At 40.7% G+C, this 72,089-nt stretch overlaps 1 protein-coding gene across 2 annotated transcripts; it reads left to right on the plus strand.

The window, feature by feature from the left end:
- The first annotated feature begins 1,981 nt into the window (after nt 1-1,981).
- LOC137304726 (RNA-binding protein with multiple splicing 2) lies at nt 1,982-59,873 on the plus strand. Of its 2 annotated transcripts, XM_067973400.1 has the most exons (9): nt 1,982-2,491; nt 23,406-23,483; nt 26,276-26,314; nt 38,685-38,747; nt 43,781-43,931; nt 44,186-44,293; nt 48,219-48,367; nt 58,121-58,190; nt 58,892-59,873. In XM_067973400.1, the coding sequence occupies exons 1-8, from the start codon at nt 2,447-2,449 to the stop codon at nt 58,181-58,183; spliced, it is 696 nt and encodes a 231-aa protein (XP_067829501.1). In that variant the 5' UTR covers nt 1,982-2,446; the 3' UTR covers nt 58,184-58,190; nt 58,892-59,873. The 2 variants fall into 2 exon arrangements, with proteins under 2 accessions (XP_067829501.1, XP_067829502.1); XM_067973401.1 differs by lacking the exon at nt 44,186-44,293 and having other exon boundaries at nt 1,995-2,491.
- The last annotated feature ends 12,216 nt before the right edge of the window (nt 59,874-72,089 follow it).

A 72,089-nucleotide genomic window follows, 5' to 3' on the forward strand; every position in this document is an offset into this window, starting at 1 on the left:
GTATATATTTACAATGTCATGGGATGCTACATCTTTATAATTATCTCGTGTTATATATTTACAGTGATATAGGGTGCTGTATCTTTACAATTATCTCGTGTTACAGTATATATTTACAATGGCATGGGATGCTACATCTTTATAATTATCTTGTGTTACAGTAAATATTTACAATGGCATAGGATGCCGTATCTTTATAATTATCTCGTGTTATATATTTACATAGACAGGTCAACTATCTTACATTAAATATAACAAATATATAAATACGTCACAGGTGTTAATATTTGTCAAGCTCAAAATGCTTGCTACTACAACGAATAGCAGGCAACCAAAGCCACTCAGTAACATTAGTCAAACTGCAGGTCCTCGTCCTTTTCTTCAAAGCTGGTGCATCCGAACAGTGTATCACACGACCGTCCTGTTCTTTTCCCCTCTTTTCTTTCAACTGCTTTTTCTTTTCCTGAATCTTTTTCAACCTAAAACTCCTTCCTTCCACGCTCGTCCAACTCGGAGTGCTATACTTTTACAGTTACCCCGTGATGCAGTGTATATTCACACTGACATGGGGTGTTTATATGTTTATAATTACCCCGTGATGCAGTGTATATTCACACTGACATGGGGTGTTATATGTTTATAATTACCCCGTGATGCAGTGTATATTCACACTGACATGGGGTGTTATATGTTTATAATTACCCCGTGTTGCAGTGTATATTCACACTGACATGGGGTGTTATATGTTTATAATTACCCCGTGATGCAGTGTATATTCACACTGACATGGGGTGTTATATGTTTATAATTACCCCGTGATGCAGTGTATATTCACACTGACATGGGGTGTTTATATGTTTATAATTACCCCGTGTTGCAGTGTATATTCACACTGACATGGGGTGTTATATGTTTATAATTACCCCGTGATGCAGTGTATATTCACACTGACATGGGGTGTTATATGTTTATAATTACCCCGTGATGCAGTGTATATTCACACTGACATGGGGTGTTTATATGTTTATAATTACCCCATGTTGCAGTGTATATTCACACTGACATGGGGTGTTTATATGTTTATAATTACCCCATGTTGCAGTGTATATTCACACTGACATGGGGTGTTATATGTTTATAATTACCCCGTGTTGCAGTGTATATTCACACTGACATGGGGTGTTTATATGTTTATAATTACCCCGTGTTGCAGTGTATATTCACACTGACATGGGGTGTTTATATGTTTATAATTACCCCGTGTTGCAGTGTATATTCACACTGACATGGGGTGTTATATGTTTATAATTACCCCGTGTTATATATTTGCGGCAGTGGGCCTATTCGGGATTATTTGAGGGTCTGATTGTGGAAATTCCATATATATCGATAGGGAAATGCCCTGCTTATTAGATATTCACCACCACAGGCTTCGACAGGGTTACACAAAGTATTTGAAGAACCACACACCTGAAAGTATACATCCCAGACACAGACACAGACACTGCATGTCCAGTCTTTTCAAATTATCATTTTGATACAAATCAGTTTCGTGAGAATAACAATTCAGGGGTTAACTTGATGACACCAGGAAGCGACATTCTGTCCTTCCCCCCCCATATGACTGTACCAGGACTTTGACTACTGTTTCGCTGCAGTGTATTATTCAGATGGGGAGGGAATGTTTACAGCCCGCAGGACAGAGAGAAATTCAGCAGCCAACGAGTTAAACCCCATTCCAGATCAGACTCACTGTTTAAGTGATTACAATCGGTTTAATCGTTTACCGTTTAACAGCATCTCTCGTGGTCTTTAAAGTTCCTCGCGCAGTTTATACAAAGAAAGAAAAAAAGTTCAATCATAAAAGCACATCAAAGTTAACTTTTAAAAGAGGGCTACGACGCGGTCTGATTGGCGCCGGGTTTCCAATGGAGACCATGACGCAGGCGGGTTGGATTGCCTCCCAGCTGAACTACATTGTTACATTAAAATCCTGCTCTCTTCCTAATTGATGATCAAATTGAAGACTTGCTTCGCCGGGATCAGAGCTGATCGCCTCTCCATTTAAACCAGCTCCTACCCGATTTTTCCCCCCCCTCCTCCTTATAATTGGGAAGCACGTGAACAACATTGATGTGAAACGCACGGGGAATAAAACGAACACTTGTTTCTGGTCTTACCTTCACGGCGCACCTCCATGCACTTGAAACACCTTTAGGTTTTTTTTTTCTTTTTTTTATGGTGTGTGTTTTAAAGGAATATAATTTTCCCCCCCTCTCCCTCTCCCTCCGCTCAAGCACCAGCTTCACCAGGACACTACCTGCCACCTCCTGTCTTGCCTTGGCACCAGATCTGACTTTTTAAACCACTGCAGGACCCTTCCGACCAACTCCTCGCTCGTGGGGGAAAAATAGCTTCCAACCCCCCCCCCAAAGGAAAGCAGACCATGAGTACGAAAAGTGATGAACCCAACAACAACAACGAAGAGGAGGTAAGAAATCGGAGAGCAGGGGAGGGAGATAGAGTACTGCGTGTATTTTAAGAGGCCCTGTGTTGATTTTAGCTTCTAATCTTAATACACGTCTGGTCCTTTTTTAATGTAATGATTTAAAAGTTGATAGAGTTGGTTTTTTTTGTGTTTATCTCCAGAATCTGCTGGAATTCTTGATGGAACCTGGAAATGGAGAGAGGGGGGGTTGATTCTGGAGAACAGTTATGAAGTTTCACTTTCTTGGTGAAACTGAGTCTCCGTTAGTCCTACTCGTGGTTAGAGAGGTGACTGAGCAAGTCTAAACTCTTTTTTTAAAAAAAAGATGCTTGCCTATTTAATATGGGAGTCTCAACAATGCAAGTAACAATGTTTAATTAGAACTGCGATTTGAGAAACTCGCGATGTGTCTATCAATTTGAGGGGATGTATAAAAGGTACATTTTGTCTTCATAGCGAGACTTTCCCGGTATCCTGAACTCTTTCTCTTCCCCCCCTCCCCAGACTGAAACGTCTCTTAAAGCGGAATTATGCCGTAAAGTCTGCACGCAGCCACCGCTGGTTTAGCACTCCTGGTCTCATACTATCGATTCCTCGCTCCCATGGCTGATTCTAATCTCAAGTTCTACTGAGTTTGTGTTTGGGAGGAGACTGAGACTGTCTTAGGACATGATTCTGCTGCCCAGATGTGTGATTGGGAGTTTGGTATCTCAGGCACGCTATAGTATGGGCACTAATCCGATTTTGCCGCCGTTTGGGATTCCTGTCCTTGTATAGGAAGTGATGCACAATTTGATCCTGTAAACGTGCCAAACCGCGTAACCCGGGCCAAAGCAGTCAGATCGCCCTGTAGCTGGGGTTAAATTTATAGCCTTAATAGGGACAATCCATGCTGGGAGGAGGGGGGGATTAAGATTAGCAGTTAGCGCTGAAAAATGTGAAGTGTGGTAACTCCTCAAGTATTAAGGAACAACTTGTTTCTTAGCTGGTGGTTTGTGGCTGAAACGCAGCCCCTTGGTCGCTCTGTCTCCAGGCATCTGCCGCACTTCAAGTCGCACTAATTCATTACGGATCCCTCCTCCATCGGAACACACGGCCTGGGTGGTTAGAACAGCTCGGGGTAGACATTGGTGGAGTTTCGCTAACCCCTTTTCGCATTCATAATGTTTCAGCACAGGAGGAGGCCGTTCGGCCCATCGTGCCTGTGCTGGCTCTTTGAAAGGGCTATCCAATTAGTCCCACTCCTCTGCAAATTTCTCCAAGTATATTATCCAATTTCCCTTTTGAAAGTTACTGTTGAATCTGCGTCCAGCCTCTTTTTTTAGGCAGTGCATTCCAGATCATAACTCGCTGTGTAACAAATTCTCATCTCCCCCCTTTTTTGCCAATTACCTTAAATCCGTGTCCTCTGGTTACTGACCCTCCTGCTAGTGGAAACAGTAAATAGTTTCTCCCTATCAAAACCCTTCATAGTTGTCCAATTGATTCTGGCTAATGCTTTTCTTAAATTCCATCCGTCTTATTAAAACGACCGGTATCTGGCCGAGCTCTCCCAATAACACCCGTCTACTTCAGCTCCCAAGTCTAAGCATAAAAGCTGTCGGAATAACGGCGAGCTGCTAACTTCCATTTGGACTGCTGGGAACTAACTCTAGATTCAAATCTGGGTTTATAATGACCCGGGACACTGGGGAGCATGTGGCCAACTTTAAACGACTTCCTTTTTTTCCCCTGCGGGCGATGGTGGATTAAGTTGCCTGCCCAAAGCCGCCTTGTCCACTCGCTTTATCGCGATAAGGGCTGCACTGGACAAGCTCTGAAACCTTTAAATCAGCTCCTTAACAGTCACGGCGCAAGTTAAGGGCGACGTGAAACCTCTCGCACAAATGGCTTTGTATTTTAACCAGTTGCCACAAACTAGTGACTCATAACTGATCTCATACCACAGGAGCCATCCCACCTGGTTAAGGAGGCTGATCGGACAATGTATAGTCCCTTTTGCGTGTTTTCCCCACTAGCGTCTGACTTTCCTGTTTAACCCTGACGTGTAGTTACCGAGGCAAATCGGATCTGCAGCCGTTCACAAAAAAAAAGTTTGAGGGGCAATGGATTCCAGAATAGTTCTGTAATAGATCTGGGAATACAATCATCTGCAGACAAACACTTCCATTGTTTCCAGGATAGGTATTAAAGATTCTTCAATTGGGCCTTGTATTTTTTTAAGATTCAGTAATGATGGCTTATAAACTCTAGTGTAACTGCAGCTGTAACATTGGGATCAAAACAATGCATCAATGGAATTTCATTAGCAAACTTGCCAGACTTGTTCCCTGGGGGGACCTCTTGCAGTGACCGCCTCTACAGATGGCCCTCTAACGTAAGCACTTGGAAATGCTGCTGTTACTGTCCTATTCCCCCTTCTCTGAAGGCCTTCACTATTAATCTTTTTCCCCCTCTAGTATAAAAGATGCAGCTATATGACAGTAGCGTTATGTTCTGGGGTGACTCCTACACGTGTCTCAGTGTACACGTTGTTCATCTATCCCAAACCCCCCCCCCTAATCGTAAGGACGTGTAATTATTTCCACGTGTTGCTGACCGAGGCCTGATCTGACAATGTGTTGGAAACAGTGCGTTTCCAACAACAAACTCAAGTGACGCTGGGTTGGAGCGACCTGCAGCCTAACTGGAGAGTTTTTTTTTTCCTCTCCCTCCTCCGACTTCTCGAGATTTATGAAGCGGATGGTATTTGCAGGATGAAAAGGAAACGGGGAGAAGTTTGTTTTCGTTAGCTCCGAGCCTGGGATAGTTGTTTTTTTGGGGGGTGGAAATAACACGTATCGGTTTCTCAAGTGTCATTGACTTGAGGAATTCCAGCAACCCAGTTGCGTTTTGGGGGCGGTGTTGAACGGGAAAGACTCCAACCTCCTGAAATATCAGGAAACGATTCATCAGGCATTAGTTCAGGGCTCTCTACTACACCAGTAATTCCTTGGGCGGGCACTTACAATCCCTGATTGAGCCATCCCAGTTCCTTGGAGGAATGAGTCAAATTGAAAGGGGGAAAGCAAATGGCTTTATCCCAAATTGAAGACTAGTGGATAAAAGCACGTGGCACAAGGGGAAGGTTGCACTTATCTCAATTATTTGACCCCCCCCCCCTTCAAAGTTACATCATCCTTTAATGTTGGGATGGTTAACATTTCAAGCGGAGATCTTTATACAGCACTGTTTAAATCTGGGACTAGCTAATCACCCCAGGGAGGAAGAGTCAATCTAGACTGAAGTTGACTGGGCTTGATGGCAGACTAGGTGCTGTATTTGTTCTCGGTCACCGTTTTGTTTCCACCTGTTCAAATCACCATCTGGTGATAGATTCTTCCCATAGCCTTCAGCTGGAGGCTTTCTCCCCCTGAGGCCACATGAGAAATGGCAGTAACTTGGGTTTGTGTCAGTAGCATCCATCACAAGTGTACTCTGAACACGTCAAAGGTGACTTAACAAGACCATGCAGCTACAAGCTTTGTCACATCAACTATTAACACAAGCTACTTGTTCTCTGAAATAGAAGCTCGTTCAGACTGGAAGGCACTTTAAACTCCTTCCAATTTGTCAGGTCTTTCTCCAGCCTCTGATACTGCTTGTACTTGGTTACTAGAAGGGCTTTTTGAGTACCCAAAGAAGGTCCTTTTTAAACTCCCAAGTGGCCTCAGTCGGTGTACTAGCCAAAGCTGGTATTGGGTGGTGTTCCTCAGCATCCTACCACACCACTAGAAAACTAGTCACTAACTTTCAATACCTGTAAACACCCCACAGTTAAGTGTTACTTAAATGCACACCTTCTATTGCACTTTATTGGTTAGTGCAAATGTCAAGTGGTTTGTCTGCGGGAGGATGTACAGACTGGTGAAACGGGCAGACGCATGGTGGATGAAATTAAATGTGGAGAAGGGTTAAGAGATTCACTCTGGTGGGAAGAATGAGGCAATATAAACTAAATGGTACAATTTCAAAGGGGGTGCAGGAACAGACCTGGGGGTGCACATACACAAATCTTTGAAGGTGGCAGGACAAGTTGAGAAGGCTGTTGGAGGCAAACAAGATCATTGGCTTTATAAATAGAGGCAGAGAGTACATAAGTAAGGAAGTATGTTAAGCCTCTATAAAACACTGGTTAGGCCCCAGCTGGAGTATTGTTCAATTCTGGGCAGCACACTTCAGGAGGGTGCAGAGATTTACTGGAATGATGTAGTGATTCACTTTGAATCAGGTTTCTGCTCCTGCCACAGCACCGAAATGGCCCTGATCAGTCACAAATGACATCTTTTGTGACTGACCATGGTAAACTCTTCCTCCTCATCCTTCTCTACCTGTCTGTAGCCTTTGACATGGTTGACCACACCATCCTCCTCCAACACCTCCGTCGTCCAACTGGGTGGGACTGAGCTCACCTGGTTCCATTCTTATCTATCCAGTCATAGCCAGAGAATCACCTGCAATGGCTGCTCTTCCTGCTCCTGTACTCTTGCCTCCCTCCCTGGAGTTCCCCAAGGATCTATCCTTGGCTCCCTCCTATTTATCATCTACATGCTGCCTCTCAATGACTTGTCAGGTTCCACATGTACACTGACTACAGCCAGCTCGACCTCCCCACACCTTCCCTTGACCCCTCCACTGTCTGATTTGTCACACTGCTTGTCTGACATCCAGTACTGGATGAGCAATAATTTCCTCCAATTAAATGTTGGGAAGTCCGAAGCCATTGTCTTTGGTCCCCGCTGCAAACTCCATTCCCTGACCACTGACTCCATCCCTGAGCACTGAGGCTGAACCAGACCATTCGCAACCTTTGTGTCCTATTTGACCCTGAGATGAGCGTCCGACCACATATCCACTCCATCACCAAGACTGCCTACTTCCACCTCCGTAACATTGCCTGTCTCTGCCCCTGCCTCAGCTCATCTGCTGTAGAAACTCTCATCCATGCCTTTATCTCTAGGTTTGACTATTCCACAGGTCTCCTGGCTGGCCTTCCATCTTCCACCCTCAAACTTAATCTCATCCAAAACTCTGCCCTGTATCCTAACTCGCACCAAATCCCATTCACCTATCACCCCAGTGCTTTCTGATCTACATTAGCTCCTGGTCCAGGAACACCTTGGTTTTTTTTTAAATCTTAATTTGTTGTCAAATTCCTCCACGGCCTCACCCCCTCCCTCTCTCTAACCTTCTACAACCCTCGATCTTGCTCCTATTCTTGCCTCTTGCGCATTCCTGATTTTCATCGCTCCACCATTGCTGGCCATGCCTTTAGCTGCCAAGGATCTAGAATTCCCTTCCTTTAAGACACTCCATAACACTTACCTCTTTGACAAAGCTTTTGGTCGCCTGTCATTGTCTCCTTTGATCCGGTGTCTCTTTTTAGGTCTGATATTGCTCCTGTGAAGCGCCTTGGGACATTTTACTACTTTAAAGGCGCTATATAAATGCAAGTTGTTAGAATCATAGAAAGTTATTGCAGTTGTTACCTCTGTACTCTCAGGCTGCTCTCTCCACCTGATCTAATAGATACCTGACAATACCCATTGTGGTGCTGCAAAGCCCTCTTCACTGTCATGGTAATATTGTGAAATCTTCACTTGACTGATGCCAATTCTGAGTGTGATTTCTGGACTTCATTTTCATTTATATCCTGTGTAATTCTACAAGAACCTTTGAACAAGCCTTTAACAAGCAATTTTTGTTCTGTGTTGGTTTCATGTTAATTTGGGAGGAAGAGTAGCACGACTAATGAACAAGTGTTCCATTACTGCTCTATCAATTTACCTGTCTCATTTACTCACATATACCTTTTCTTTGAAATTAACACACAGGGGAAAATGTCGTCCCATTAGTCCAATCTTTATGAAACTGAGAAGGTATACCACCACTAGTCTACTATAAGAAAGAATAAACTTGCATTTATATAGCACCTTATCACATCTCTGACTCCAGTGCTTTAGATAGTGAATTACTTCAAAGTGCAGTCATTGTTGTAGAAAGCATAGCAGTCATTTTGACCCACAAACAACAATGAGATGAATGATCAGTTAATCTGATTTTTGTTTGGAGCTGTTTGAGGCAAGAATGTTGGGAGATCTCTGTGCTGTTCTCGCCCCTCCCAACTCTAACCTCCTCCAGCTCTACAACCCTCTGAGATCTCTGCACTCCTTTTACATGTCCCCCAATTTTCATCACGCCACCATTGGCGGCTATGCTGCCACCTGTCCAAGTTCTGGAATTCCCTCCCTAATCCCCTCTGCCTTGCAACCTCTAAGACACTCCTTAAAACCCACCTCTTTGACCAAGCTTTTGGTCACTTTTTTTCCTAAATCTCATTTGGCTCTGTCAAATTTTTTTGTCCACTCCTGTGAGCTGCTGTAAGGTGATTACTACATTAAATGTGCTCTATAAATGCAAGTTGTTGTACCACGGATGAAAGACTTATTTGGCGAGCCTAGATAATCTGGGGTTCTCCTTGGAGCAGAGAAGGTTAAGGGGCGATTTGATAATGTTCAAAATCATGAAGGGTTTTGAACAAGTAAATAAGGAGAAACTGGTGACCTGAGCTTTCAGATTTTTGGTAATCGGCAAAAAACCAGACGCCGCGAGGAAAATTTTATGCAGCAAGTTATGATCTGGAATTTACCATGAAGGGTGGTGGAAGCAAATTCAATCTTTCAATAGAGAACGGGATATAAACTTGAAGGGGGAAAATCTGCAGGGCTACAGGGAAAGAGCAGGGGAGTGGGACTAATTGGATAACTCTGTTCAAAGAACTGGCAGAGGCATGATGGGCTGAATGACCTTCTATGGTTCTATTTTGCTCTTGGTAGTAGCACCTCCTAGATGCCAATATAACTACTCTTTAAATCTGCATACATGGATTATCTGTCAGACCTTGTACCCAGTACTGACCCTTTCTAATAGATACCTGAAGCTGTTTAATGTCCCATTAATGGCTAGTGTTTTGAAGCCACTATTTGCCATGACAGCTGGCAGACTTGACATACTATGCACTTGGCACTATGCTTTGCTCAAGCAAAACTGAGCTCGACATGCATGTATGTGCAGAACTCTGCTCACCAATATCCAGATGCTGATTACATTTTTAATCTTGGCAAGGAGCTGATGGGACATTTGCCTTTGTCAACAAGCAACTTTGAGTCCAATTCTTCTCGTTTTGGAATTTGAAGCTGATGTAAACGTAAAGCAGTGTGACTACCTCCTTTTTAGGTCTCGTACCATCCAGACTTCAATCTGGCCAACTTACAACTGTAGGGCAATTGAATGATTCAAAGCCAAAATTGTTGTTGCACTGCTAAAAAATGTTTTAGTATAAACTGTCCTGCAATGTTTTAAACTTAAACTGGCTGAGAATTCTCATTTTGATAACTGTACTAGCTCATTTACTGCTAAGTGTAACTTGGGATCAGCAGGATCTCACACTTGCTGCAAAGCCAATAATGGAGGCAGACTTGCCAAGTGGTCCCAGGGTTAGCCATGCTAAATTTGTAATTGCACTAGCTGCTATCTGAAAAGGTCAATTAAAAGGGTGCTGAGTAACAGTTTGTGGAACACCACTGTTAACAGCAGAATCTCTTTGGCTAGGAAATTAGAAGTAAGGGAGGTTTAATATCAAAAGGAGACTTGTCACCTTTCAAGAGGAGCAAAAGTGATTTTATTAAAGACCCATTTTCTGGAGGGAGGTAGAGTTTAACTGCCAAATGATTATGCAGCCAGTGTAAATGACCTATTTGCTTGACTACCTGAAGTAACTTTTTTTTTATTGGCAATTTCAACCCAACCGGGAGACTGTCGATTGGGTACAGTGCTGATTTTTACACTTCTTTGAAGTCAATTGAGTAATATTGGGAGGGGTGTAAAATCAGTGTTCTTCCCAATCCTTTGGGTTTCCTGCTGGTGAGTTTGGTTAAAATTGCCCCTTTATACTTGATGTAGCATTAACTTCAAATTCCAGCATTTAATTCCTTTTTGTGCAAAACTTTGTTCTCTCCAGTATCAGTACTGGGGAAACTAAATACTTATCACAGTTTGAGCATCCGAGCCCAATCTTGTAATCTCAGACTGCAAATTCGTACCAAGTTTGCTGTAAACATGGTTCACACGATACTGACTTTAATGTCTCGACACATTCACATCGAAGTGTCTTTAAATTCTTGTTTGAAGACTACAGCTTTTCCTCAAGTATTCATCACTTGAGCAGGTCAAACTCTACCTGTATCCTCACTCGCACCAAGTCCCGTTCACCCATCATCCCTGTGCTCGCTGACCTACATTGGCTCCTGGTCCAGCAATGTCTCAATTTTAAAATTCTCATTCTTTGAATCCCTCCATGGTCTTGCCCCTCCCTATCTCTAACCTCCTCCAGCCCCACAACCCTCCGAGATCTCCGTGCTTCTTCAATTCTGGCCTCTTGCACATCTCCCCCCCCCCCCCCCCCCCCAATTTTCTTCACTCCACCATTGGTGGCCGTGCCTTCAGCTGTTTAGACCCTAAGCTCTGGAATTCCCCCTAAACCCCTCCACCTCTACTCCTTTTAAGATGCTCCTTAAAACCTACCTCTTTGACCAAGTTCTTGGTCACCTGACCTAAAATCACCTTGTGGCTGTCAAATTTTGTTTGATCACTCCTGTGAAGCACCTTGAGATGTCTTACTATGTTAAAGGTGCTATATAAATGCAAGTTATGTCTCTGACCTTCAACAAGTAAAATGTTCTCCAAATACATGCATCTGAAGATGGTGCTCCAATGGTCTTCCAGCAGATTTTCTCATGATTCATAGCCAAATTAACTCGTTAGTGCCCATTTAGAAGTTCTAGCAATAGATCTGCTAACCAGTCTTTGCAATGCCTGAGTCAATGCAAGCATCTGGTTCAGAATTGAACAGAATCCTTGATGCATTTTGCTACAGTAAATTTCCACTTCGATAGCTGGATGTGGTCACATACTACAGAAAAGTTCAGCTGAACAGTTCGACAGAGCAAGGTAGCTGAGGGTACATTCCAAAGGTGAGCTCTGTTGCTATAGAGCCAACTGACATTTCAACCTAGTGCAGTGGTGCATGCTGTTCATGTGGGAACTGCTCGTGTGCGGAGACTGAATTTTTTTTTTGCTCTGTCGTTGTGCTTGTGGTGTTGCTGTCGACCAGAAAAACTTAAATTGGAGAAGATTTCGATTGCTCTAGCCGAGAACCAGCACACAATGGGCCAAATGGCCTAATTCGGTGCTGCCGTTCAGCTGTATTAGAATTTTGCACACAAGAATGTCCCTTTCATGACAATTGTCCAGCTGTTTCCCTCACCCAGAAGTGCATTAAACTGGTCATAAATATTCTTTGTAATTGTCATGTGTTAGAATAAAACTGATGCTTCAGATTTCTTTTGATGCCAGTAATACCATAACTGGTAACATTCTTGCATCTTATCTACCCAACTTCCTTGTATAACTAATAAATATCCATACATGGCTATATCTAATGTGCATGTAAACTTGGCTGGGATTGGGCTGCCTGCTTATCAAGCAGAATAAGACTGCTACAGATGATTCACAGGAGATTTAAGCTACTCTGCCAAAAATGCTATTTTTGGATCAGAGCTTCCATAAATTGACTTTGAAGTCTTAGCAGTTTTTTGAACTGTTGAATTGATCTAAAGACTTGTACACTCATTGCAATAAGAACAATTTTGGGGGATCTGTCGTGGGATATTTAGTGTCTAGCATTGGTCGACTGTTTTGAGTTGGAGATTTCTTGTAAGAGAGTGGCATACAAGTAAGTCCCTTCAATTGAGTTCATAGTTACTTTTTAGTGCCCACATACACTTTCATTTATATAGTGTCTTTCATGACCTCAGGTCAGTGCTTTGCAGACAACTGACTACTTTTTTGACAAGTCTCTGTAATGTAGGAAATGCAGCCACCAATTTGTGCACAGCAAGGTCCCATGAACAGCAATATGATAACTACCAGGTAAGCTGTTAGTGATGGTTAGAATCAGAATTTACAGGAGGAGGTCATTCGGCCCATTGTGGCCAAAAATGAGCCACTCAATTGACTCGAATGTTCACCAGAGAATTTCCCTGCCCTTTTGAAATAGTGCCATTGGATCTTTTGCATCCACCTGAGGGCAGACATCTCAACTAAGAGAGCCCCTCCTACACTGTTTTGTGCAATGTCATTCTTGCAGTGGATGTGCTGTTTTAAAATGGGCAGTTAGCGAGAAGACTAAGCTAATTTGAAGGGTCTAGATCATGAGTGGTTGGCTACCCAAGATCTCTTGGGAGAGGCAGGAAAAGTAATTCACAGAATAAAAGCTGAAATGCGATGGAGTTGTAAAATTTCATACTTACTAGCTGATATCCTGATCTCTGTAGCATTGCTCAGGTTGTGCTGGAAAGGTGTCAAAATGGGATGGGGCAAGTCTGGAAGAGTGAACATGCAGGAAGGACACTAAATTATGGAGGAGATTGACTGGACTGTGTAGCAAGATCTTAAATCTTTACAAAACCTTGTACTGGGCACAAGATGTTTGGATGGTTTTGGCCTGTATGTAGAGAGCCTAATGTGTTTCTCTCACATTGCAGCATCCAATTAGTCCTTAAACGATTCAAAGATCTTTTGCCTCCATTACTCTCTGGCTTGGAGTACAGTTTCACCCTGTGACACACTTTCCTCTTATCTGTCCTAAAATTGCCACCATACTAGTTTGACCATCTAGTTTGCAACCAGAAATATTTTAAAACTGCTGGTAAGTGCAACAGCAAGGAGTAGTTGAGGTGCATTTAAGGGGAAGCTCGATAAACATGAGGGAGAAATGAATAGAAGGATATGCATTAGAGGAAGAGGGGTGGGAGGGGGCTCATGTGGATGCATGGACCAGTTAGTCTGAATGGCCTGCTTCTGTACTGTACATTCTATGTAAACTTTTCTGTACCTGTAATAAATTATTATACCATCAAATCACCTCTGCTTCCTTTCTAGATTCAAAAATTAGTTTTTCCTATTTTTTTCCTCGACTCCAGTCCTGACACCAAGGATCACTCTTATGGCTTGTCTCTGGTCTCCAGTGCTTGAATGTCCACTCTCTTGGTAATAAGAACTAGATGCTGCATTCAAAGTGCAATCTAAGCTGAGCTATGAAGTTTGACCATGACTTCCTCTGACCTTTTTTACTATTTGTGCTATGTGGTGCTATTGGCTTTTTGTTCTGCATTGTTTGGACATATTAATGCCTAACTTCTAAGCTGCCCCTCCTGGGTGATATCATTTCCAAAAAGCTTCTGAATCATTGCTGCTTATCTAAATTTGCAACAGTGCTGGTCCCAACACTCAGCCTTGAGGCACTCTACTCATTCCTGGGGTTGTCCTGAATCCCTGCTGCTTTGCATGTGGAACTTTTATCAAAGGCCTTTTGGAAGTCAAAGTGCACCCATGTCCACTTGGGCTTGTCAGTTAGCATCTTTTTGGTTCCATTCTGACTGTTAACTAGGTTATTGTAAATAATCACTTTTTTAATCAATTTATTAGTGGATAAGATTAATAAAACTAACTGTTTTTGTCACCCTTTTTCATGAACCATGTTGGCTTGTTTCCAATTTAGTACCTCTGCATCCATTGAACCAGTCACCATGAATGTCTGCCTCAATCTTTTTTTCTGGCACTCTAAATGCCACCTATTACTAGAGATTGGTTTGGTGACCATTTAGCCTGACTTGGACACCTCATTATGATAACTTTTTATAACTTGGGATATGTTGCTCAGGTCTTTCCTCAGACAATCACTTGTAACTAGCCAATCATTTTAACTTTGAATGAAAAGCTGAATTCAATGCACCAAGTTTGGCTGCTTTATATAATCCTGCCATGATGGCCAGGTATCTTTGAAGCCCAAGGTTTTCAACAGGCAGTATCAATATTTTGTTATCTTGGATAAGTGGGGAAATAACTCCCTGGGCTGTTGAGTGCATCAAGTTCAGCAAATTCCATATGAATTTGGCTACACTCATCACAAATGGTCAGCAAGCCATCACATTCAGATAAGAGTCTTAATGTGCCTCTAGATAGAATTGTAGATTTTGTTCTAAATACAGGCTCCTAGATATCCTGTACACATCAAACAGGAGCTACAAGATCCTGAACATACAAAAGACAATCTCAGAACCCCAGCCTAGCTGGAGTAGTTCTAAAGTATCTTGTGAAGCAGGACCCAGCCAGTCTATAGACTGAATGCTATCCAGTCTGGCTCAATCTACCAGAATGTTTGGCTAGTGTCATACATTGCAATAATTATGGCATTGAAAAGGCTATTGCTATTCAGCCTTGGAGAATTGCCAGTTTGTGTTGATGCAGACACACCCACACTTCTGGGAATTGGATAAATACTTTGGGGGGGGGGGAGGAATTTACAAGGAATGAGCAGAAGTAGGATTAATGGATAGTTCTACCAAAGAGCTGGCACAGGCATAATGGGCTGAATGGCCTCCTGTGCCTGAATCCTACTGAGACTTTATAGATAGTTAATGCATCCTACTGAACTTGTAATAACTTGTTCAAAACACTTGTGGGGATGAAGGGAAAAGTTTACTAATCATACAACAAACTGGGAATCAGTTGTGTAAGGACAATGAGTTGGTTGACCACATGCTTAACTTTGTACCACTTCCTAACTAACATCTGGTACAGTAACTGCAGTCAGTGTATCCCAATGTTTTACTATAGACCTTTACACTGGGGGAATGCATGCCAATTAAGCTAATGTTATCTCTTTAAAAAGCTGTACTTCAATTGTTTGGAGCAATTGGATTAACTCAAGAATTCTCCTGAAACATGGAGTTTGTTGGGTAAATTTTAGTCTAGTTGATGTTTCAGTAGAAGTAATGGCAACTAGCTTATCCAACTACTAGAGATCAGCATTCAGCCTTTAGCTTTAGAGCTTTTTTTCTAATCTTGTCATCAATGTTAATAGTAGTTTGAAGTTTCTAATGTACCTCTTGGTGATGGGCATGCTCTATAATAGATGGCCTGTAGTGAAATGGTTCTCAATGCTTGAACTGGAGTTGGTCTCTAATTTTAGAACAAAACTAAGTGCATCTATAAAGTTAAAAGAAAATACCTGATGTTTCAGCCCCTCATTATCTGACTTGTGGAAGTAAGCTTGATGAATAGGCATCTCTCTAATTTGCACCAAATCTTGAACTTGAATGGTGAACCTTTTTTTGAATAAAATCCCTTCATTTTTAAAACCTAGGAATCAGGCTGTATAGTAAAGCTCTATTTAATGAGCTCTTTTGCACTGTTGCTTGTGTACTAATTGGTCAGTGAATCTAAACTACTTGGAACTGGAAGTGAATTGTCCAGTTACTAGATGGAATGATCCAGAAATCTTTGAAGTACAGTGTTTAATATGTTGGACATTGCCTTGGTCTAAATGTAGGACCCAATTCAGTCCCACTTAGAATAGAATCCTCCCCTCTGTTTGATTTCAACGTTCACTCAACTATAAACATCTCACTATGGATTGTAGTTCATAACTTCATTTGACAACTCCATTCAGTAATACTGTATTGAGGACTTGACTGCAAGAGTGAAGACTTTTGATTAAATGTCAAACTAATCTGGTAGTATGAGGGACCAATCTAGTGCTGTATTTAGCTCTGTGTATTGAGTGAAAGTTGGTTGTAAAGGATGCATGTCATTCTGATGGCCTAGTGGGTAAAAACACTGGAGCACAGTCCAATGTTCTAAACCACTGCTGATTTTTAAAAAATAATTTGAGATGTGGGTGTTGTGACTGAAGTGTAGAGGTGAGTAACTTGGACCAATAGGATGCAGGCTGACTTTTTAGCTAAGTTGGGAGAATGTGTGGCAATTTGCCTTAAATGGTATCATGCATTTGAGATTGGAGAAATTCCAGGCATCTTTATCCCTCTGGTTGATCCATGTCCTTTAATGGACATCCCTGCATGATGAGCACTTAAATACACAAGCAGTCTTAAGGTCCCTAATAGGGTTTTGGGTTGTGTAGCTAGGGCCATCAAGTATAAGATGGACCACTATGGTTAACTAGAGCTTTGGTATTGCTGTACTTGGTACAGTTTCCAGGTTTGGTCCTGGCTGTAGAGAAGGTGCAGGTGGTGAAAATGCCTAGACTAAAAGCTTTGAGAATAGGCTTGATTTAGTACTAAATTAAGGTTTGGGTACAGAATAAGATTTAACATACTGAATGCATCAGAATGTTCTGATCAGACTAGTGGACATGCCAAATTGGCCTAGGTGCCAGGAAGCTTTTTGCACCGTCATTGCCTTCAAGCAGTCTACCTGAACATGTACATGCTGCATGCAAGGATATCTTACTATCCTTAAGCCAACTTGCCAGGCTCCTGACCAGAGGGCTTTTCCAGTTACAAGTTAAGTTGCTATTAGCGGTGATGTGACTTTTTATATACAGACTGGAGTCTTTTTGCCTCATTTGCCAGGAATTTCACACTTTCCTGAATTGGCTTCAGGTTTGTTTCTTGGTGTGGCCAATGTTGTGATTTCCCCATGCTGCCTTTTGTGCAGATAGAAAGGGCATCGACCTGGGTTCCTGCTCCTGTTTGGTACCCTTTGGGGAAAGGACTAGGTGCCCTTCAGTGACCTGTTGGCATTTGTCTTCGTACATTTGAGTACTAAGGGGCTGTACCCTGCAAGAGTAGGCTTTTAGAAGAAAAGTAAATAAGTAGCTAGCTAACATATCAATGCATAGTTTTGTACAATTGCTTGTTACTTGACCAAAAATAGTAACACTATTGTAATGCCCTGTTGCTACATCATACCCATATGCAGCTTTTCCAGAGAACATTGTGCATAACTTGATGTGATTCAATTGGGTGTCGATTTCTAATTAAATTGAAGTGTTACACATGCCACGTTCTATATGTAAATACAAAGGTTTAACTTGTGTAAATCTTAGATTATTTATCGACTTGTTCTATTTCCTTTTACCTTAGCCACACTGCTCAAATGTTCCACAAATGCAAACACTGTTTACTCAAACTTATGCAAAATTGGCATGCTTGTTTTGATTCAGAAATGTAGCCTCACTGTATATACCAACTGCTTAGTCAGCATTGACTAAATTGGCACAAGTACAAGAACTAGGAGGGTTTGAAAAGGTGAAGTTGATTGGGGTGCAGAGTCTCTGAATTGGCTCTGGAGGGGATAGTATGACTTTTGAACTAGGATTATAGAAGGTTTGGATGTGGAAGAGGGCTGATCTGATGCAGATCCAATTGTTCTCATAAATTACAAAATGAAGTATAAAATGCTTAAATTAGCCAGAATGCTAATAAAATTTCAATCTTGTGCCTTTTACTTGTATTTCCTCATTTCTTAGACTTGGCTTTTTGTCCTCTAATACAAGGAATGTTTGTGTATGTCTAATCATTAAAACTCATGTAACTATTAGATTGTCCACATCAGGGTTCATGAGTTTCTGGAGCTGCTGTTTTTAGGTTGGCATCTACAGGTGTCTAGGAGAAAGCCAACCCATAATTTGATTGGCAATTTGGCTTCTAAGTAAGCTAGTGCTGTTACACTAACTTATTGTACTCTACAATAAAGTCGATGGTCTAATTGTTTAGAGGATATTCCAGAAATGCTCTCCTGAAGATTTCCTATAGGGGGGGGGGGGGAAGGAGAGAGAGAAGTGATAGAACAACTTTTTATTTCATGCCTTTAATGTAGAAAGTCTAATGTTTCAGAATTTTAGTAAGATGCCAAGTCAAAGTGGCTATTGGGTAGGATGACCGTTTGGTCAGTGGGTGATTTTTAGGGAGGGTTTTGGAGGTGGAGATTTAAGGAATTAATGTGGGGCCTAGGCAGTTGAAGATGCAGCTGCCAATGGGGCAAAAGGTGGGTGGGTGAAAGGTGCCAGAGTTGGGAGAAGTTTAGGGGATGTACAAACCCAACATCAAATGATGAGGATGCTTTATAGAAATACAATTTTTTTAGTATTTTCTGCCTTGCACAAGCATGAGACCCATGTTTTGACAGGAGTGACTGGCATGTCCACTGTTGGGCTTCCCAATAACTCACTGGGTAAATGTCTGGTGTAGTATAGTATCAGCTGAGGCTCAGTTGGTAGCACTCCTGAGGCTTGAGCACAAAATCCAAGCTAGTACGGAGTGCTACACTGTCGGAGGTGCTGTCGTTTGGATGAGATGTTAAACAGAGATCCCCATCCACCTCAAGTGGACATAAGATCCCACAGCACCATTTTGAAGAGCAGGGGAGTTATCCCTCGTGTCCTGGCCAACATTTATCCCTCAACCAACATCACTTTTTTTTTTAAAAATCTGGTCATTATCACATTGCTGTTTGTGGGAGCTTGCTGTGTGCAAATTGGCTGCTATATTACAATGGTAACTACACTTAAAGTACTTCATTGATTGTAAAGTGCTTTGGGATGTTCTGAGGTCATGAAAGGTGCTATGTAAATGCAATTCTTTTAGTAGTCAGATATAGTGTTTCTAGCTAAATTACTAGTCTAGGCTGACCTGGAAGCTCTTCCCTTTTTCAAAAAACATATTTGCAAATTTTAGACTGACATGATGCATTGTTGACCTGTTTTCCACTTTGGGGAGGCCATGTACAGACAAACCCTTCTATTACATGCTAAAGGTTACAAAAAAACAAATGTATCTTTCATTTTCCATTATACTACTGTCCAAGGTGTATCCATGAATGATGACCAAATCTAATTGGGCCAAGTCTATTCACTGCTGCATGCTATGTGAACTAGCCAAATCTCATTCCTTCAGAAATGTTGGCACTTCAATGAACTAAATGGCCTCTTCATAGTTAGCTTCATCATCTGGAGTAACAGATCTAGTAGCTGTTATTTCATAATGCAGCTGAATCAAAACTTAGACCACAATTCTAAAATGCCTTGCTGTACCCAGCAATGTACCAAATGAGGTTTAAAATGTTAAACCTGCAATGGTTACATTTACATTCTAGCACTTTTTTGCTAGATCTATACAGAAACTATAGTAAAGGTTTCCTGACATTGCTGTGGACAGCACTTCGAGGGAGAATGTTGGTGTCACACTGGAATGTCAAGTGCTATTCATCTTAACTTGATCTGCTCTACTCTGAATACTCTAGTTGTATCAACACTTGCATAGTTTGTTTGACATGCTCCTTGTTTTTAGCTGATCAATGTAGCTCTTGGGTTAAATGTGACCCCAGGGTTTATATGGTCTCTTGGCCCCTGATGCTTAACTGAATATTGGCACTGCTGTAACTATACAGCCACAAAAGAATAAAGCTATCTCCAGACCTCTGGCTGCTCTACAATGCAATCACAGGATATATTCACACTAAGTTTAATGTCTGTACAAAATAGCTTAGAGTAAATATGGTGTCTTGGCTTGAACCAAATTAAGGTGAAGCTTCCAAGGAATCTTGCTCCAATGACTGGCCAAGGCTGCACACCAGATTTCAACTTAAATACTGCAGTATTGTAACACCATTATACTTTTCAACCTTTGTTCTGATCTGCTTGGCTAGTACTAGGTTTAACCATTAATCATGCTAATGCAAACCTGTTGCAACTGGATCCAGGAAAGTTTCCCTAAAAGGAATACTTTCACCTAAGGAGTCTCGTCAATTTGCTTGTCCAAAATTTCCTTTTTTGCAGAAGGTTGGGTTAACACTTTTTCCATGCCAGTTGTAATTGTATGCTTGCCCTCTAGATGGACTTTTCAAACCTACGGCAAGAGCCTATGCTACAATATAAATGTAGCCTAGCACTTGGTGTGCTGGTTAAAGATGAATGTGGCACTCGGCAGTCGATGTCAAGCTTGTGAAACCACCTGTTGAGATGTTTGACCTAGCCTACCTGTGTTCTCAAGTAAACACTGCTGCTGGAGCAGTGGCCAAGCTAGAAATGTCACATGTGCCAAAATGCACCTGAGATGGGAATGAGCAGTCTTGACTAGATCTGCTCATGAGTCAGCACCTGACTTGAGATTGCAGCAAAATGCATATCTTGTGTCATGATGGCTCATCTGCTTCAAACCTTGCTAAACTTTCCTGGACATGTGCAAGTTATTTGAAGGGTGCTCTAGATGCATTAGTCTGTTATGGATAAAGATCATCAAATTAATGTTTGGCTGCCTGTGGTGTTTGTGCATGCTTCTATAATCCACTTCAACCATGGGATCAAGGAAAAAGCAGGAACAGGGTATTGAGTTAGACGATCAGCCATGATTATTTTGAATGGTGGAGCAGGCCCAAAGGGCCTACTCTTGCTCCTTTTTTCTATGGAGGTTGAATGTCTTGTAGAATCCTTGAATAACCCTCAATTTTCCTGTAGGTAATAAGTGAAATCATGCACTGCAACATTGGTATATAAACTCTCCAATGTATTTGTGAAGGTCTGTGCTGCTGAGAAGTTAACTGAGCATCACAGCACAACTTCATTCCATTGTCAAAAATATGGTTTTCCAATTAGATCTTAACTCTTTCTGATTGAAGGTTTACAATAGCTGACTTCAACCAAGCAGATATCTCAAGTATTCGTAGCACAATGTCTGTGTAGGATAAACTGAAGGGCAGCACTATGTAAAAATACAATGGCATTGGGTCCTAATCAGACCAAGTTAACAAATTATTGTACTGGGTGTATCAATCACAATGGCTGAAGTAGAGATTTCAATAACTTCAGTTAGTGTATGTACCATTTTTTTAAAATTCTGCACACCAGACTAGTGATTGCATTCTCTGGAAAGAATACTATGGTCCTTCAATGAAAAACTTTATTTCTGGTTGAGGGTGCTGGAGCTCCCAGTGTTTTTTTTTACTGTTCAGTCAATCTGCAGAGGTCTAAATGATACAGAACATTCTGTTCAGTGGCTATTTAGGGCTAAAACTTTCGCCACTATTTTAAGTGTAACTTTGATTTAATATAGGAATGAATTTTCATTTAAACTGAGATTCCTTAGCCATTGTGAAATACTGTCCAACCTTTTAATACAATTAATATAAACACAATCCATTAATTTGGATGTGAGATTATCCAAATTTTAGATGGTAGAATAATGAGGCAGTGTGAAGTAAAAACTTGAATTCCCAGCAAGCAGTTCAAACAATTTAGCTATTACCAATAGATGGAATTTTTTAATTGAACCTTTTATTGCCCACCTCCAGTTGCCCTGAGGTCACTGGGTGACACAGGCCAGACTAGGAATGATGGGAAGTTCCCTTTTCTGAACAAGACTAGTGAAGCAGCTAGGTTTTTACAACAATCTTACTCTGGCCCACATTTATCAGATTTTTAAATTTGAATTCAATGATGTGTGGAATTTGATATGACCTGTGGATTGCTAGTCCAGTATCATAACCACAAAATGTCCATACTACTTGTACATATGCTCAGTTTTGTTCCCTAACCAGACATGCTAATATAACCTGGGTCTGGCAGCATTGCATCCCTCTAAATGGAGCAACAGTGCCCTTTTTCAAATCTCATGAGACATGATTTCAGCACATCAAATTTAAAGGTGCCTCCAATGAATGCAGCACCGCAGACAAATTTTGAACTGGCTGCAGTAACGAACCATTGCAATTTGCATCTTACCAAATACTAAATGATAATCTTAAGTCTCAACCAAACAAGCGCAGATCAATTTAATGCTATAACTCTATGCAACGTGTGCCTTTTTGGGACTTAATTTTTCTAGCATGCTTTCAAAAGTGTACATCAAAACTGTTTTGGTAATCCTTAATGGACACAAGCAGACTGGGTCTTTTCAATATTGAAGTCTCTGCCTGTAAAAATTCAATTAGACTTTCTGCAGTAAAGCTGCTCAAATGTTACTACTGGCAAAGCAGTCATAAGTGACAGATGGGCAAGGAACTTGAATTTCTATACAATCCAAAACAGTAATAAGTAGGGTAAAAACTTTCAACTGAACATTGAATTGTCTTTATCTGGGAAGGCTTTATGTTTGGATATGGCTACCTTTTGCTATGACCCTTGATTGAGCGAGGGGCAATAAGTAGATTAAAGGTTGTAATTGAATTATGTAGATTGAACCATTTGTGTGGATTTGCTTGGCACAGTACTGTTAATAGTCTAAAATAACATTAGGTGATGCAAGACTAAGTTCACCCTTGAGGTGGGCAGGTCAGTGGGACATTTTAAGCAACCTGTCTGCACTGAGCACTTGCAGGTACAACCAGACACAGTAGTGAAACATCAGCCCCCTGCACTTCATGGCTTCCCTTTTTGTGTTGCAGTTCTATTTCACATGGAGTTAAATTTGACTGTCCAGTTATCATCCTGTACTAACTACAAGAACTAGTGATTTTGGCTGAATCTAAATTCACCATTCAAGGTGAAAACTGCAATCTAATATCACTGCAAGTCAAAAGGCAGTCATGGGATTCCCAGGTTGGGTATGGCTGACTGGGATGGCCAGGACTTTGTAAATGTAATTTTAACTTGGTCATCAGTTGGTGGGACTTTGTGCACACATTGGTCGTGCATGTGACTGAACTTTGAAGGTAATCTGTTGGTAAAGCACTTTGGAATGTCCTAAGGACACGGAGGGGCTCTCTGGCCTACTAGACATTATGAGCCAGCTAATCTTGCTTTCCCCTAGCATTGAATTAAACTTCCTGTGCGCAGGTATGAGAACATGGTAAATCTACATTTGGGTAAATGAATCTTATCTGCAGATATCAGGATCTGATGTGTACAAATGTGAATCCAATGCTTGGATTCGAATGTTAGAGGACAGCCTTGTACTAATCCTTGCATGGTGGCTGTAATTAGGAAGGCAACATTCTTATTATACTTTTCCTTTTTTAGGTCCGTACACTTTTTGTCAGTGGGCTTCCTATGGATATTAAACCACGAGAGCTATACCTTCTCTTTCGACCATTTAAGGTAAGGATTTATTTATTTTGCATGTTTCTGTCTAGCTTAAGACATCCAGAATAACCTGCCTAGGTTCTGAATTTGAGCACTGCAGTCCTTGTAGCTTGAATTTAGACTGGAGTTCTGTATTTCAAAAGATCTATGCATCATACTTTATCTGGCAGTTGTGCAATGGTTTCCCTAATCATTGGAGCATGAATTTTTAGTATACCAAAACTTCATGTACTCAATCCCATGTTCCAGCTGCCTCTCCGAATTTATTCAAGGGAGATGGTGTTGAAGTGATTGGTGTAAAAATGATTCCACACCTGTTTTTAAACCATTACTCATCGAACTTCCTAATTGTTTCTTCCTGTCTGGCTAACTTCATTACCTAGTGTTAAAGTCCTACAAACTTGACACTTCAGTTGGGGCTCTACAATTTTTCCCCTCCCCATGGGCTAAGAATGGAACATGCCGGTGTTGCTGTTGACCTTGACCCAATGTGGTCTGTAGGAGCAGACATGAGCTGTACCACTGACGACTGGGTGAGCAGCCTGCCAACATTCTCTCAAACCTCTGGCCCCTTTTTTTTGAGAACTAATCTTTCAAACTGTAAGAGTTGGTGCCTTCAGGAGACTAAAATTTTAAGTGAGGGGAGAGTGTAAAAGCTGTAATTTATCATGGAGCTGCATTTAGTCTATTCCTAATTTAGTGCAAATAGTGTGTTTTTTAGTATTGTGGTAAACTTAGTTCAACTGCAAAGCCTGCAGAATACCATCTTATAGCAACTTGAATTGTTGAATAACTAACAACCTCAAATCCCACATGTTGGGAACTTGGGACTATTTTTCTTCACATAGCAAAATTATAATGGCATGTACAAACACGTTTTGGTTTTAATTACAAGGTGAATAGAGGTGATCTCTCCTGCCACCCCACTGTCACACTTTCCTCCACTGATGTTTTTTGTGTGCTTTCTGAAGACTGGTGCTAGTTTATATAAAGGGCCCTCTTTCAAAATGTCATCCCCCTTGGCTGAATGTCCAAGACTTCAATCCACTTGGCAAGAGTTTTTAATCAACTAATTTTCTTGTGGTTTGATTATAGCAATTAACATTTTAAGCCAGAGGTCCTGACTTTTTAAAATCCTACTGGTTAACTTGGACTGGCTTCTGGTAACTATAGCAACAACTGCCAATCTTGTTCCATATAGTTTGGCTTGTGTTTTAGAGCACTGTTAACACGAGTGCTAATTAAGTGGGATCCACTGAGTTTATGGCATTTGACACTTGCTGAAAGTCTTTAAATCTGGACCATAGGCTTACTTCAGTCCTTGAGGCTTCTCGAAAGGCAAAGCTGATTGGATTGTGTGCCCCTCATGAAAGGATAAGTTTGTTTACTAAACTGGCAATACATCAAAGGCCAGTAGGGTTTCCTTGGATGCCTCAGTCTGCTGTATTGTTACATTAAGCAATGCATATACAAGCAGCTTGGTAAACTTAGCCTAACAGCATTTTGTGGGCTGTTTGATAAATGTTCTTGCACAAGACTGGAAATTCCCATTGTTCAATGTAAGCTATTCTATCCTGGGTTTTTCAAAAAAAACTTTGTAGGCAAAAGCAATGAATGTGTCTGAAGCTTGAGTATTTCAGTCAGATTAATTGACTTTCAAACTGCTTTTGCTATATAATGAAGACCCTCTCATTGCCTCTTCAACTGGTGTCAAATGTTTTTTAGACTTGCATTTTTATGGCACCTTTTCAGGACATCCCAAAGTGCTTTACAGCCAAAGAAGTACTTTTTGAAGTGTAGTCACTTGTAATGTAGGGAAACACAGCAGCCAATTTGCATACAAGATCCCACAAACAGCAATGTGATGACCAGATGTTTTAGTAATATAGGTTGAAGGATAAATGTTGGCCAGGACACCAGGGCGAACTTCCCTACTCCACAATAATGCCATGATCTTTTGTCCACCAGGTCAAATGGGGCCTGGCTTAATGTCTCATCCAAAAGACAGCACCTCTGATTGTGCAGCACTCCCTCTGTGTACTGCACTGGAGTGTCGGCCTAGATTTTGTACTCCAGTCTCTGGAGTGGGACTTGAACCCACAACCTTCTGACTCCAAGATGAGTGTTACTGAGCCACAGTAGTTCTTTTACCTCATCCGAGTAAAAGGATTTGCTGATCAGTTGATGGCCTCCTTCATTGCCCACCCCCTCAAACAAAGGCAGGGGAGGACAGGCAAGCAGCCCTGGATGACCCCACCCCACAAACACCTTAAATCATTTCATAAGCTTATACAACACTGCCTTTTAAGCTATTGCAATCAACTGATCCACTATGGAGGTAGAAAAACTGCCACCAGGGCTTGCCAGCCACACCCATGATTAAGGTAGACATAAAAGTCAAGTCACTGGCTTTGAATTTCTACACTGAAGTTTTAGATTGTGCCCGATGGGTAAGAGTTGTGTAACAAATCATTACACTTGTGACTACATGAGACCAAAAATACAATTTTTAACTGCACCAGGTTGTCCAACTTTGCTTTCATTAGGTTTAAAATCTAAATGTATGCTGTTTGCAATTTAGATTCTGGGCTAGCTTAATTAGAATCTGGTTCAGACCCTAAAACTTTCAGTGTCACATTTTAGAAATTGAAACATACTATATTGAAAGTTTTTCCAATTAAATCTCAACTGGCACTGAATTAGTTGAAGTTATTTTATGTACTTTATTTTGGGAAGTACTAAAAGCTGCTTTATACCTGAGGCCTAAATTATATAAATTCCATGATTGCAATGTTTTTCCCCCACAGGGGTATGAAGGGTCACTGATCAAGCTAACGTCAAAACAGGTAAGCTTTTATTACAAGTATCCCAGACATTGTCCTACATATCCAAGTAGCTGTAAAATTTCACTTAATTTCCCTGAAGCAGTTAAGGGCCCTTTATTTTTTAGAAGGGGACTCTGATTTGGGTGGGTTTCTGACCTGAGTTACTACTCTGTTCAGGTAGGTTTTAAGTTTCTCGGAAAGGTAGTGCATTTTGAAGCAGGTGAGGTAGAATGATACAGCATAGAAGGCTGCTATTCAGCCCATCATGCCTTTGCCAGCTTTGAAAGTTATTGTAGCATAACTTGTACAGCCTGGCATTCCTAACTTGGTGCTATCTTATCAAATTTTACAAGGGACAATATCTTGGTTAAAAGGTACATTATCTTAATGTATAATTAAGATTGCTCACTAAAGTTTCTCTCCCACTTGGAAGATGGGGTTTAAAAAAATCTACTGTCTTGCAGATATGCACTGATCCAAGAAATGATACAAAAATGAAATGATACAAAAGCTAAATGCCTTTGCTAAATTGAAAAATGCATTTTTGACTGATTTTAAATACTCCCAAATTGTAAAGGGACATTGTCAATCTTGCCTCAGTATTTGTGGGTTAATAGAAATTTAAAATTGCCAGCAGAATATTAATGGGAGGCTTCAGATATGGGATAGGGCAAGGTCATCCAAATATTTATGGACAAGGATTTTGAATTTGTGGAGCCACTGTAGGTTTTCAAAGATGAATGGGAAGGAAAAAGATTGGGCAAGTTGAGTTTATGGGGGTGGGCTGCAAGTGACTAGAGTAGTGGTGGTGAACAATTTTGCAAGAGTAAGAGGTAATTGAAAAGGTTGCACTGTTTGCCACTTCATTTGGCAAATATTTCACCCCAATGGACCAAACTCATAACATTCACAACTTTGAGGTTAAAAGCAACTAGATGGTTGCAAGTGCTGCAGTTATTGTGAAACTGAGTCATAGATGAATTGTTCTTGTAAATCAGATCCATACTAAAGCTTTACTTGTTCCTGGCAGTTGTAAACCATCTAATCAGCACTGCCAAACTAGCTTAGTAATCAATGTGAAGGCAGTTTATCAACTATAACAGGATTTAACACAGAATATTTGTATCCCACCATTGTTCATCTAATGTACCTTGCATAGCTTCTTACTCATCAAAAGCCAATTGCAACCAAATACTTTTAAACACATCTTGGTATTCTGTCCACCCTCAGATGTAATTACTCAAGATTTGTTTGGACTGTACCTGGACTCCTACACACAACTTGCATGGTTCACTAGACCTGTGTATTGCACTAAAGTTAATGAATGTGTAACCTTCCATTGACCCCAGAAATCTGCTGGGGTTTCTGCCATTCATTTACAGTCCTGGCTAACAGGGCAGTTACACAGTAGAATTGCACAAGTTTAAATCTAGTAATGATTTCTTGTTTACATTCCTACTTACTAATTGAATATTGGACACACACTGGTCTTCAGTAATTGCCTCTGCACTGAACAGATCACTTGTGTAATTGGACCAATTGAGTTTTGACCATATAGAAATATTTGAACTGAGTATGGTGGTTTAATGTTATCATGATTAGTGTGGTTGCAATTTCAATAGCAAACAGGAATATTGAATTGGCCAATTATAGTTAATATTATGCTATCCTTTCCATTAAATAGAATCTAAATTTAATCAGCCTTGTCTGCAAGAATCAGCACTTTCAGAAGTGTTTTGGACTCTGCTTCCCCTCCTCACCTGGAATATAAAGCAAGTAATGTACTGGTAATCAGATGTAAATGTACCATTTCACCATCTATTGGCTGACTTGCTGCTAACTTTCTAGCTGTCCCACTAATGTCTGACAGTACTGCACCATTAACTGAAGTTATGTGCTGAAGCCTTGTTCAGTGTTGACTCAGTACCCTCTGTCTCAGGTGGGAGTGATGTCACTAAGCCTGGGCTCAATGCTGCTCTGTAGCATTTCAGACTGTTGAGGACCAAAGAATTAAAGGCACCTTGAACATGTGTAACTGTCCTGAAGAGAATATTGTAGTCCTAGGTCACTGAACTGTAACTCCAGTCAATGGCTTCATAAATGTGCAAGTAAAATAATGGTTTGATTGGGAGCGAGTGCAACAATTGGGGATTCACTTTACAAAATTTGTCTTTGAAGCATATGTTCTAATGTGACATAGTTACTAGTGCTAATTCTACTTTATTTGACCACTGGGATAACAAGCTATTGATGGTAGCAAGATCTTTTTACACAGCACACTTCACAAATTAGTCATCTTTGCTCCAGTGTCTGGCTCCAACTTCAAATTCAGGTGGCATTTGCATGAAAACTGCAGTATCAGTATGAAGCAAATCTTGTGACCAGATTGCTGCATTTCTTTTCAAAACCTAATCTTATATAATCTAGCTAGTGTAAAATTCTGGGAATGATTGATTATCTCACAATGAGAGAGCAATTTATCATTGCTAGAAGTTAGATTCAGTTTTCCTGTGGTGCAATCTCTAGCTGTTGGATCCTCCTAATTGATGCTAAAAATTACTTGCTGTAGCTACTAATCTCTGAACAATGGGTTTTGGTTCCAGGCTTCTTAGACTGGCTACCGATACCCTTCTGCCCACAGCAGACATATCTGGTTTGCCCAGAGCTCCTGGTTACAATCTGGGATTGCTCCCATTTGCTGCAAAACATGGCTTCCATGACCCAGTCTGGACTTGACATTTTAGCTTTGTGCGCTTAGTCTAAATGTACTGAAAGGAACTATCTTTATTCTAAATTAGCTATTGGATATATGTAGCATTGCACTTAATTCCTTCAGAAGGGTAGTCTGTTGTGACAGTGTCTATTGCAAAGATCAAACAGGCATAGGATTTTAAAGTGAGTATAGAAAACGATACTAGAAATTGCACTTGTGCTTGAATGAGCAATTGTTTTTTCCTTGTGAAAACTGTTGTACTCTTGTTTTGCCATGGGGTATGGCTCTAGAAATGAGTGTTAGCAGCTTTCAAGGCCAGGATTCCACTTTGATCTAAAAGCAGCTGCCTTTTTTGGACAATCCTCAGCAACCTATCTTACAAAATGAGCACACTACTTACTGAGCAATCCAAGGTACTGTCTGGCACGTTCAATTGATGGGTGACTCATTCTTGAGCAGGAAGTATTGTGGTAGAACAACTTAACAACTTGCAATCAAAATGCTGTTTTTTTTTAGTGACTGTATAATTATCCTCCATTTTGAGTGGTACTTTAAAAACTACTTGACTCTGGGTGGGAGACATTCCAGTTGTTGCTCTCTACTCTGTTTAGCACGCATTTAAAACTTACCTACAGTTGGTGTACAGGCCCAAGATGTTAAATGGATCTCCTGAACAGTGTTTAAAATTAATGCTACATTGGAAGTCGTGCTCCAATGTCAAACACAAGCTGTGAAGTCTCAGCTACAGCACAGATGGCAGCCATTCAGCCCATTGTGTCCCTGCTGGCTCTTTGAGATTAGTCCCACTTGCCTGCTCTTTGCACATAGCCCTATGCATTTCTCCTATTCAAGTATATATCCAATTACTATTGACTCTGCTTCCACCATGCTTTTAAAAACAAAACTTATTTTCCTCCCTAGTTCTTTTGACTTATCTTAAATCAGTGTCCTGGTTACTGACACTCCTGCAGGAAACAATTTCTCCCCATCTGCTGTGTGCAAATTCGAGGATTTAATAAAGTGCCCTTTTGTCTTAAGTTGTGACCCAAATGACATTATGTGAAAACCACTGCCTAAAAGATGAGCAGATATTTTGCTGCTTCAATTTGAGGAAGTGAGTGTGCAGTCTTGGCTTTTTCAGTGGACTGTTTTTGTACATGCTTGGTAAATGTTCAGGCATGATTTTTATCATGCAATTCAAATGAGTTAGAGCATCTTTTAGTGCAATTTTTCTGCAACTTCATATCTGGAGCAGGCAGCCATGACTCTAAGTTGCTTTTTAAGTGCCAAACATCTTGTCAGTTTTCCTCATGCAATTACAAAAGCACTTCAGTTTATAGATGTGGAAGCAGTGAGCTGTGTACTATTTTTCTATAATTAAAGTAATCAAACTGCTTCCTAGCACCAGCAAGTAACAATGTAGATCAATAAGGCCATCAAAGCAAACTGGGGTTCATTTCTAGAGGGATAGAATTGAAAAGCAGAAGTTATGTTAAACTTGTCTCAAAGTTTGGTTCGACTACACTTGGAGTATTGTGCAATTCTGGTCTCCATTTTATAGAAGGTGCAAAAGATTCACAAGGATGATTCCAGACTGAGGGTACACTTACCAGGAAAGACAAAACAGGCTGAGGCTCTTTAGAAAGGAGAAGGCTGAAGAGAGACCTGATAGACATCTTGAGATTTTGATAGGGTAGATGTAGAGAATGCCCCCACTTGGAGAGTCCAAAACTAGAGGTCATAAATCCAGTATGGAGTTCAGGAGAAACTTCTTTACCCAAAGAGTGGTAAGAATGAGGAACATGCATCACAAGGAGTGATTGAAGCAAATAATGTAGATGCATTTAAGGGGAAAGTTGGATAAGCAGACTAAGGAGAAAGGAATAGAGTATGCTGATAGGGTTAGATGAAGTCAGGTGGGAGGAGGGTTGTGTGGAGCCAAAACCCTGACCTAGACCAGTTGGACCAAATGGCCTGTGGACTCAATGCAAGTGGAAGGTTCATTTAATACTGCTCAATGCTAAAAATGCCCTGGGGCACTCCATTTTAATTCAACTACCAAGAATGATGTACACCTACAGGAATAACACTGTCATGTGAAAAGTGACCAATTTGCATGCAGCAAGGTCATCCAAACATAAACAATAAATGACCAACCTATTTGTGAATATGATGTGGAGATAGTTGAGGGGTACATTTTGCAAGCAGAATGCCCCTGTTCTTCAAATAGTTCCATCTGATTTTTAATATCCACATCAGAGCAGACAGACTTAATATCTCTTCCAAAAGACAGTTGATTTGAGTTGCCTTTAGATTATAGGTTCACAAAGCTAACACTTTTGGCACTTAGCCTCCAGGTTGAAATTAAAACAAATAAATGACTTATTGAATCACTGAGTGGAACAGGGGAGTAAGCAGGGACCTTGCTGATAAGAGAATAATTTGCATGGAGCCAAGAGTGTCCAATACCAACTTTCAGAGAGTATGTGGCACTTCTGCTATTGGTGACCCTTCACTGACCTTGGAAAAGGATATTTATGGACTGCCCTGAAGTGTCAGCCTAGATTATATGTTCAAATCTCTAGGGCATGAACCCACACTCTTGACTCAAGCAAGAATGTTGCCACTGCACCAAGGCTGACCCTATTGACTCTTGGATGTGGACTTGATCTTCAGGCCCTGATGCATTCCACCCTTTTATGCATGTAATTACTTTAAACATCTTGTAGGCAGTATTGGATTTTAATATACTGCGATAATACGAGTAGAATGTAAATCGAGTGATGTTTAGCACTGAAACCAGAATTGATCCAAATGCCTCTTCTGTAGATTGGGGTGAATTGAGATTGGAGACTAAGTTTAAAGCTTAGTTTTTAGCATAACCCACTAAGCTTTTGATGTGAGGTTGCATGCTTGAGCTGTTGAGTTGAACTAGTGGCTTGTTTTGCTAAACTGCTGTCAGGAAGTGTATATAATGAAAATGATCTGCAAATGCAATTAGCTGTAGTTTTGCCCACATCAACTTGCTGTTGCCATGGTGGGTTGTCCACACATTATCCATTGCCACCCATGAGTAGTTTAATCTGTAGAAAATGAAGAGGTGCAATTAAAGTTGCACTCATCCTCATCTATTTGTTCTGCAACTTTGTTCCGGGTGAAACTTGTATTACACATTTAATTGTTCACAAACATAACTGTACTCTGGCATTGTGGGGAGAGGGTGGATCACAGAACCATAGTGATGGTTAAATGTAATGGCATTTATCATAAACCTAAAAATTGGCTGCCCCTTTCCAACTCAACACCTTGCCATATTCAGCCTGTGCCTGGTAAGGGTGTAGCAGCCTTGATAACCTGACCAGAGGCTCAATGCTAGTGCCCCTAAAGGGCTGAAGTCAGGAAGGCCAAAAAATTAAGATTTCTCCTAAAGGAGAAATAGGCCTGGGCTGATTTTAAGAGAATCCACTTAACAGGGATTTCCCCCCAAAAAAACCCAGCTGCCTAACCTTTACCCAGGGTCCAGTATCTTAAAAGGAGAAAAGAGCAGAAACAGGTAAGTCTTGAATTCTGGATAGGCAGACTGCCCCAAAGTTTTATTTAAACCTCAGCTTCTAAAAATATATACTAAATTTTCTAATTCAGTTCAATAAAACCATGTGAACAATTGTCCACTCTCGCAGACAGAACTAGCCTTCACTTCAAAGTAGAAATGGAAGTTGGGTTTGCTTGGGAACATCCTATGCTTCCTCCATGAGCTTTCAGTGAATTGACCACAAACTATCGAGTCTAATGAAGGAAGGGTGGGGGGGGTGGGTGGCAACTTGATCAATTGTATTGCATTATAACCTGAAACCCTTTGGGTTTGACCTGATGCCCTGTCACGGTAGAAGTGGCCTGTTGGCAGTTCACATTCCTGCTTAATTGCATAGGTGCCATATACCAGTGATTTTTGAATGGTCAATAAGTGAATTCCTTAAACTGGATTTTGGAAACACTGTTTTAAGGCATGAAACCTCATTGTCCATCAGTTCTCACTGAGCATTGAGTGGAGCTATCTAGCTTTGCTTGATTTTTTTTTAAATGAAGTTTCTGGATCTAAAATTAAGTGTAATGTGTATTGAAATATGAAAATGGCTGGTCCATCAAGCCTGCCGCATAATGACTAGACACTTCCTACCTCTGCCCCCCCCCCCAAAAAAAAACATTCTCCTGGGAGAAGCAAAAAAACCCACAGCCAATAAGGGACAAAAACCTTGAATCCCTCCCTGACCCCCTCCAGATAATTACCAGTCCAGGAGGTCACATTGACCATCTGCACATTAACAGACCCACTGTTGCCTTTTTCATGTGACCTCTAACCCAGTTAAGAACTAGTCCAGCTCCCTCTAAGGTGTGCACAGCGTCAGCACCCACTGCACCAGCCAACATATTCCTGAGGACTGCTACACTGAGGAAACCCAAGAACTGCCCAATGTCTAGCTTGTTACTGTCCTGGTGGCTGCATTTTTTTTTGTAAATCATCATTAACTGCATCTGAATTGGAATGCATGTGGCCTCTTTGTAGGTTTTTTTTAATGAATGTAGTGGTGGTAACTCCATTCAACTAATCAATAATGCAATAGATCTGCTGGGTGATTTTGTAGATGAGGGGGGAATGATGGATGGTAGAGCAGGCTTAATGGTCATTTCTGTTGACTGGATGAAAATCCAACCCAGACTAAGCCAATGTTTTTTCTGCTACCTGTTGAGGGTTTTGTATGAAATTAGTTTTTGTAGCAATTGTTCCTAGTTGACATGGACACAATCTAATTTTGGTATTCTTAAAGGTGCACAGTGCCCACTACATGATTTGAGCTGAGCTTTATTGGAAGAATGTGAAGGGAAATTCAAACTTGTGGGTGACTTATGACTGCACTAGGGTGACATTCTAATTGCCCAGTACTAAGCCCTAACCTGTTAATCACCCACTTCAACTTGGCCCATGGTTACTTTGACAACAATTCCTATTATAGACACTGCTTTTCATTAGTGCATTCCTAGAATTCCAAAGCATCTTGGCCAATTTCTGCAGCAAGATGCCATTGGCCTGGCAGCAAATTGCAACATCTAAGGGGGGGAAGGGGGAAGAGGAAAAAGTGCCTGCTTTGTGGTCTCTAACTAGGCTGACACCCTTTTTTTTTAAATGGAAAGCTTAATCCCCAGTCACCAAAGAACATTATGGATCCTGCTTGCTGTATTCTTGCAATGCCACCTGTGCTGAGGGTAGCCAACCCTTCAGGACTGTCCAGGACACTGCTGCAAAGAACCCAGGAGAAAAATCATGGCATTAAGGGGGGGGGGGGGAATTGTTTGAACACCTTTTAGTTAGTTTAAAAAATATTGGTTGGGAATAAAAGGCTGTTTGGATGATTCTTGACTTGTCAGTCAATCAGTTAACTAGGAGTATGTGTGCTTTTCAATTGGCATGGGAAGGTGGGGCACCAATAGGTGACTTGCCCAGTAACCAATGACTGGAGCATGGACAGCATGATGGGAGGTTGTGGTGATCTCCAGGAACACACCTAACCAGAGTTGGTGATCCTAGCTGTACCTGCTGACTGAGCAATGGGTGAGGTGGACCCCCAGCAGCCACCAGTCAAAGGGAGGAGGTAGCAATTCAAGGGGAAGGAGGATTAAAATAGAAACTGCAGAGCATGAAAGATAACCAGTGAATAAATGCTACTATAATTCACGAGCTTTGTATAAATGAACACTTATTTACTGTCAAACACTTGTTTTCCAAGACCAATTATGGTCTCCATGCCACTCTTTACGTAAGATAAACTGACTGCATTTAACATTGGCTATGAACTTGCAGTCAGTGTAGGAACCAGAACACAGCTAACCACATTTCAAATTCTGCATTGATTCACTTTGAAAATCTACCAAAACTGACTGACATACAGGTTTCGAACTGCTCCAAAGAGAAGCATTTTGAAACTTGTTTGCATAAGCAACCCTAAAGATGTGGACTGTTGCTAACAGTAAATGGGCTGTTGAAAATTGCAATACAAAAATTCTCCCAACTTACCAAGATCCCTGCTCAATGTAATGTTTTTGATTCATTTCAATGTCTAATTCACATACAAAAGAACTTGGATTTAAGTGGTAGGATTGGGCTCTGCCAAATACTAATACTTGGATTCATGCAAGTTTTTGAGACACATGGAGTGTGTCAATTTGGGCAATACTAAAATAATTAATGACCACTGTAGATCAACTGGGAATTGCCATATGTTCAGTTGCAATATTGCTCAATGGAAGTCCAGCCTATACATATTTCACTATTTAACATAGTAAATGGTTCGATCCACATTGGGGCAAATATAAATTGCATGAAATCATGACTTGAGAAAATGTTCTTACCAAGAGCAGTAATTTGCATGAATATTGAGTACTTTCACAGCAAATGTGCATAGAACCAAAAGATTGAGCACTGCAGCCTTGCTAAATGTAATCTTGGAGTGAGAAATTACTTCCTGAGAGCATTCCTGACAACCCTTGACCAATTGGTATGTGTACATTAAATGTTGCAGTCTATTCTGAATACCTCAAACCACCTAGGGAATTTTGAAACTAGATGCTTGAGATGTTGACCAGTTAAGAATGTCATGATGTCAAAACCTATGGATTTATGAATAACTTAGTGTTATCATAACCTATTAAATGATCACTCACTAAAAATATTAAGTAGAGGGGTTAACCAGCAGCAGACTATGTTCTCAATTTGGTGTCCAATATATTGCTAATTACACAAGATGTAACTGACTCAAACAGAGGCTGAGGGAACCCAGCTTGTTTAGGCAGTAGCTGCTAGTTGAGGGGAGAAAAGGGACTCTACCTATAAACAAAACTTAACCCATCAAGGCTGGAGCTAATGCTTCTGAAATGTGGGTGCTTTTCATGTGCTGGAGCTTATTGGCTAAAAAGCCACCCTGATGAGCCCTCTGGTTTGAACAAACTCTTAATGCTGCCTTGAGACTCTTTACTAGACAAAGATTGAGGATGGTGCTATTCTGCAGATGATGAAATGCCATGGGGTGCTGGGTGGGATAGAAACCAGTTTACAGATAATTTCCACCTCCCAAAAAAAAATATTGGAAGGCACTCAATGCAGAAGCACAGGAATGAAGAACTAGGTTGACTAGTGGAAGATTTTTCAATGTGGACAAATTCAAGGATAATGAGCAATATAAGCTACATAAGGCTTTGGGACCACTGGTACAGATCACTAAAGCAATCAGTTGTGTGCGGCAGCAATAAAGAGCAAATGGGATAGTAAGCTGTTTAGGAGTTGAGCATAAATCTCAAATGATCAGTGTAGGTTCAAGTCCACCTATCGTGTTGGGTCACTAAAGATATCCAAGCATTGGAGGATGCAGCAAAGGGTAACCAAATTGATATTTGGGATTAGACACTTGGAGAGGTCAAAGGTGGGATTGAAATTGAGTGATTTTAATATTCCAAGGTCTTAAAGGGACAGACATCATTGTTTGGTCACGTTTTAAATGTGAAGAGAGATTGAAAACACTTTTTTTTCCAACTTAACTATTTTTTACAAGTTGTGTGGATGGGAGGGGCAGTGTGGATGGTTTTCTTGTATTAGTAAATTCTAAGTTTGATAAATACCTGGAAGGGAAAATCTGACTAGATATTTCCTTCTCCTGTACATGTTCCTATTGCTATCTTGCTGGATTTGCTTCAAAGTAGGTTTGTCTGAACATTATGGTCTTGCTCATTCTGGTAGATTAGTTGTGCACAGCAGTACAATCCCAAGATTTCAGCTCACAAATACAGGTTCTTGGGGCACAGAGCTTGCATAAATGTACTACATAAAGGATCTTCCCAGGTCATCTCAAAGCACTGCACAAATGGGTTGTTTAAGTGCAAGTGCAGCTATTTGTGTAGGCGGATGACAGCTAATCTGACCCTTTTTTTGGGGTGTTAGTGAGGGAGGAATGGTCCCCAGCACATGGGGAAAGTTTACTCTTCAAATAGTGTCATTGATCAGTCGGGGCCTTTTTAATGAATCAGCCAAGAGACTGCACATCTGACAGTGCACTACTCCGTCTGTACTAAAGTCTGGTTCTTGTATTCTAGGCAGTCAGTAGGTTAGAATAGAATCATAGACAGTTATGGCACAGAAGGCTGCCATTTGTCCCATTGTGTCTGTGCTGGCCAAAAAATAGCTATCCAGCTTAATCCCACTTTGGTCCATAGCCCTGTAGGTTACAGCACTTCAAGTGTGCATCCAAGTACTTTTTAAATGAGTTGGAGTTTCTGCCTCTCTCTCTTTTCAGGCGGTAAGTTCCAGACCCCCACCCTCTGGGTGAAAAAAAATTCTCCTACCAATTACTTTAAATCTATGCCCCCTGGCCACTGACCCCTCTAAGGGAAATAGCTCCTCCCTATCCACTTTATCTAGTCCTGTCATAATTTTATCTACCTCAATTAAATCTCCCCTCAGCCTTTTTTCCAAAGAAAACAACCCCCAGCCTATCCAATCTTTTCTCATAGCTAAAATTCTCCAGGTTGTGGTCATTGGAAACTAAAGCAAGTGCTGCCAACTGAATTAATGGGGTGGGATCTAATAAATTTAACTGAAGCTTAGTCTGTAAATTGAGGGTTGGTTCTGGAATGACAGTTAAGATTCTGCAAGGCCATAAGTGTTCAAAATATTAAATGAATATTTGGCTTGCAACTACTGAGCTTTTATTAAGTTGAAAGCTTGTCAGGAGGAATTGCTTCCATACAGAAGGACAAAATGAATTTGCTACTTTCCAAGCAATGAATTTTATTGGCTGTGAAATAAAGCCACATGATCAAGGTGTGGCTTTGGGCACTCCCATTTTTCACCACCTAAAACTTGCTTTCCAGTACAATCTTAACACTAATTTGATCAAAGCTTAAATGCAGAGCTGCACAAAAGCATTCCAGGTTGACTCAACACCATTTTGTGCAAGACTTGCACTGCAATCATCATGGCCTTGTATAGAATCTCCAAGCTATGGGCTGACTATAAATTGTGTGCAAAACACATTTTAGGTGTAAATCTTTGCTGCTCTAAAGACTCCCTTCTCCTGGAAAGGGCCACTTTATAGCCTGTGGTTTCCAGTTGCTCTAATTATCTGACAATTTCACATGAGCATCTATGCTTGGTAAATCCATTCTCTTTAGGATTATCACCCATCGATGTACATACCAGACCAGCTCCCAATTGTGCACAATTCCCCTATGCTTTATAACTTGTATACAAGTGGAAGGAGAGGTTGGCGATCCCACACCTAGCATTTCATTTCTAAAAGTGGATAAAATGGATCTTGAGCTTGTGATTTTGAAATCTTTTGAAAGACCTAAAGAATCGAGGGGACTTTCCTTCAGTGACTAACAATTATAATAATCGTGCCTGTACAGGCTGAAAGCTGATTAATCCTTGAAACAGACTTTGGACCACATGAGGCCCAGATTATACTGCGAAACAATATAAGTCAAATCCACTAGTGATTTCTGCGTTTTTTTGAAAGTTTAAGACCAGTACATGTTAATACTTTGTTTTTCCGCCCGAAACAGAGGGCACGTGATTAACACTTTAAATTTCTAGCACTAAGTTACTTGACTACTTCCTTTCTTCTTTTCCAGCCGGTTGGTTTTGTTACATTTGACAGTCGAGCTGGAGCTGAAGCAGCAAAGAATGCGCTAAATGTAAGTACTGATCTGTTGAACCAAGACCCATCTTTGGATGTATCTAGTCGAGCAGGAAGATAAATGGCATTCCTATTGCTTCCATTTTTTTGAATACCTCAGTTGGAAAGCAACTTTTTTTTGTGGCGATTGTCCCATAAAGTGTAGTATTGCAATGTCTCAATTGCACTGCCATGAAGTGAGTTCTCAATCTTCCCCAACAACTTGCATTTATATAGTGCCTTTAATGTAAAACATTCCAAGGCACCCTCTCCAAGCTTCACATAGGCATTTTTTAACAAACTGTACGACTTGTACACCTCCCAGATTGCAAGTATCTGACTGGACATTGAATGAATGCCTGCCTGACAGATGGCATGTTAGCTGTTTTGTAAGGACTCGTGGGCATTAATTAGACCTCCAGTAGGACCAGTTCTGATACAGCCCCAGGGTTTGATGGGCTCTTTTTTTGTGAACTTGTTTTATAAAAGCTCTGAGCTGATTGTGTAAACTCTTCATCCTCTAGATGGGACATCTTCTTGATGCCCATTTAAAGCTGCCATTGTTCAGATACATTGAGTAGAACACTACCTTGTACAATCTTAACACCCCCACCTTAATTGGTAACCACAAGTATTCCTATCCTACCACATTCCCTGAAAGTGGTAAGTTTGTTGGGTTGGAGTGAGCTTTTTGCATTCTGTGCTTGAATGTCTAGCAGAAACTGGCTCCTGATCTCAATGAATACAAATGGGAGGCATGGAGTATAAAATTGAGAATTGCCCAAGCCTTTGAGTTTCCATAATCCACATTGTCTGGTGCCAATCTAATTAACATCACTGAGCTGTGGTGAGGCCTCTCCCAGAGGATCCTGTAGGTGCTAGAAATTGAGCCAGATTCAAACTCTGCTTACAATTTCTTTGATTGTAATACTGACATAGTTGGCAGTATAACTTTTTTAAAAAAGTGACTGTCCCTTCAGGTCCTTTTGGTTACTTGCCAGGATCAGCATGACCATAACTAATTGATTAGAATGAAGATTATTGCTTTACTACTGCTGAATTTACCCACAACAAACTGAATTCACCATTAGGATATGGAATATTGTAGTGGCCACCGTTTTTGAAATGGGGAAATTTCTTAATATTGGCTGCAAAAATGCCAAACTGTTGCAAGGGCCTAGAATAGTAAACAATATAACTGTTGAAAGCAAGTTAGCACTTGTGTTCAACTATAGTCTTCCCCTTTCCTCTTATTTTCTAGTTGCTTCTCAGTTACTCCTTCATTCCATGTTCTTCCTTATCTGGATCCTGAGCCCCATCACATTGAGCACTGACGCATGACCTGCTCTCTCTCGGCAGCTGCCACTCCTGCACAATTTGGTTTTTCTCCAGCTTGAGATTGTCTTCTAGTACTGATCACTTCAATTCTTAGGACAGGCCCCAGGAAATTGGCAGTGAAGGCTTTCCTCCTTGGTCTATTGTCCTAATTGCCAATTGACTTCCTAACCTCTTGCAGGGTCAAATGGAAAAAGCAGAATTCCTTTTGCACTTACTTTCTGATCCATTGCATCATGTGCTATGGCGGCTTAACTGGGCATGTTGTCTTCTGTCTGAGTGCATTGGGATACTTGTATTTATATAGTGCCTTTTTACATAGTAAAGTTGTGGGCATGAGTCATGATGAATCATGTCACTAATGCCCACCTTAGGTAATGCCATGTTTGTTTATCCTGCATCAAATGGGGTGAACCAGAAAAAAATTAAGCATGAGCACTCAATTTCTAAAGTCCTAATGAGGTAATTGGCATGAAATATTAAGTCTCTAGCCAAGTACAAATATACTATTAGGTATAAATTTAACCTGGGAGATAAAATGTACCCATCGTCCCCAATCCTATTGACTTCATGTACTTTATTGTAGGGGGGTGGGGATGGAGGAAAGAGGGGGGTGTCAGGAATGTAGACTTCCTGACGAGTGTTTAGTTCCTCTGTCCTGCCATTGCAATATGCATGGGCTCCTCTGCCAGCTATTATGCACTTGACCATCTTGCTGATCAAATGAACAATTCAAGCCTTCAGACCCTTGTCTTCCAGGCTCCCATTCCTGGCCCTGTCACCCAAAGGGATGTCTTGTTCAATTGGTAGTTGAATCAAGCACCCGTCCTTATGGGAGGGCAGCCTGCATGGTCATGGATGAGTTACCCTGTCCCACTGTCACTGGGCACAAGGTTTCACAGGTGAGCAAGATAACTTGAGAGCATTTTCCTGGAATGGAACCATTTTGTTGTGCATTACCCAAGCATTAAAACATGCTGGTTTCAGATATCATGACCTAGAAATAGTGTTTGAATTCTTTGCTTGTGTATGTGATGACTACTTCTCTGGGAATCACATGGCAATTCCCCTTGACATTCAATAGCATTACCATCGCTGAATCCCCCACCATCAACATCCTGGGGGTTACCATTGACCAGAAACTTAACTGGACCAGCCTTATAAATACTGTGGCTACAAGAGCAGGTCAGAGGCTGGGTATTCTGTGGCGAGTGACTCACCTCCTGACTCCCCAAAGCCTTTCCACCATCTACAAGGCACAAGTCAGGAGTGTGATTGAATAATCTCCACTTGCCTGGATGAGTGCAGCTCCAACAATACTCAGAAGCTTGACACCATCCAGGACAAAGCAGCCCGCTTGATTGGCACCCCATCCACCACCCTAAACATTCACTCCCTTCACCACCGGCGCACAGTGGCTGCAGTGTGTACCATCCACAGGATGCACTGCAGCAACTCACCAAGGCTTCGGCAGCGCCTCCCAAACCCACGACCTCTACCACCTAGAAGGAAAAGAGCAGCAGGCACATGGGAACAACACCACCTGCACGTTCCCCTCCAAGTCACACACCATCCCGACTTGGAAATATGTCGCCGTTCCTTCATTGTCGCTGGGTCAAAATCCTGGAACTCCCTTCCTAACAGTATTGTGGGAGAACTTTACCACATGGACTGCAGCGGTTCAAGAAGGCGGCTCACCACCACCTTCTCAAGGGCCATTCGGGATGGGCAATAAATGCCGGCCTTGCCAGCGACGCCCACATCCCATGAACAAATTTTTTAAAAATTAGACATGTCAGCAAGTTGTGCAAAAAATGCACACTCATCTGTTAGCTCTGTTACCAGATGAGATTAAGTGCAAATCTTTGTATGGTACCCCTGTTCAAGGAGTTTGTTTGGGAATTCTATCCAATGACACCTGCACTGGGCAGCCCCTTCAAGCCTAAATGCTATTGGGTGGTGCCTAGAAGCAGATCTGCATTTTGTCACCATACCCATTTAGAAACTACCAACTGACATCAGATAAGATGTAATGAAGGCTGATTCTGAAGGATAAATTCAAGCAGTTTCTCTCTCTATAGCAGGAGATCCTCTGTCCCATTTGATTCATGATTCTCAATCATTGCAGTTTAGGTGCTCTTGTGTAGATGTACCATGGCTGTCTTTCAAGAAGCAGCTCACATTGTAGTGCTAGGGGGTCTTGTTGAAAGTTCTCCTCCAGAATCCATATCTATATTCAGGGATTCTTGCTGTTGCATAACTAAATTTAAAGCTTTTATTTGGGCCCAAATAAAAATCAGTTGTATTATGATCCTTGTGGTTTCACTGGAGGAACTACCTGTTTACATAGGCCATCTGGCAATTATGCTAGACATGAATCTAAAACTTGGTGGTATTGGATTTCCTGCATTTGATTGTTTCCTTTCTGTGGGTGGGTCCAGGTAAAGCTGCTTTATTCATGGCTCACTTCAGCCTATAGTCAGAATGACAGCCTCTTTTTTGCTTGGCATCTTGATAGGTAGGAATTCTGGAACATGGGACCAAACATCTCCATCTTGTTTAGGACACATCTGTTGCATTTTATTTGCTACTCTATAATGGAATTTAGTGTTGCTTTCATTTTGTAGAGACATTCAGCTGATGTCCCTCTAGTAAATTGGTAACCAAAGGATAGTGATGTGGATCATGTCCATGACTACTTGCAGGCAGACCCCTGGACAGGAAGGCTAGGGTTACCTTTGGTATGTTTGTAGAATGAAGATGCCTACATACTTTGGGGATTCACACTTAAATTGAAGCATCCTCTAATCTTTTCCATCTGTCCCTGCTAACGCATACCCTCCCAATGTGGATTGAGTTATTGCAGTAAATGAACATTTGTAAATGTGCTGCCTTTTTATAGGAAGCAACAGCAGGTCAATGACTGTCCATATAAATGGCTTTTCTGTGGCCAGCACATTCCTTAGGAAAGGGGCTGGTAGTTCCAACTGCAAGTCATTACAAAGAAGTAACTTTGTGCACCCTGCCCTGTGTACATTTACAATCCAAATGTGTATTAAGTGGAAGAAACTAATTCAATGACCAGATTGATCAAGCATTCAATGGTAGTGGACAGATAGTTGCTTGGGTTGGCTGAATTTTGTTCTTCTGATTTGCTAAGTCCACTTCTAAACATCCTGCTTTAAGCCAAAGCTGGGTCTTGAAGTCCTCAACACAGAAGTATTGCTAAAGTTGTAGGAAAGATCCATATGATTTTGTTTCTTTCTGTGGGAGGGTGCCAACTAAAAGATAGCATACATGTGGAGCAGTTTTGCTTTACACTGACTATTAGTGTAAAAGGAGTAGGACCTCTTGCCAGAAAGAAGTGGTAAGACTCTACTTCACAACTGTCTCTGAGGCTTCAAACCAACTTTAGCACTTCTGAAGTTGGTTTGGCTTTGTACCAACTCTAATGTGCACCTGACTTGATCTGTATAATCTATCCACTTTCAGTGACATTGGAATGTTACTGAAATGCTACAGTTAATGTTAGATCTTTCAGAAACAAGTGTTTTGCTTGTAGTTGTATCATTTGGTGTCTCAACAGGCAAATGTCTAATTTTATAATTTGATGGACCCTCTATCATTAAGTGTATAAAAACACATTAGGCTGGTTTTGCCATGTAAAATATTTTAGAGTATTGATGAATTGAGATGCTCTATTTGCTCCCTTTTTAGGGCATTCGATTTGATCCAGAAAATCCTCAAACTCTCCGGTTGGAATTTGCAAAGGCAAACACAAAGATGGCCAAAAGCAAGCTAATGGCTACACCCAACCCCACAAATATGCACCCTGCCTTGGGAGCACACTTCATTGCACGGGACCCCTGTAAGTATTCACTCGAGTTGAATCCTCCATGCCAAAATAAGCTGATCTGTGTTTAAATACTTGTCAAGCAATCCAATAAAATACAGGCCATATACCATGATGGCTGCCTTGTCAATTCTTGTAAGGGGGTTGCAGACAAGTTGGTCAGATGGCAACTACACAACTTGTATGAAATTAAGCTGAGTAATGCATTGCGTCGATAATGGTAACAAAGTAGGAAATTAAGGAGCATTCATCTCTTTTTCCACCCTTAGGTCCCCACTGCTGCCTCCCACCACCATGCTTCCTCCAGCCGTTAGGATGGGATGCTGATCACGGATTTCTCCAAGGCCAGTCAATACCACCCCACATGTGGCTGAGAGGTGCGCTTCTGTTGTGGTGGACTGGTGCTCTTTTAAACTACTTCTCGTCCCTGCCCACCCCACCCCACCCGCCCCAAGATGGAACACTTTGCACAGCCACAGTCCACCATCTAGTGGAATAGCTGAAGTGGTGAAATGTGTTCGGAGATCAAATGACCCTCAGCCAGGCCTTGAATGGAGGCCTCTAATTTGTTACTAGGCTCCAAGCACATTCATATTTTGTCCATGTGAATTCTAGTGGTTCAAGATTATATGCAATCTCATACTTGTGGGAATTATTTCTTGCATTGTACATTATCATTGAAGCATTCATGACCTATACTGCAGGAATGACTAAGATGTTACAAGCAATATTTTTAATTGTTCCCTTTTTTCCCTCCAGACTCTGCTATTTGAAAGCATTGATTCCTATAGGGTATACTTAGTTATCAGCTGCTCCCTTTTGTACCTTGTCCAACCATTGAGCCTAAACTATGTTGGCAACTTAAGTGGGGCGAGGGGTACTTTTAGTTGTTGCTGGAAGAGAACTTAGCAAGGTTTTCCAGAGCAATCAGGCCAGAATTCTTTTTCTCCCTCTGTCCCTCCCTTCCCCCATGCCCCAGGGAAGACAATTTACTACTGAACAGGAATTGACCCTAGGACCATCTGGTTTGTATGGGTTGTTAATTGGAATGATTGAGTGCTTACAGCAACTGACCACTTTCTTTGAATAAGGGTATAATTGCTCACTAGCTTTAAGTAGCAAAACTCATTGCACCCTTAATCCAAAGATGGACTTTGCACAAATTAAAGCCAATTCTAAGGTGTTGACAATAAGCTAAGACTCTGCTACAAACTGTGGTCTCCCATTTGTGATTTATTGCCAGTTGTCCAATTTTCAATGTTAGTTCTTGCATGTGACATGAAACTGTTTCCTTGAGTGTATGTGATCTCTATCGAACTGCCGACAAGTCTGTAGGTCTGGCTTTTATACGTGGCAGGAGATGGAAATCAAACCTTTCACCCTTTAACTGGACCAATTATGAAAGCCAAGATAAAACACCAGGTTGAAAGTTTAATCCTTTTGGTTATGCTTTGATTATTGCAATTGGTTTCAATAAGTTGTTACTAGTTGACTGTTGTATAACCAGCTGTTGGATTAGTTCTATAAATGTCCATTTGGTCTATAGTCTTAACTGGATTGTTAAAGAAACAGGAGTAGGCCATTCAATTAGATCATTAGGCTGATCTGTGCTTCATCTCCATTTACCTGCCCATTTACAATACCATACATTGACTGGCTAGCAGTATTTCCCATTGTCCTACAGCTCACCAGCTGCTAATCTTGACATCTAATACCCCCAATACCTTAACTTTAAGAGTTGGTAGAACTTGGGGAAACTAGAACAATTTCAAAATGGAACTGAAGATATCTGGGTAAAGCCATAGAAAATGGTGGATTCTGCATAACATTGCCATTCCTGGTATGAATAATTTCCTGAAATGAAACAAATCCACTGAGTCAAGTGGATATAGGGCAAAGCCATCCGTAGGGTTATATAAATACCTAGGATTAAAAATGTCCTTTTCAAATCGGACAATAGCTAATACCATGAACTGAACTTTGCTCTTTAAGTCACCTAAAATTAACTGAATTTTTAAGCCACTTAACTGAAATGGTTGAGTGACCATATTGAATATTTACCCTTTTTTACTTGGAAATTTAAACAAAGGTGCAAACACAAGGGGAAATCCATATGATAAAATGGTTTCATATCTTGTTAGACAATTTGCATTTGAGGTTGAAAACTTTTGGAAAAAACAACAATTTCCCAGGCCTGTTGTGACTTTATGGACTGGAATGGGGTGAGTGGTCTCTTGAATTGAAGCCCTAGTTTGAGACTCCAATAGAAAAATTGAAATCCTAAGCAACATTCAGTTAATACAGCTAAATATTTGTCTACATAAGATGGATGTTTTGGGTGATTAGTATCCTATATAGTTCATCTGTAGATATGATTAGGCTTAATTAACAGATTCATGAAAAATCAAAGCACTGGCACACAACTTAGCATTCAGTTGAACATATGAACACAACTTGAATAGATTAACTGCTTAAAGCAACCATCACATGATATCTCAAATGCAAAGGGAGTGACAAGTGCCTGAATCACCATACTTGGAAGGTGCAAGCTTATTGCATGTGAATTTGTATACACTGGTAATGTGGCTTCAAAGTAAATCTTGCTAAGTTGGTTTAACTAAACTATCCCTCGGCCCTACTGAGATGTAGTGCTAATGGCTATTCAATGTAGAGTCCATTACAACTGATGTGTTATCTGTTTGTAAAAGCTAGTTTAGCTACAACCAATCACTGGGAATGCACCCTTCAGATTGTAGTGCATTCACTTGTCAGTGTAAAAGTTTATTTGGCACCAATGTTGCCATTAGTGTCATGGTCTGACCTGATTTTGAGCAATCAGTGTTTAAAATGCCTTTAGAGGGTGTTTAATTGGTCCTTGACACCAATTAACACCAAACAAATTTAACATTGCTGAAACTTTTGCACTAATATTGAAGTTGGGTGTAAATTCACCCAGAGAACTTGTATACTGCATTATACATTTGCAGTAGATTTCAGGAACCTTGTAGGGAATTGAGAACCTGAACTAACTTTTTTAAAAACTGCTGCAATAACAGCCAGTTTAATCCAAATTGGCATGAACTCAAGCATTTGCAATCTAATCCTCTTGCATCTCCTACCCCTGCTAGTAATGGAGACAGTGGATACTAAAGTTAGAACATAAGAACATAATAGGAGTAGGCCAATCGGCCCCTCGAGCCTGCTCCGCCATTCAATAAGATCATGGCTGATCTGATCCTAACCTCAAATCTAAATTCATGTCCAATTTCCTGCCCGTAACCCCTAATTCCCTTTACTTCTAGGAAACTGTATTTCTGTTTTAAATTTATTTAATGTAGCTAAGTTGCACTTTATAACTGAGTTGGAACTTTCTTAACCATGAAGCAAAAATTTACTTGATATCTTAGATCCTGCAAGATCCATTATCCATGATAAAATATGTAAACTCTGCTTTGGGCAGCATTCTGTCAACTGGAATAACAAGTCCGATGAGGTGCTACTGAAATATTTCGGGTCTAGGAAAGGAGATGTCCATCTATTGTTGGCACCCTTGTAGGTTGGCAGTAATGGGAAAAGATTGCTTTTGCTTCAAAATGGAGGACATAAGTGTGGGGGAGGGGAGGTTGGGGGAGAACCTACAAACCAGATGCTGAAGGGAGTTTCTGGGCTGCTTCTGGATTTTTCAAGCTACAATACCATAGAGGAAAATTCCATTTTAAAATGGGATTAATTCCTATAAACAAAACTGGATTATTTTCAGTTATATTTTCAAAAATATATTGGCTTCCTTTGAGCTTGTTTTTGCCTCTGCAAAAGCAAATTAGACTTCATGGCTGCTGGATTTATTGAAGTGTTTTTTTTGCTTGTAATTCCCTGTTGTCCATTTAATTAAAATAATCTGGCTACAAAATGACAGGCCACCATTTTAGTTGTGTTCAGACTCCTCCACCTGGTGAATTAAATGCTATGGAGTGATGTTTTTCTTAAACTGCACATTGGCTGTCTTGGGCTGGAGGTATCTAAGCTTTGGTACATGCCATGGAATCAAGGCCCACTTAACTTCTAAATATACATTTCCTTAAACTTGTGTACCAAGTCTGTGTTCTCATTGAAAGGTACAGCCACTAAATGAGGCAACAGTGCAAAAAGTGGCCCTTTCTAAACCGCCACATGTCAATGGGACAAAAAAGCAAAGATAAGCATCAAGTTGCCTGGACTTTGGGCGTTTGATTGCTAGAATTTGGAGGTTGCATTCTAAAGCTTTTTATTGTGACCAAACTAAACCTGTTCTCTATATTTCAGATGACCTTGCAGGAACAGCACTGATACCTGCATCTCCAGAGGCCTGGGCTCCCTATCCACTGTACACAACAGAACTGACCCCTGCCATTCCACATGCTGCGTTCACGTACCCCGCTGCTGCTGCTGCAGCTGCTGCACTTCACGCTCAGGTAACTAATGGTAGCTGTGTCGGCAACCAAGCACTTCCAACACCCCTCTGCACAGGTCCTGATTTCTTCCTTTGAGCCCGATTTTGCTCACGAAGCAACTTTTTATTTTGTACCTGATCAACCACTGTTTTCTTACTAATACACGGGCCCAAATCGACCATTGCCAACCCTTAGCGCATTAAGCCAGATTTGCATGGATCACTTTTTATTTTTAGATCTAGGGGGCAGTAACTGGTGCTGTAACTAGTCTAGAATGAGCTAGACACGCCTTGTTTTCAGGGGTCAAAGGCTTGTGGTTGTGCAGGATAACTTCAAGCAAGAATCGATTTATTAGAAGAATTCAGTAAGTAAATTCAGATTTTTAAAAAATATATAAATGAACTGTGTATTTAATGAGTTTGTATATGGTGTATACAACATTACTTTGTAGGTGACGTTCTTGAATATGGAACTTATTTATTGATTTACAAATTGCTAATGCTATTTTTCTAAAGTTCTACTAAAAAAATAACTTGTTAATGGCAAAAATTTGCCAAGATATTCAACGGCCCAAATTAATGGACAACTCCCAATGGAGGTGTCTTTCACATGAAATGTTAATACTTTATCCCCATATACTTCATTGTATTATATTAGGGAATGATTGTTCTGCTTGGATGCACAGAAACCAAGGTAGGTGCTCTCTTTTATGGAATAAGATGCCCTGGAGTTGGACTGCACTTCAGACTCTATAAACAACTCTTTCTAGTCTTCCAGTAAGTTCAGCTGGGCCTCCAAGCTTCCTGCTTGCTTTGTAATAGCAAAACAATTGCATGGTTTGGCTGCTTTTGGATTTTGAAATAGTCCAATTTACAATTCCACTTTTTGGGAATCTATGGAGCTGGTGGAAAGAAAGGAATCTGAATAGAAGCATTAGCTCATTTAGTAGCAGAAATTTTGGGCAAATAGTCAATTAGAATGAGTGCAGCCTCTTTGTCACGGAAGCTGCTGTGGTGATCATAACTTTGGAAGCAGATACATCAAATGCAAAATGTACAACTGAAATTTGTTCCTATTTCCCCCCCCCCCCCCCCCCCCCACATCCTATTGACAGTCCTGGTTTGGCCTGTGGTACGACAGCACTGCAGGATAAATCTAAACCAATATGGCTTGGCCAACAGAAGAGTTAAAATCCCTGAATGTGCAAACTTCCACTTGAAAGAGAAATGATATTGCATATGTAGAATGTTTTCCCAAGACATCTGGTGTAACTGTTCCATGATTACACATAGCCAATCCTTTCTATTAAAGGAAGGACCAGGTCCACAGGTTTGGAATTGAGGGGTACAATCTTGTCTGGCAAATACATAGCACAATAACCAGGACACTGCTTCACTTGGCATGTAGTGGAAAAATGCATGGCAATGTCTTGTGCTTCTTCCTCCTCCCCCCCACCCCTGCCATTAACAAACACTTGGGCATGGAGATGGTACCCTTTAACTAAACATCATAATCTGGCTGCTTTGAAGCTCCTGTAACTTCCATGAATTGAGTCTAGCTTTTAATATGGTGGTCCTGGTTCCAGGTTTGAGTTCTGGTTTGAGATGGTTCATTTTTGTAAATTATGCAAGGAATTTCCTGGTTCAAGAACATTTAACATCTGGACACATTGTAAGCAAATGGGGCAAACTTGAGAACTGAGCTAAAGTGTTCTATAATTTCTCAACCTGATCTGTTCCATTAATCATTGCAATTTTCCTGAGCTTTGATAGTGACCAGTATATAAATTGGGTATCAAATTTGGAGAATTTTCCTTGACTGTAGATCAACTATTGTGTTGTAATTGGGAGGGAGTAGCCAACAATTGGTTGTATACATTCCCATTTCTTGCCTGGCAATGCTTCATGTAACTTGTTCAAAAACTGCTCATACTTCAAAACCCAACCAAGTTCCTGTAGCCCATTTGTGGAAGGTGCTTTCTAGTCTATCTTCAGATGACATGGGCAATAGATTAAAAGCTACATGGGTGCAACCGTTCCATTTGTCTAGAAATACTGTGTCCTTAATGGAGACATGTTCTTGGCCACTCAATTTAAACAATCCATTGACTTGTGATGGAATGTAAATGCATTATTGGATTAGGTTTTGGCCTCCAAGTGAAGAGAATAGAAAATGAGTTTCCAAGTGGAACAAAAAAGGGCCATCACTCCTAAGCATATTACCCCCTCCTCTCCCCAATAGTCCATGTCTGAGCTGCTCTTCTGCATTATGAAGTACTGACCCATAAGGTCAAAATACCCATTTTCCCCATCAGCTGGTTGTGTATAAATGTCTTCCCCCCCCCCCCCCCCCCCATAATTCTCTGCTCCTGTCTTTTGAAGACAATTCATCTTTCTTAACCAGCGTTAAATGGCTGGCTTGCATTTAGATTTTGGCCTAAGGACCTGGATCATGTTCCTTCATTTTATCCCCACTCTCCCAAAAAGTGTCATCACTTTTATATTCCACTTGTTCTCTGATGTCCTGTAAGCCTCCTAATCTCACCCTCGATTCTTTGGAGCTCCTCCAATAGACCAATGACTTTGGCGAGTGCCTTGCCTTTTATTGTGTATAATCTGATTCACTTCATATTTGTACATAAATGGAATAGCTGTCAAATGTCCTGGATATCAATCCTAGCATTTGATGAGCTTTTAATAATCAAATTTTCCTCTTGAATGCTCCTTTAGGTATCAATGCTCTTTTGGGTACTGTTTTTATCCCTTTTGGAACAATATTTGTTCCAACATCTGGAGTTGATTAAAGTAATAAATTTTTAGACTGAACAATAGTGATTGAGATTTGTGCATCTTGTGAACACTCAGCTCATCTCTAAACTCAAAGCTTTTAATAGACATGCAAGTTGTGGCATTTATTTGAAGTTGGATTTCTATATAATGTGGAATTTTGGTTAAGTTTATTGACCTCTCCTAATTCTAGCCATCAGATTTATTTTGTTAACTTCAATGTCATTCTACCAAACATAAAATTATTTCAATTTTTTAACATTGGTTTTCCTTTTTAGTCCAGTTTGCATTGTATCAAGCACCAACCAGTTCCAAAACACCAGCCATTCAACCAGTTGAAAGTGAAACTTCACCTGTTATAGTTTTAGATCCTTTCAGTATTAGGCCTTCCCTCTGTAGAGGAATACAACCCCATAATGTCAGTGGGAGGAGTGAACTGATTCCTTGGAGTGTCTTTTCCTGCTTGTCTGGTGTCTGCTTAATTTTGAAGGAACATTGGTTTCTGTAAGATGTTAGAAAACTCGGAGTCACAATGAAGCTTACTGCCATCAAAACATCTGGCACTATTGTGGCCAAAAGTGAAACTAGAAATATTTTCATTAGTGCTCAGCTCCAGCTGCATTCAAGTGCCCCATTAGTGACTGCAGCTTTAAAATGATGCCATTAATTTTTTTCATTGAGGCTTCCATAGTGGGGAGGGAAGAGAAAGGATACCAGTCACTCCTAGATGTCAGACTACCAGGACTAACTCTTCTTGCTCGTGTTCTCATTAGCAGTGGGTTTAAGCAGTGTGGAGACTTTAGAAGGGTGTTTTGGGTAGGGATGGGGCAGAGAAGAAAACATTTAGGTATTCTGCAAGATTGCACTAATGCACCATGCCTTCAAAACCAGGGACTAAAAGCACTTGCCCTCGAGCAGTACTGTTGAAATCTCAGCCTTTATCATTGGGGTCGCTAGTGAATAATGGCTTTGGTTTATTCCACAAGATTCTGGGATGTGCTTTGATTCTGTTCATTTATCATTTTAAAAATTAGTGTAGCCTTAACTAATCTCTGCCCTGTAAGATTTGTTGAACTGAAGTTGCAGTGTAGCATTACTGCAACATCAATAGATCAACACTACAATAAGCTTCTACCTAAAATAGTAAATTTCTGTTTACCTGCCCTAGAAGGACATAAGCTAACTTGATGGTCTTGATGAAACATTGTGGCTCAAGACACCACTCTGCTTGTGGCACTAGATAAATGGTCCTGGCTGTTCATCTTTTGGCTAAGAACCTAGTTGGCAGTATGTTGGGTTGGATGGATTCATGAGCTGAAATGTGCAGATAACACTTTCCTAATTTAACCCAGTTGTAGATGCATAAATGACATGCAGGGTTGAAGTGACTTTCTAAACATTAAATATTGCTGGGCTTGTAATATGCATGAAAGTGTATTGTTTCGATGTTACCTGCCAATTTCCTCTAGGGAGGGGAGAAAAGCACATGAAGTTTGATTTCACTTAAAGGTTATAAGCCTAACCTGTACAGAAGGAGCCCATTGATCTAATTATGCTTCTTCAAAAGACTCATTAAGGATCCCATAGAACATTTGCACAAACAAATTGCACTCTAGTGAAATTTGTATGACTCTCTAATCTATTTACCTACTAGTAACATTGAAAATGGATTTGAGTGGAAGCTTTTTTCCAGATCTTCAGTAAAACTGAATTCTTCAGTCTAATGAGGCCAAGATTTAGTTTTAAGATCCAAGTTCTTAATTGTACCAAAATGTGGTACCTAAGCTTGTCAAAAATGACAGTGCATTTTAAACAAAAACAAATTGAAACTGGTTACCATAGCAATTACAAGATTAAAGATAAAAAGGTTTTGAGACTTCAAACATCATGACATACTTGGTAGCTGGTGGCTGGTACTCATTTGTTTGAAGTCTAGTGAAGCCATTAATCTGTGTTTTGGAGGTTTGTGTTATCAGCAAAGTTGAGGTATTTCCATTGACTATATATTCTGACAATGTTGGAGCTCCAATATATACAGGCCTTGCCTGTACATGGATGTTCAGCACCACCTTTTTTATAATTAGAAATTTCATCTGATCAAAAGTGGTAATGATTGGTCCCCATGGAGACTTTTTTTTATTTATTCTTTGTTCACTTTTCTTCCTCCTCCCAATCACTACCAAATCTGTTAATGTTTGTGCAGTGACTATCATCTGGATGTCACTTGTGTCCTGACTGGTTTTGAAACCAGTCTACAACTGTCATGTCATGGGGATTGGGTTTTTATTGTCATGCCTGAATGGCACAACCCCCCAGTAATAGTACCCCATTACCTCAACACCACCTCATCTTCCATTTTACCCTTCCGATCAGAATACTTCCACACATGTCCAAACTTTTTTTCTTTTCCCTTTTATTTTCTCTCTCCTTCCCCCAAAAGTCAGTTCACATTCTTAGAATTACTCTCTTTTTTGCCAGTCCCATCACCCCTCCAGATACCCTTCAATAACTGTCTCCTAGAGACAAACTAACATCTTTACAGGACCCTTGGTTTCTCCTTGGTACCGTTTGAGGTACCGTCAACCCAAAGATGAGTTTCATGAGCACTCCACCTGGAAAGGGTCACTAATGTAGACTGAATTATAGGTGGATCCTTTAAATCTGGGTGTGCTTGCCAGACAGTCAGATTACCTCTAGCTCATTAACCAGGGGCTCCTTTTGACTCTCCTTACCCTTGGTTTTTTAACCTGTGCATGGACTTGTAACAAGTCTATAGAAAACACTGGTCTTGAACCACTGCTCCCAAACCTCCCCTAGGTTTTTGCTTTTTCTCCCCACCCACTGCTTATTCTTGCATTACTATTGATATGTTCTATATTGCTGGACCTTTTTTAGGATTACTATCAGCATTAAACTCTTCCACAATGCTGCTCACAGGTACTATAGTTCTTTGCACAGTATGTCAATGTTGGTCGTGTGGCTGCATCCCCACCAATCTTGAATAACTGCTCACCCCCCCCCCCCTATGGGGCTGAAATCCACAAAGCTTGTAGCAGCAATATTTGAACTCTTCCAGATGACCAGATATTAAGATTTTTTTTGCTTCTATTTTTTAATAGAATTTTTTCCCACTCAGGTGAGTCATTCTACCCACTCAACTCTCTAGCTCTCTGCCCTGGCTATTGACTTCCTTCTAAAAGGTATCCCAAATCCTTCATTGCATCTTTTCAGAGACCTGGATCATTTTTGGCCCAAATCTAACCTTTTGAAAGCAAAAACATCTGTCACATGTGTTGACAAGATGATACCAACATCAATCATGGAGGTAATGCCCACTTGGCTGAAGCACTACCAACTCTAGTCTCATCACAAGCCAGAATTAGAGATGGCACATCACTGCCTCTGTTTAGTCTGCTGGAGGACCTTTTTTTAGGTGGAGATAGAAACAATGCCTCCAGTCAAATAGACCAATCAAAGTAAATTGAAGGTTCTTGGTACAGAGCCATATGCTATGCCAGGATATGGTTCTCCAGCTTTTCATCTTGGTTCTCAGATCTAACGTTAAAGGCCCACAGAAATGTGAAACATTTGACTTTACTGTTAGCAATATAATCTACAGCTGATAATCTCAGCCAGTAGAAGAAGAACTTTCCCCCCTCAATGAAATGGGTTCAAACTGCCCAGTTGATGTATTCTCCTGAACACCAAACTTTAGGCACCCTGATATGAAACCTTTTCTGTCTTTGTTCTGCAGTGCTTTTCATGGTATTTAGACATGCAAGACTTCATTGCTCCCCACCAACACCTGTTCGTTGTTGGCCATTTCACCTGCCGATGAGTAGTGTCAAAGTAGCAAACTTCCTGAAACCAGATTCCTCTGGGTGCTGTGATTTTTATCTGCAGGCTTGATAAATCTGACTGGTTGCCTCTTAATGCGGTTCCCTCTAAGCCCATCACTGCCCCCTCCCACCAAAAAAACCCTACCAGTGTGTTTGTGACTCCTTCCTAAGTACAAGCAAACCTGTTAACTACCACGATCTGTTAAATCCAGTTGGACTTGTTTACTGTGTCCTTTTTAGACCTGGTTGCATTGTTCTCTAGCACTAAATGTGCTTTTTCCACGAGTACTGTGATTTTTTAACTAGATGACTTAACTGTCATGCCCCCCCACCATCCCCTTCATTAAAAAAAACTTGTTCTATTTCAGGTTGATTCAGAACACACAGTTCTCATCTCTTCAAACAACTTGTCAGTGATTTGGCTGCATAGTTGGTTTTGAGAATTTTCAGATGTAGAAAGCCACAGATACTTAACTCTTCAACTTGGAATGCAACTGCATACTTAAGTAAACTGGACTGATGAAAGCTATCAACCCAAACTTATAGAATTGCACAGGAGGCAGCCATTCAGCCCATCGTGCCTCTGCTGGCTCTCCGCTACCAATTAGTCCCACTCTGCCTGCTCTTTCTCTCTATGGCCCTGCAAATGTTATGTATAAACCCAAATCCCTTTCTGAAAATTAGTACTGAATCTGCTTCCACTGCCCTTTCATGCAGTGCATTCCAGGTCATACTCACATTTTTAAAAAAAGAAATAATCCTCATCTCCTCTGGTTCTTTAGCCAATTATCTTAAATCTGTGTCCTCTGGTTAACAACCCTTCTGCTGCTGGAAAGTTTCTCATTATCAAAACCCTTCATGATTTGAAGAGTCTACTAGTCTTAATTAAAATTGTGCTTTTCCCAGATTCATTTTTATACCCAGACTGAAACTTCAGCTTAGAATTTGATTCTTGGACCTTTCAACCAGCAGTGGAGCTGAAGGTTTGCTGTCTTTTTAATCTAAACCAACTGGTGCTTTTACTTTCCAAAGCCTGCCATCATCGTAGAATTGCACTTCATTTCCAACCTAGTGTGAAATTGGGATCGCCACTTCTGTGAAACGTTCTTCATTGCAGCGATCACATTTTTGACTCGTTTCAGTGGTTTGGATTCTGACTGTAGTCAGATTGGGGTCAGAATAAATGGACTAGTCTTGGCTGATGTTTGTGTAATGACAAATCTGGATGTGTTGCATTCCCTTTCCCACAGCCTTCAGAGCTTGGTCTTGAATTTGATCATTTGCACATGACCTACATTAGTGCTGCTTAATCGAAAATAGAGGATTAGTGTCCTGTGTGGCTTTTTGGCCGAATGGCCTAAATTTTCCATGCCTAGCTGCAACTCTGAACCTAATGCATGGATTGGTGAATTCACTAGTTTCCTGTTTGCCCTGGAGCAGTTTTTCCTCATGAATTAGGGGAACATTTATACTCAACTTTTTTTTAAGCAAACATGAGTTGCTGTCCAGAAAAAAATCTCATTTAGTTGAGTGCCTCCCTGGAAGAGTACTTCAGCATCTTATCTGCTGCTAGGTAGGGCACAAAATTAGTCCAGGGTGATAGTCCAGTGTCCTTTCCTACAAATTGGTGCCTGGCTCCTCCAGACCCCATCTTGTAAGAGAATAAAAACTTAATATTGAGGCATCTAAGCCCACCTCCTAATCCAGTACAGCATACTTGAACTCCCTCTTGGTACACTATCCTACTCCAGACTCCCTCTTGGTACACTATCCTACTCCAGACTCCCTCTTGGTACACTAGCCTACTCCAGTACAGCATACTCAAACTTAGTATACTGTCCATATGGCATGTTCAGCTTCTCCATGGTGTCTTCAGATTTCCCCTTCTAAATTTTGTGTAGCTGTAAATTGTCTGAACTTGATATAGAATCAAACATCCCTAATGTGAAGGTTTCATGACTTGATCTGCATACTTTGTGGAGATTCAGTTACTAAATGTAACTGACTATCTTGACCCTGTTTTCCATGTACTGGCAGGGGGCTTAACAATATATAAATTGCTTTGAATGACTATTGAAACTTTATCTATTACCTGTACTTGGTTTCAACTTTGGTCAGGAAATCACATCTGTGTTGGTTAAAGCCCATAGTTCATAGTGCTAGAGGTTGGAACTGTGAAGTAATCCTAGGAATAAGCTTTTGGCTTTATTGATAGGAAACTTATGAGCTTGTGTTCAGTTGGAATTTGACTTGAAATGAGTTGTGCGATTGTGGGAATAATTGTGCATTTAAGCATGTAGTATACCTCCCCATGGCCTAAAATGTATGTTTGAGCAGTTGGCTATGGCATCTAAATGTTCCTTTTAAATGATTTATGCATTAATCTAGCGATCACTAGTTAATTTTGAATGGGGATCAAATGTAATGGGGATGGATAAAATGTCAACCTCTTCAGCAGACACTATAAGACATGCTTATCTGGCATGCATTGATCAAAGTCTCAAAGAAAGCCAGACACTTTCATTTTATCACAACTTTGGACTCTGGAAATAAACCAGCAATTTACTGATTTGCCTCAGGAATTCACAAGCAGCTGCAATTACCTGGATTTTTAGCAGTGGCCTTAAAGGGACAGGCTAGGTTAGCAGCCATGTTCTCCATAGCAGTTGAGCAATGCTACAGGAGATTTGGTTGCCACTGTGTATAGGTTGTGCTGCTCCATTTTGACACTAAGCATGCCATGCAAACTAATCTGAAACTATTGGTTGGGACACGAACAAAGTATTTTGGCTTACCCAGAGCTAGCTTTTACACTCTGGGATTAGTGAAACTTCATGCTCAACAAAACTAGATTTAGTACCAGAAGGGGGCAGTAGAATTGAACAGCTTTCTGGTACCCACAGGTATTGTCCTAAATGTGGAATATTCTTTGAATAGACCCACAGATCAAGTGGTATTTTAAAGAATGATGTGCTTTCAAATAAATGAAAATGGAGCACCAAATGTATACCAATTATTGTGACTAGCTCACTGTAGAAGACATTTTAATATAATTTGAGAATTGAGGGTAGAAACCCTAGATGCTTAAGATGCCTTCTGCCCCTAAATCAGTTGTCTTGCAAGTACAATGATTTGAACTTTTGTTTCAGATGCGCTGGTATCCTCCATCTGAAGCTTCTCCGCAAGGATGGAAGTCTCGTCAGTTTTGTTAAGTATTTAGTAAGTACCCCAGATGGCAAGTTGGTCTGCGTGGTTGCCGTGTTCTTTCAATCCCCTTTGTCATCCCTCCCTTCGTTCCCCCAATAAGTTTGCTTCCAATGATTGTAACAGGAAAGGTTAGGAGTCTGATCTCTACTTGAAATATCTAATTCTATGTTCAGTGTGTGTTTTAACAATCCTAGCTCAAACAACATTGTATCCTTGACTGCTGAAATTGCTAAACTTGATGCAAAGCCTCCTTGTTTCTCTGCCTTGTCCACACTGGAAAGACTCTTGCAGACTTATTAGTCTTGCCTCTTGTATTAATCATGGAAAATTGTTTGTTGAATGATTTTTGGATAGATGTTCTAGAAATGAGAAGCTTGCTCCTTCCAATGTTACAAAGGCAGCTGTACAGACTTCAAGTTTCTGAAACAATTGTCACTCATAACCAAGGACCCCTTGAATTTGTCCAAACAATTTTTTCCATGTTATGTGGTTTAGAACAAATTTCCAGCATTGTACTACTGTGGTCTGAGACTAAACATTCAGCACTTACCTTCTGTTGCTACTTACAGTAAAGTATTTAACACCATGCACCTGATTACAAGTCTAGTGCAGAGCAATTGTTTTTCAAATTTCAAATGTCCTGTGGACAGTAGCTAATGTCATCTAACATGTAAAATGATTTATTTAATCCCTTTTTAATGCTCACTCCCTAGACTGCCCCAATCCAAGAATTCAAGTTTCTCCATGGAGTGATGTGCAAGGACAGACTGGATTTTGTTTTCAGGTTCATTTACTGAAGGAGATATTGGACAACTGGCTCATTTCCACTAAACTTGGGGTGGTCACTAAGGACTGTGGATTAAGAACTTTCCTGGTGAACTTTCATGTGGGAGGACCTGTAACCTGGCAGTCTGATCAATCTATCTGGTGGAAGGACCAACAGTAAAATGGCACCCCTGCTGTGAAGCTTCAAAATTAAAGGTTGATGTTGATGGAACCGTGAAGTACAATGACTGGCATGGAACGCTACATCTAGTGTATTTTTGTCCTTGTAAATGTTTTTGTAAATGCATCCACCTGGTCTAGCCCTTGACCTTTGCCCCTACTCCCCTTTCCATAAGACCTTGATTGACCATTTCACAAAGATGGTTCAACAGAGTAGAATTCACCAATTACCAACTCGATGCTCTTGAGGGAGCTTTATATCACCAGCTTCTATTGCCATTGGAAGAGTCTCCCAGTTGACATTTCAGGATGTCCACCAGTATATTTTTGAAGTTGCCACATCCTTTTTTGTTTAGTGCCCTGGCTTGTTAACTCATCTCTTCTGGAGAACCCGTCTTGCCAAAAATCAGCTGTTCTTGTTAAAAGTATTTTGAACAATATTGAGTACAAGTATTTTTGTACTGGTGTAATGAAGAATATTTATGCATCAAGGATTTTTTGTGCAATTAAAATTGTAATCTGTATTATAACTTAATGTTAGTTCAGTTGAGTTTGGAAATGCTGATTATAGTCCATATGGTAGTTTAAAGAAGTGCAATTGTATTGTTTTTTGCTTACTTTTGCTTGGTGTTAAGTACTTAAAGTATTAGTGTGGTTGTAATGCTTGTACAAGGACTGCAAGATTTAAGATGTAAGTTGCTGATCCTTCTAGAATGTGAAACTGGATTATAAAAGACCGAATGTTAAATAGCTTTTGAAGTTGTGTATGATTCTCTTGAAGGTTCTTTGGAACTGCAGATTTCATGCACTAATTTAGTAATGATTTCTAATGGTGCTCGTAAACTACTTGAATAAGAGGAAACTGACTAGCAATGTTGCTGTAACTTTGGAATGATGGAATGGGTAATCTACATTGGCAAATATAGATGAGCATAAGTTGAAACTTGGTTAATCTTGTCCAATGTTAAACTTTGTGGGATTCTGGTAACCTGTTCACTTGTGTAATTTTTCCAGTGTAAATGACTACCTATATGGTACTTCATTGGATTAATGCAAGAACTTGGCACTGCCATGGTTAGGGTTACATTTTCCTCAATCACAGGTTTCCAGTGGTTTATTCATGAACATAATGTTTCTCATGAGTCTTTGCTAGAGTCTGCTTGTACACTGCAATACTCCCATCCATTCAGTTGTAGGCTCTCTACAAAAGTTTGACTCCAAACACAATGTATACTTAACTGATCTGGGCAGGATAATGGGTTTGTTTTCTTTTAAAAATGCTTTATACAATCTACATAGTCAATGTTTCCAATTTAAAGCTAGTTAAATGTGCAGTAACTTGAACCCTACTCTATGCCAATCATGAAAGTTAAATCTTGCATCAGAAGGAATTAATACAACTATTGGATTTTTTTTTGAAAAGTTGATATTAAGTGCTAAATTGTCAAATTTGCCTGCAAGACTTGTATTTTTTTCTCAATTTCCAGGTCAAGCCTTCAGTGAAATATTGCAAGAAGTTAAATGTACTTTTTTTCCTGTTAATAGCTTGTGGGAATTAAACTGTTGGCTTTCTACTGCCAGATGAGTCCAATAAATGCCAATTTTACAATATCATGTGGGACAGATGAAGATTACACATGACCCATGTTTGTAAATTTTACATTGCAATCTTTCAAAGCCAAAAGTATGTCCTTTGGCTGTACTTAATGCAGTTGTGTATATACACTGGTTGCATCTTACACTAGGTGAAGAACTATATAATCTACATTCAGGGGAAACCCAATTCTTGTGTATTAGACAATTACAGATGAAGGTGGCCATTTGGTCCATAATTCATCAATCCATATTTGTCCTAATCATCCTATTGTAGCATCTAATTGTTAAATGATTCTAGGGTTTCTGCCTCTGAGGTTATTCCATAATCTTCAGGGTTGTGAAGAATTTCCTGTTTTGGTTCTAAAATTTACTCGTTTGACCATGTGTAGTTCCACTCCTGCAGTTTTAAATCAAAGTAATCATAGAATCTTGCAGCACAAGATGACCATTTGCCCTATTTAAGTTTAATACATTAACTTTTTGTATACCTAACAACATCAATGTTTCCAGACTGAAAACCCAAGTCTTCCTGAGACTGGAGCAGCTTTCTAGATATTAGCACAGAAAAGAGCCCTGGTTTCTTAGCAACCAGAACTGACTGCATCCAGGGTGTGATCTGACCAGAGCACTATACAGTTTGATCATTCCACCTGACTATATGCCATTGTTTTGGCTATGTAGTTCAACATCCTATTGCCTTTGCTCTGCATTGGTTGGAACATCTTTATCAAAGTCTATCCAGACTCCTTGGTCTCAACTTCATCCTTGGCTACATCTCCAGCCCATGAAGTATTTTTTTTTTTCCCCAATCTATTTTCAAAACCTAATTAGTTCCTTTAAGTGGGGACCTAGGCTGGATCATCCTGTCTTACAGCACAGAAGGAGGCTCTGATATTTTTATCATTCGATTTGGCCCATTATGCCTGTGGCAGTTCTTTTGAAAGAGCTATCCAATTAGACCCACTCCCCTGCTCTTTCCCCAAGCCCTGCAAGTTTTTCTCCTTCAACTATTAATCCAATTACCTCTCTCAAAGTTACTATCCAATCTGTTTCCACCACCCTTTCAGCCAGTGCATTCAAGATCATAACTCAGTGTAAAGACATTTTCCTCTGTGCCTGTGCTTCTTTTGTCAATTCTTAAATCTGTATCCTCTAGTTACTGATTCTTCTGCCACTGGAAACAGTTTTTCTTTATTTACTGATTTTTAAATACCTCTACCTAACTTTCTCTACTCCTAAGGAGAATAACCCCAGTTTCTCTAGTCTCTCCAAGTAACATGTCTTTCATCCCTGGTACCATTCTAGCAACCTCTCGAAGGACTTAGCATCCTTCCAGTATTATGCTAAACTTATAACTTCCTTACTTTTGAACTCTGCCTTTTTTTATAAAGCCAAGGATCCCATCTGCCTTTTAACAACCTTCTCAACTCATCCTGCCACCTTCAAAGACTTGTTTGTATACCTCCCAGGTGTCCCTATTCCTGCTCTACCCCCCCCCCCCCACCCCCCCAAAAAAAAATTGTAGCATTTAGTTTATATTGCCTCTTATTCTTCCTACCAAAATGATCATTTCACATTTTGTCTGCTCATTTCACCAGTCCATATCCTCCTGGAGTCTATTACTATTCTCACTTGATTATTTCCAAGTTTTGTCATCTGCAAACTTAGGGCATAATTTCAAAGTCTAGGTCATTAATATATATCAAAGAGCAGTGGTCCTAATATTGACCCTTGGGCAGCACCATGGTCTCCTTCCCTCCAGTCTGAAATAACCTTTCATCTCTGCTTTCTGTCCCTTAACCAATTCCATATGCATACCAACACTGTCCCTTTAATCCCATAGGCTTCTATTTTGTGGTACTTTATCAAACATCTTTTTAAGTCCATATACACATCAACCACGCTACCCTCATCAACCTTCTGTTACTTTATCACAAAACTCATTAGTTAAACACAATTTGCCTTTAACAAATATGCTGGCTTTCATTTTATTAACCCATTTTTTTGAAATGCCAATTAATTTTGTCCTGGATTATTCTCAATTTCTCCACCACTGATGTAGGTTTTAAACATTTATTTGTAAAAGGAGCATTACCATTAACAGTGAAGTCTTTTGCCAAGCATTTGATTCTGGTTGCAGCCTTTTTAAAAAAAAAACCTGGATGGTGACTAAAGATGGGTCTAGTTAACCAGCTGTGCTCTCCATTTGTCACTTCAACCTGCAAGCCAAGCTCCTGTAACAGTGCTGAGCCCACATACTGGGCTTCCCAGCTTCCTGGTTCAGTTGAAGGAACACTATCACTGAGGGACTGACCAGAACTGAAGATACAACTACCGGGAAAGACTGAACAGGCTGGGGATCTTTTCTCTAGAATCGACTGAGGTGACTTGGTAGAGGCCTTTTTTTTAAAAAAAATTATGAAGGGTCAACAGGTTAAACGCAGATGTTTCTACGTGGAATTTAGGAGAAACTTTTATTCGAGTGGTGAGAATATGGAATTTATCACATGGAGTGGTTGAGGCCAATAGTGTAGATGCATTTAAGGGGACGATAGAGGGACAAGGAATAGAATATATTGATAAGGTGAGATGAGGTAAGATGGGAGGAGGCTCATGTGGAGCGTAAACCTCAACATAGTCCAGTTGGGCTGAATGGTTTGCTTTTGTGCTGTAAAATTTTATTAATTACTAATGTAAAGGCCTTTGTTTCCTATTGGGTTTTTTTTTCCTGTTCATTTTGCCGACCAGTTATTGAATGCTGATTTCTAGCCACAATTTCAACTGTGAGTATCCAGGTTGTCGGGTGAAATACTTTAATTGGCTAAGGAGCGAGATGGTGGGGATCTTGTCTTTCCAGATTATTATTCAGTTTGGATTCTGAATCAAATTTACAAATTACATGGCTTTTTAAAATTAAACATGTGGTATATCCTTGGGCACATGTACTAATGCCAAGGAGGTTAAACTGGTCGAACTATTATACAATACATAGTCACATGCAACTTCAAAATGAGTTTGAGCAGCTCTTTTGTACAGTTTGCTTCTAACTTTGTTTTGACTACTTTTTCCCCTCTGCCTCAGTCTTCCCTTTGTCTTCCACCCTGCTGCCCTCAATCTCTGAATATATCGTTAGCACAAGAAAATCCTGCAGTAGTATTGCCACGCATTGCTTAAATGATTATAGGGTCTTGCAGATTGGCAGCCAAATTCCTTGACCTAATTCCAATAGTGCAGTTCACTATTTTTAAGTTGGTAAATATAAAGATTTCCACAACATTTAGGTGCACCTACTTATTGTTCTAAACTTGGATTTAGTTTCTCCTATTGAGTAGGCCATTCAATCCCTCGCGTCTGCTCCGCCATTTGATAGATCACAGATCAGCCATGATCTTAACTCCATTTACTTGCCTTTGGCCCATATCCCTTAATACCTTTGGTTGCCAAAAAGCTGAGATGAGGAGAAACTTTTTCACTCAGAGGGTGGTGGGTCTGTGGAATTTGCTGCCCCAGGAGGCTGTGGAAGCTACATCATTAAATAAATTTAAAACAGAAATAGACAGTTTCCTAGAAGTAAAGGGAATTGGGGGTTACGGGGAGCGGGCAGGAAATTGGACATGAATTTAGATTTGAGGTTAGGATCAGATCAGCCATGATCTTATTGAATGGCGGAGCAGGCTCGAGGGGCCGATTGGCCTACTCCTCCTATTTCTTATGTTCTCCAAAGTAGGAAATATTCCGTTGTATATGTTAGGAAGTGGGCTGAACTTTCATATGGAGATTAAATTTTTGTCTCCTGGGCTGGAGCCCAAATTGTACCAAACTTACTCTACATTGGGCCATGTTTTTCTCTCCTGGCATTTGAGAGTATTGGAAAAGCTGGGCACAGCAACTAGAGGAAAATTGACCAGGAGGCTTGTACACCCCTAAGCCCCTACCTGCCTTTGTGCTTATTAAGTTAATGGGTGGGCTTCCTTACAGGCAGCGACCCTCCCTGGCTGATTATTCTCTACTAGAATGATACCTGGAATCCAAGGGTTAAGAGATTACGCAAACTAGTGTTGTATTCCCTGGAATTTAGAAGATTCAAGGGGTGATTTGATTGAAGTTTTTAAGCTATTAAGTGGAACTGATGGGGTAGATAGAAACTATTTCTAGTGGTTACGGAATCTAGGACTGGGGACATGGCCTAAAAATTAGTCAGGAGTGAAGTTAGGAAATGTTTCTACACAAAGCCTGGTAGAAGTTTGGAACTCTCTTCCACAAACAGTAGTTGATGCGAGCTCAATTGTTCACTTTAAAGCTGAGTGACAATACCTTGTTGGTTAACAAAAATCTAAGGGAGATGGGGTTAGGTCACAGATCAGCCATGATCTCCCTGAATGGCTCGAGGGGCGAGATGGCCTACTCGTGTTCCTATATTCCTAATCCTTGCCCGGTTCTAAAAGTGGTGCTGTTTTAAAATAAAGACATTCTATGAATAGAGTTTTTTTGAAGTAAGAGGGTTGATGAGGACAATGAGTATTTGATAAAATGCCACATAATAGGCTTGTCAGCAAAATTGAAGCCCATGGAATAAAAGGGACAGTGGCAACATAGATACAAAATTGGCAAAGTGACAAAACAGTAGTGGTGAACTGATTTTCGGACTGGAGGAAGGTATACAGTGGTGTTCCCCAGGGGGCGGTATTAGGACCATTGCTTTTTTGATATAAATGACTTGGACTTGGGTGTACAGGACACAATTTCAAAATTTGCAGATGACACAAAACTTGGAAATGTAGTAAACTGTGAGGAGGATAGTAATAGACTTCAAGAGGGCATAGACAGGCTGGTGGAATGGGCAGACACATGGCAGATGAAATTTAACGCTGTGAAGTGATAATGTTTTGCCAGGGCGAATGAGGAAAGGCAATAAAAACTAAATGGTACAATTCTAAAGAGGATGCAGAGCGCCCTGGGGGTATATGTGCACAAATCTTTGGCAGGACAGGTTGAGAAAGTGGTTAAAAAAGCATATGGGATCCTGTGCTTTATAAATAAAGGCACAAGAGTACAAAAGCAAGGAAGTTACAATGAACCTTTATAAAACACTGGTTTGGCCACAGCTGGAGTATTGTGTCCAATTCTTTAGGAAGGGTGTGAAGGCCTTGGAGAGGGTGCAGAAGAGATTTACTACAATGGTTCCAGGGATGAGGGACTTTAGTTATCTGGATAGACTGGAGAAGCCGGGGTTGCTCTCCTTAGAGCCGAGAAGGTTAAGAGGAGATTTGATCGAGGTGTTCAAAATAATGAGTTTAGATAAAGTAAATAAATAGAAACACTTTCCATTGGTGGAAGGATCGAGACCCAGAGGACACAGATTTAAGGTAATGGGCAAAAGAACCAAAGGCGGCATGAGGAAAATTTTTTTTACACAGCAAGTTGTTATGACCTGGAATGTGCTGCCTGAAAAGGTGGTGGAAGCAGATTCAATCATGGCTTTCAAAAAGGAATTGGATAAATACTTGAAGGGGAAAAAATTTGCAAGACTACGGGGAAAGAGCGGGGGAGTGGGACGAACTGGATTGTTCTCCCAAAGAGCTGGCACAGGCTCGATGGGCCAAATGGCCGCCTTCCATGCTGTAACCATTCTATTTTGCTCCTCCCTTCACTGCATAACTAGCAATTCTCTCGTACCTCTTTTATGGATCGCTGTTCTATCAGCTGGCCAGAGTACTCTCTTAAAATGAATTGTACTCCAGCCATTCAAATCTCATGAGAATATTCTCCGATCCAAGTGTTGATAAATATTTTGGCACATGCTTGATTGTATTTGAGAGACTCTGATTTCTACTTTTTATCTAGATTCTCTATATCGCTGATATTACCTACGGCTTAAGGACATTTTTGAGCTGTCGGTCTAGTAATCTCGCTGGGAAGGAGATAACCTGGGCCAATGGTAGTTTGGATCCAAGTCAGTCAACTTCTGGTAGACTCTGTAATCTGATACCTGAGTTTATTGATAACTTGAAAATCTCTTGTATGCCTCAATATGGTTTCCTTTTTTTAATTACCTTATTTCTAGACTGTAGAACTCAAACTCTTTATACTTGGGACTGTCTTTGTTGCTCATCTGTGCAATCTCTTCAGTGCTTGTGTGTGACCATAATTGTTCAATCACTGGGAATTTTCTCTTCGTTCTCCTGATTGGTCGCCCGGACGATCGGCAGAAACACAGTAGACTCGTAAACTGTTTTTGCTGAAGTTACAGCGAGTGAGTGGGAATTCCTGGGAAATATTCCCAGCTATGGACTAACCAGTACATTGTAAAGTCCCAGTGAAGTCTCAAGAGAATTGTACTGTACTGCTCTCGCAATATATCCCAGCATTCAAATTTTTAATTGCTCTGTTATGTTGATACATTAAGCACAATGAGCCAACCATCATTCAGACCTTATTATAAGTTTCCCTTTATTGCAGAACTATTCCTTGAATAATTTTTTTTTTAAAAGTGCATTTTTGGCCAATGTGCCACTTATCTATTGAATTTATCGTTCTGTCCCTTGTGTAATCTATCTAAATCCTGCTGTAAATCTTTTACTGTCTTCTGTTTCTATTGCTCTTGCTGTTCTAGTGTCAACATATTTACCACAATTTACATTTTAGTTTCAGTATCCACCCCATAATTGTAGGTTGGGAACAAAATATTTTGAGCGCTGACCTCTGTGACCCCACTCCGACCTCCCATTAGTAATCTCGGCCTCGGTAATTTTTTTTCTGATTCCGTCCCATGTTCTGCCCTGGATTACTGCCACTGGGAGTCTTTTTAATGTGGAGCTTTTGTCAAAAGCTTTCTGGAATTTCAGAGAAATTGTAGGGATTCAGGAACTTTCTCCAAGCAGCCACGGAATTCTGTCAGGCAGGGTCTATGAGAAATCTCTAATTGGCCCTTTTTAAGAATATTATCTTTTTTCAGTAAATAGGCCTGGCATTCTTAAGGTCAGATTTGTTGCTCTTTTTAAATACTGGCACTAAATTAGTTTGTTTCCAGTTCTGCAGAACCTTGCTCATTGTTCAGAGATCCCTTCATGATAACTGTGTCTCCTACAGAGCCTGAGGACATATCCCATCGAGTCCAAGCATCTCTTAAATTTAAGATCCTTTTAACTTGGGAAAAGTACACTGACCTCAATGTTGAGCATACTTCCCGGTCTTCCATTTTCCGCAATACTTAATTGTTTTATCTCTTGGCGGGGTACAATTCCAAGGCTGTCTCCCGAGCTTCTGCTACCTTGTAATGGCCATTCATCATTTGTGAATCTAGATTAGTGTTGGGAGACAGTTTGATCGAAAGGAGCAGCACTGTTAAGACAGATCCTCTCCTCACTCGACACACTTGAATCGCTGGTACAAGTGTTGTCTTTTGTTTTTTGATCCTCCAGCGATGTGGCAATCCAACTGCTTCACTGGCGGAAGCTACGTGAGGAAAGAACTTGCATTTTTATGTAGCGTCTTTCACAACCTCTGAACGTCCCTAAGTGCTTTACAGCCAATGAAGTACTTTTTGAAGTGGATAGTCATTTGTAAAGCAGGAAATTGAACCTTGGTTTCATTGGTTTAGTGCTAAAGTCTAATGCTTTTATCCATTATGTATTTTTCCATGTACAAATTATCTGGAGAAACAATATTGAAGAGTTGTGTATTTAAAAAATGATGGGCATGCTTTTGATTAGTGTACAATTCTATAAACAATGTCAAATCATTGGAGATGTTACCATCATTCTCCTTTTACATAGTTCATTGTTTTCCACTGTCCATTACTCTTTTCAATGATCCCTGCGGTTGACAACTAAAAGATGTCTATGTGCCAATGTTTGAACCAAAATCTGGACCAGACTTAACCCAGGCACTTCCTAAGAGCCTGTTTAACTACAGTTAATCAGTTTAAATTTAGACTTGTCATGATGGTCTTAAGCTAATTCCATATTTTACAGCTGCTAGTATTTGATCACTGGGCATTGCCAAGTATTTGTAATGGTTTTCCTTCCATAGTCCTAGCTCCTGAACTGCTGTATAAAGTTTAATTTATTGAAGTTTCTGAACATTATCTTTTAGCCCAAATATTGGGCACCTTTTTTTTTCTAGGGGCAAGATTCCCCAATCCATAAATTCATATTCCTGCCGGTTCTATTTTTGAGCTAGCTCTCTAATGCAGGCTTTTTACTGGATGTCAGACCAAGTCATCTCTCTAATCTAAGGAAATATTTTGATGAAAAATGTTTTACTCGGGCACGCCAGCATAGAAACCTCTCAAAAGTTGAACAGCTCAAAAAATCTAACATGGCCTCCCAAAAATGGACAATTCAAACATCAATCAAAACCTTCACTGCTTAAATGTTTGCCTATGATCGTTGCAATATGGTGACAGGAAAAAAAGAGAGCTTTGCATTTATATAGTGCTTTTCACATCCTCGTGACATCCCAAAGCACTTTACACTTCAAAAATACTTCATTGGCTGTCGTCACAGGAAACGCAGCAACCAATTTGCGCACAGAAAGCTCCCACAATCAGTAATGTGATAGTGACCAGATAATTTTTTTTGTGATGTTGGCTAGGACACAACTCCCCTGCTCTTCTTCGGAATAGTGCCATGGGATATTTTATGTGCACCTGAGAGGGCAGACGGGGCCTCGGTTTAATGTCTCGTCTGAAAGACGGCACCTCCAACAATGCAGCACTCCCTCTATACTGCATTGGAGTGTCAGCCTAGATTTTGTGCTCAAGTCTCTGGAGTGGGACTTAAGCCCACAACCTCCTGACTCGGAGGTGAGGGAGTGCTACCAACCGAGCCACGGCTGACGGTACATGGCATTCCAAGATTGTCACCAATGTTTGGGGTTCACATTTCACAATATAGACCCTTTCTATTGAACAAAACCTAATGGCCTTGCCCGCAGTTTGAAAAGAATTGTTCATGCCAAGGGCACAGTTGGCCATGAGCTCGTAACTTAAGCTTCGATTGTACCCAACTTGAATTGCAGGGGTACTGTTTATCCCTCAACCAACATCACTAGAAAAACAAACAGATTATCTGGTCATTATCACATTGCTGTTTGTTGGATCTTGCTGTGCACAAATTGGCTGCTGCGTTTCCTACATTACAACAGTGACTATACTTCAAAAGTACTTCATTTTGCTGTAAAGCATTTTGGGACGTGCTGAGGTTGTGAAAGGTGCTATATAAATGCAAGTCTTGCGTTTGTCTCTCTCCCTATCCCATGCTGTGTGTGTGTGTTTGTTTCTCTCTTCTGCTTTCGGCTTATCGTTTCTCTTTCCCCTCTAGCTTCATTCTCTCCTTTTTGTTTCTCCTTTTAATGCTTCTCTTTTTCCACCTTCTGCTGCTTCCCTTCTACTTTTCTTAATATTTTTCTCTCTGTTGCCTCTTTCCTGCTTTTCCCTCTCTTTCCAGATGTTTGGCTCTTATTTTTCCCTGTCTCTCTTTCCCCTCTTTCTTTTTAACCCTCCTCTCTCCTGTTTAGCTATGTTTGGGGGGGTGGGGAACCTTCATCCTGGATGTAATGGTAGAGTGATTCCAATTTGGGGATGGGCAAAGATACAAATTGGAGCTGGTACTGATGCCGATCAGTCCACCAGCCAGCAGAGGAATGCAGCTAGATGCAGGAGGTGATGGACAATTAGCTGTTGAAGTAGCCAGTGAAGGTTGACCCCAGAACCACTGGGGAAATGGAGATTGATCCAATTAAGCAGTTGGTTCTGGAGGCCAGTGGAAGTGTACAGGGTAATCCAAGAGTGTAATGTCGGAGCCAAGTGACATTTAAGAAATGTGGTAGTCCAGGAGCTAGCAAAAGAATGGAGGGCAACCAAGAGGAGCAATGGGTTTGATCCACAGGCCAGGGAGAAGTGTGAAGATTGCTCCAGCAAAACACTGGAAGAACAGATTGAAGGCCAAGAAACCAGGAATGCAGGCAAAGTCCAGAAGTCAGCAAAGGAATGAAGCCCAGTCCAAGAGACAAATAAAGGTAAGTTTAGGAAACCAGTAGACCTGCGGCCAGCTGGAGTGAAGACCAGGAGCCAACAGGATGATGATCAACTCAAGACAGTGGACGTCAGCCTGGAAACCCAACGCAGTGGAAGAGAGAAGTCCAAAAGCCGGTTGAATTCAGCCCAGAGACCAGCGGAGCAATGGACTTCAGGAACCCAGGAGAAGAATCTGGATGGGAAAGAGTTATTTGTTTCTGTGTTGTCCAGAACACTCTTTCCAGAGGATTCTTCTGTGCTGTCCTCTGCTCAGATGTTCCCAGAACCGACCGAGAGGTCTGCAGGAGAGTCGCAGCAAAGATAACTGGAGGCTGGGCTAATTGTCCCACCGAAGAGTTCGCAGCTGGCAGGGGTCTGGAATCAGAAGATCAATGACAGCAGATGACAAAAAACAGGGGCCCAAGGTTGGGAAATGTTGGGAATAGGCAGCTGAAGCGATGATGGTGGAGCGATGAAAATCGGGGATGCACAAGAGGCAAGAATTAGAGGAGCGCAGAGATCTCGGAGGGTTGTAGGGCTCGAGGAGGTTACAGAGATAGGGAGGGGTGAGGCCATTTGCAAACAAGGATGCAACCATCCCCTTTGCCGGCTATGCAATCAGCCACCTGGGTCCCACGCACTGCGATTCCCTCTTCCTAAGACCCTCCTTATAACCCCTTCCTTTGACCCTTCCAATCTCTTTTTCTTTGGCGTTGCCATCCATTTTTCCTCACACCTCTGTGAAGTGCCTTGGTGTGGTTTTTTAATGTTAAAGGCGCAATGTGAGTGCAAGATATTGTTGGAGTCATTGCCTTCAGGAAAGGAGGGAGAACAGAGAAGCAAATGGAAAAAGAAATATCAGGCACTGAGAATAAAAATATTATTTCCTGAAAGAAGCAAATCTGTTCACTAGATTTAGAATGTGCATTTACAAATCCCATTACAACGGACATGCGTTTTCTGGATCATATTGTGTTAGGTATAATTTAGCAAATCATTTCTTATTAATGGAATAATTTTTCACTTCAAAGTTCATTAAATCATTACTTGCAGCATTTTGATTTATTAAATATCTTTCAGTCCTTTATTTAAAATGTAGCTACATTAAATCTATTATGCAAGCCTGTTTATTTAAATATTTATTAATTTCAGACCTGTCATCACAAAATACAGTAAATCTTGGACATTTTTCTAATTTCTGATTTCTAATTACTGAAACGCTAAACTTGTAAAGTTCAGATTTCCTATAATCTGTCTCTTTGTGTTATGTATATGCCCATTCAGTAAACTCTCTTTTTATGTGTCTCTGAATTAACATGCATTATGATGACCTGATCGAGGTCTTTAAGATT

Source organism: Heptranchias perlo, chromosome 38 (assembly GCF_035084215.1).
Source record: "Heptranchias perlo isolate sHepPer1 chromosome 38, sHepPer1.hap1, whole genome shotgun sequence".
Taxonomy (NCBI): Eukaryota; Metazoa; Chordata; class Chondrichthyes; order Hexanchiformes; family Hexanchidae; genus Heptranchias; species Heptranchias perlo.

Coding starts and splice junctions, on each gene's coding strand:
- LOC137304726 (XM_067973400.1), top strand. CDS start 2,447: ATGAGTACGAAAAGTGATGAACCCAACAACAACAACGAAGAGGAG. Junction 2,492..23,405: donor ACAACAACAACGAAGAGGAG/GTAAGAAATCGG, acceptor TTCCTTTTTTAG/GTCCGTACACTTTTTGTCAG. Junction 26,315..38,684: donor TCAAGCTAACGTCAAAACAG/GTAAGCTTTTAT, acceptor CTTCTTTTCCAG/CCGGTTGGTTTTGTTACATT.